The 70,740-nt window shown below is 42.0% G+C and overlaps 5 protein-coding genes across 10 annotated transcripts; 2 read left to right on the top strand and 3 right to left on the bottom strand.

Moving 5' to 3' along the window:
- Window positions 1-4,900: 4,900 nt before the first annotated feature.
- Window positions 4,901-9,165, bottom strand: copz1 (COPI coat complex subunit zeta 1). The gene is made up of 9 exons (XM_046397075.1): window positions 9,014-9,165; window positions 8,626-8,694; window positions 7,783-7,864; window positions 7,600-7,691; window positions 6,738-6,793; window positions 6,547-6,624; window positions 6,364-6,415; window positions 6,231-6,269; window positions 4,901-5,555 (listed from the first exon to the last, which is right to left on the bottom strand). Exons 1-9 carry the CDS (start codon window positions 9,029-9,031, stop codon window positions 5,508-5,510), a joined length of 534 nt encoding a protein of 177 aa, XP_046253031.1. The 5' UTR covers window positions 9,032-9,165; the 3' UTR covers window positions 4,901-5,507.
- A 3,573-nt stretch (window positions 9,166-12,738) lies between these two features.
- nfe2 (nuclear factor, erythroid 2) lies at window positions 12,739-19,241 on the top strand. Of its 4 annotated transcripts, XM_046396347.1 has the most exons (5): window positions 12,739-13,522; window positions 14,151-14,170; window positions 16,159-16,237; window positions 16,327-16,464; window positions 17,516-19,241. In XM_046396347.1, exons 3-5 carry the CDS (start codon window positions 16,190-16,192, stop codon window positions 18,788-18,790), a joined length of 1,461 nt encoding a protein of 486 aa, XP_046252303.1. In that variant the 5' UTR covers window positions 12,739-13,522; window positions 14,151-14,170; window positions 16,159-16,189; the 3' UTR covers window positions 18,791-19,241. The 4 variants fall into 4 exon arrangements, with proteins under 4 accessions (XP_046252303.1, XP_046252301.1, XP_046252304.1 ...); XM_046396345.1 differs by lacking the exon at window positions 12,739-13,522 and having other exon boundaries at window positions 13,578-14,170; XM_046396348.1 differs by lacking the exons at window positions 12,739-13,522; window positions 14,151-14,170 and adding an exon at window positions 15,087-16,074.
- On the bottom strand, window positions 18,970-23,202 carry hnrnpa1b (heterogeneous nuclear ribonucleoprotein A1b). Of its 2 annotated transcripts, XM_046396349.1 has the most exons (13): window positions 23,048-23,202; window positions 22,059-22,175; window positions 21,742-21,888; window positions 21,433-21,643; window positions 21,261-21,353; window positions 21,100-21,150; window positions 20,958-21,011; window positions 20,746-20,880; window positions 20,546-20,665; window positions 20,379-20,442; window positions 19,485-20,220; window positions 19,157-19,213; window positions 18,970-19,076 (listed from the first exon to the last, which is right to left on the bottom strand). In XM_046396349.1, the coding sequence occupies exons 1-10, from the start codon at window positions 23,057-23,059 to the stop codon at window positions 20,390-20,392; spliced, it is 993 nt and encodes a 330-aa protein (XP_046252305.1). In that variant the 5' UTR covers window positions 23,060-23,202; the 3' UTR covers window positions 18,970-19,076; window positions 19,157-19,213; window positions 19,485-20,220; window positions 20,379-20,389. The 2 variants fall into 2 exon arrangements, with proteins under 2 accessions (XP_046252305.1, XP_046252306.1); XM_046396350.1 differs by lacking the exon at window positions 19,485-20,220.
- Window positions 23,203-23,287: 85 nt separating this feature from the next.
- cbx5 (chromobox homolog 5 (HP1 alpha homolog, Drosophila)) lies at window positions 23,288-29,812 on the top strand. Of its 2 annotated transcripts, none has more exons than XM_046396351.1 (5): window positions 23,288-23,366; window positions 24,402-24,582; window positions 25,014-25,239; window positions 27,228-27,328; window positions 28,239-29,812. In XM_046396351.1, exons 1-5 carry the CDS (start codon window positions 23,339-23,341, stop codon window positions 28,378-28,380), a joined length of 678 nt encoding a protein of 225 aa, XP_046252307.1. In that variant the 5' UTR covers window positions 23,288-23,338; the 3' UTR covers window positions 28,381-29,812. The 2 variants fall into 2 exon arrangements, with proteins under 2 accessions (XP_046252307.1, XP_046252308.1); XM_046396352.1 differs by lacking the exon at window positions 23,288-23,366 and adding an exon at window positions 23,728-23,879.
- Window positions 29,813-64,515: 34,703 nt separating this feature from the next.
- Window positions 64,516-70,726, bottom strand: hoxc1a (homeobox C1a). Its single transcript, XM_046397946.1, has 2 exons — window positions 70,073-70,726; window positions 64,516-66,597 (listed from the first exon to the last, which is right to left on the bottom strand). Exons 1-2 carry the CDS (start codon window positions 70,626-70,628, stop codon window positions 66,191-66,193), a joined length of 963 nt encoding a protein of 320 aa, XP_046253902.1. The 5' UTR covers window positions 70,629-70,726; the 3' UTR covers window positions 64,516-66,190.
- Window positions 70,727-70,740: the final 14 nt, after the last annotated feature.

Consider the following 70,740-nt stretch of genomic DNA (forward strand, 5'->3'; position numbering starts at 1 on the left):
CTTTCCTCTGTCTCTTTATTTTCTGACAATTTTCCACTTGAGCAGACAACCTCAAGTGTGAAGTGAAAGAGTAAAGAGAGGGATTTGATATCCAAGAGAAATGGCGCATGGATCCACTTGGGGTTGACAGACAGGGCAGGGGCAGCCAGGCTTTTTACCCTTAGAGATTTCCGTGGGTCAAGGCTGTTACAGGGACACATTCTCACTTTACTTGATCCTGTCAGGATGGACTGTCAGGCTGATGAAGAGATAGGCTGCAGATAGATTATGGCACTGCACGAACACTGGGGCTGCAGTGAGCAGATACAGTAGCCAGATGCCAAACTGACTTAGGCAGTTTGCTGCTGTTGATCAGCTATGCGATATACGTGTGATTTACTCAGACGTTTGGGATCTTTTCACCCCCAAGTCAAACAAAAACCTGTTGCTCATAAGAGCTGTGGAATGAGAGCAGAAAGAAGACAAATGCAAATTCCAATGCAGGTAGAGAAGCCTCAAATCAGAGAGGATGTCAGATGTGACTGGATGCTGGCAAACATGCACCATCATACACACTATCCATGCCTCTCTTTTTGCAGCATGCTTGGATATTTTTAATGTTTTGCAAACTCCTCAAAGCATTTTTGAACAAACACCTAGCATTTTCTTCTGTCACACATTTGTTGCTCTCAAAGGTCTCTTCCCTCATGACGTCAGGACCATTATACTCCTGCGCCGCCCCCCTTCAGGGATAAGATTTTACGATTGCAACCTGACACCGTTTCTGTGTCCTATAAGCGACAGAGCTGTAACTCACTTCAAAGGCAAGAGGCATCAAATCACAGTGCGCCCATAAATTAACCTGTCGAGTCTTGGCCAATGAGAAGGCAGCATTAAATCTTAGCTGTCACGCTGGCGGCCAATGGAAAGACGATGGCAGTAAATCTGTCAGGGTCACGTCTGTTAACGGTGTTGTGGTGTGGTTGGGGAATCCACAGGGAGGGAGGGGAGAAAGTGAGAAAGAGTAAATGACAGAGGGAGGAGGGAACAAACTGAGGGCTGGGAGCTATGCAACAGAAAATGCTTTTCTTTACGTTCTTTGGCCCTGCTACAGTAATACACACTCACATATTGTAGTAAAACAGTGGAAAGCGTGCAGAGGATCTTTCTGTCGAGCAAAACAAGACTAAACGTGGTCAGAAAGGGGAAAGAAATGGAGAAACAGACTATAGGTTTCTCTGATGGATGCAGTGGGAGTTGAGTAACACCAGCAGAAACACTCATAAAGCTTTATGGCCAGCAAGGCTGTGTCTGATGTTGACTGTCTACAGTGAAAATGACTGATGACCCTTCTTTGGTGCTCTTCTGCATCACTGCTAGACCAAAACTTAGAGTTGACTGTTTGATAACAGCAGTAACCCAGTAACTTCTGGCTGCCCTGACATTGCACCATCAGGAGCAGAGGCAGGCGCCCCAGCTAAACACTACCCTCTGGATTACAGGGGAGGGTTCAGTCGAGCCCATCCACTAACCAGATGTGCCCCAGTTGTGCAGCCTCAGAGCCCCTGCGGCGCGGCAGACCTGTGCAGCCACGCTTCAAGGTTTTGTTTTGCCACACAATTTGGTCCTGCTGCATCTAACCAGTCCTGGCTTTGACTGCAAAGCATTTTAAGATTCAGAGTGCTTCCACCATCGCTCTTCTGAAGCATACTTTCAGAAAAGAGTGATGCACTGCATTGGCGCTGTGGGGAAAACAGCAGAGGGAAAACACATCAGGTAGAATATTTGCTCGATTAACAATGCCCTTGGTGGTGCAATTTCATTATCCAATCAAAGTTGAACATTTTCATGTAATAAATCTTACAGGTATCATAAAATAGCTGGTCCTGCAAAGGAAATGCTATTCCAACCCAGAGGAAAAAAAAAACAGCTCTCTCTTAACAAAGCCTGCAGTTCTTTCACCAACCTGTAACGACGTCCAATAAACCAGCCACATTTGTGGTGACATTTTTATCTTACATCAACAAAAAAATTAAACATTAGCATCAGAATTTACAGTCATCTTATGTCATTACTATGAATACTTTTTTTTCCTTCAGAAACATAAACACCACGATGAGTTATGACACAGGCAGGCAAGAGTGCAATGGTGGAGGTGTTGTTTTTGGCTGACTTTTCCTGGAGTGGCCATGATTCTCCATTCTATGGGAATCCATAAACAGACCCAGAGAGGGCAACTGGAGCCATAAACCACGTCAGGCTGCCGAGATGCAGCTGAAGCAAAGGGAGCAGGCCTGGGCCCATACCTCTCCCCCTGTGCATGCACACAAGCACAAATATACACACAATAACACACACTTTTAGCAGCCTTTAATGACCTAATTTCTTTTCAAACCCGCAGCTCAAGAGCAAACAATAGCGGGGCTGATCTGCTTTTCCATTTGAGTTTTTTTTTTCCCCAAACAACGTGTTAATATCACTACGGTCAGTCTTTGCATTATCACTGAGTGGGAATATGCGGAAGCCATACAAGTAAAATAGCCTTGTTAATTTTAATGCACTGGGTCATTAAACATCATGTGGGTCTTGGCCTTTGTCCTGCTAAGACAGTATAACGGCACTTCCTTTAATATGTTTACTGTATAAGATCCAACATGCTGTCATTGTTTTCCAACATATTTGTTTCTCTTTAGCAGTGTAAGCCATTGGATGGGTGCTCGGGCCCATTGACTATGACATAAAGACTCTGTAAGCTTACAGATGATGATAATTTATTGACTGTTATTCACACAGTCCACTCACACACACAAGAGAAGGAGAGAGACTCTTTCACTGTATGCATCGATCAATTACAAGGCTCTAGCGCACACGTCTCTGACAATTTTACTGCATGTTATGTACAGCATGTCAAGCTATGGCGTTTCAAACTGTTATACCCATGCCTGTATAATTAATATAAATTACCTTGCTGGTTTTTTATGATGGTGCAACTGTAATTAGCGGATGAAAGCAAGTCACTGCGCCCCTCGTGGTGCTGCAGGGCTGGACAGGCACCTTGGGTGGGATCTGCTTTTACCCTCTCTCTTTATTCCTGCCGTGCCCTCATCTAATCACATTTACTGCTGTCTACTTCTGCGAACCTCGTCCTCTTTAACCTTCATGTTTTCCCTCCCCTCATGGAAACCACACACTGAGACAGAAGCTGTCCTCATTATACCAACAAACCGGTGTGATAACTGGTGCAATAATGGAGTCCATTTATAATGATTACCTGTTCCTTTCTGACTGCACTTTCTCCAGTAAAACACTTACCAAGTAGCATCAACACAGGCTCCATTCATGCTATCTCCGCGGATCATAAAGAGCCACAGACTCAAGGGCTGAATCAAACCGGAGCAAAGACAAGACAATAGGTCCACAGGTCAGAGCCAATAACAGTTTCATTGACTACATTCCTCTGTTGTGTGGAAAGATCAAGACACATGCACGCATTCAGGAACAATCACACACATTCCATTGCCATTTTGTATCATCTACTGTATGCCAGCGGAACTCAGACAACATGCAGAGTCTTTATGTTTTAGGCATTTCACCTAGAAATAATTACTTTTATTTTTCTCACCTCATCCACATAAATCAAATCAATTAAGTGCTCTGGCCTAAAATACCTCAAATATAGATATGCAAAAGCGACTCAACTGCACTACTACAACTGCCTTGGAATGCCATATTCTACATGTCTGATTGATAGGAGGAGCTCCCATCAAAGAAGAACCACGAGATTGAACTGATTATTTAAAAGTGGCAAAGGTATGAAATTCCCCATGAGGCAAATAAAGGGCGAAATGCTCCAATTTACCTCCTGCATTCCAACATCACTGCTTATGTGTGTGATCCTTTCCGCAAACTGCTCCAGGACATCTCCTAATTCAACAGCATTCATTTTACCTGCTTCTCACTTTGATGTCTATGCCCAAGGACTTATTTGGACATAGATAAGAGGAGGAAAAAATGGCAGTATGCCAATTTGTGAAAAGGCTACAAACAGTGGCTTAATGACTTTTGACTCAAGCCAACAGGCATGTCACAGCATGCCAGTAAGTACAGTAGGAAGAACAGTCTGATTGTGAAGGCGAGGACGGAGAACACATGATGTGTAACAAGACCTGCTCTCAAATGTGGTTGAGATTAGGCACGGTTGGATCTGTTTGCAGCGCAACCAACACATATCTCTGCTTGCAATAAATACCTTCAAATGATAAGCATGAGAACATATGGGAATATCTAGCTGGCAAGAATACAGATAGATCATTTCTTCTCCTGTAATAGGAATCAGGTACCGATGTGATGTAGTGCCTAATCTCACATCCATTTCTCTCTGGAGTGTAAGCTTCATTTGCATTAAAATGGGTATACGAGGTTAGTGTGTCAAGTGTGCACCCCCACGCACACAGTGAGGCAGGCAATTCATGATGCAGAGTAGAAATGAATCAAGTGTGACTCCATAAAACTTATCTGCATGTCACAGTCACACAGCACAGCGTGAACTCCTGATCATAACCGCATGAAGGAGTCTCCTCCCTCCTCTACCTTCTTGAGTGCAGTTCTTATGTACCTCAGCCCCGCACTCTGCTGCAGACACCAGAAGATGGAGCTCTTGCTCTAGTATCTCTGGCTCTTTCTGAGGTCTTGACAAACAAAGAGTGCACACCACGGCAGCTATGAAACAAGGAAACGCCAACTATTAAAAGTCAGCTCAGTTTTCAGCCATATAAAAATGATGGCAAATCATTTTAACTCAACAAAAGCTAGTCAAGAGTTCACAGCAATTATGGTGTGGGTGACATTCCTGAAAACAAAGGCGAAGAGGCCAATGTTCAACAAAGTGCTTTGTTAGACGAACCACAGCTGTTCAACAAGCCAGAGTCAACAAACATTTATTAAAAGTATCTGATGATGGAAGATCCCCGAACAAAATATAATTAAAACATACCTCTGAGATCAGGGGTATGACTACAGTACTAGGTGTATACTTTTCAATCACAATATTACTGTAAATGAAATGATAAGAGATAGTGCCTCATTAATTTTTACAGCAATCTGGAGGACATAACAGGGTGCCGTTAAATAGAGAAAAAAAAACTCTTGTTCATCGAGACAAGCGGAATGTTGCCACAGGCTATGTGGTTTATCGATGTTTTATAGACAAATATGTTGGTTTAACAAATACCCAGGTTCTGTAATGAAAAAAAAAAGCAAAACAAACAAATACAGGCTAGCCCTGGGACCGGAATGTACACCATATCTTATCCTTATGTCGATTATGTTATACAATCCAAACCTGTGCGAAAAAAGGGAACTGAAACTTTCTTGGGTGGTAGTCCCAGGAGTGTGACTGGATCAGCCACTAGTACTCCTCACAGCTTTGATTGACGGGAGTGGAAGTCAAAGGAAAAGGAGCATGGGGATCAGTGCCATGAAGACTGGGCTGAACAGCGGCTCACAGGCATACTGGTGCAGGCGTGAGTCTATCGTAGAAGGGACCACTTGATCTGTTCTTTGGCAGACTGAAGAACCTGTGAAGAAAACTAGGATTGACCAAGCAGATCACTTTAACAACAAAGTTTTCACTGCACTGACCAGCGCACAAAAGGCTACAGTGGGAGATAAACCCTTGAGTATCAAGTGAGACAAAATGAAAACTGGCATCTCGTTAGGGAAGTTGAGGGGAAGAATGATGAAAAAGTTGCATATAATTGAGAAAAAACAGAACAAAGATGGGTGAACAAGCAACGTAAATGAAGAAAAGTATGCAAAATTCAATCAATCATCTTAATTCACTGAATTAAAGCCAAATAATAACCATTAAGTATGGGGTTTGGAGACAGCCATTAATCACGGCCAGAGAAGGGATGGTGTTAGCCAGTCTTGGGCCTCTTAAACGACAACATTAATCAAAAGGAGCTCACATACGGCAGACTCATGTGAGAACCGAAAGACAGGAACCACTGCTGGCTACCTACCACCTTATCATCGAATAATAAGTAATCATGTGCTCTGTCATGCATAGAAGACAATACAATGTATGACAACCTAGAGGCAAGTGACAAAGTAGGAGTAGAGGAGAATGATGCTATAACAATGCCCTTGTATTCACAGATTCAGTGGTAATCAGTTTTAATGGTCAATAAACTAATGGAGCTTTTAAACTTTATAGCAGAGAGAGGGGCAAGGGGCAATTTTTCTCTCACCTGGGTGACTGTCTGCTCTGTCAAAGGCACATCATCCCCCTACAAGAGCAATTATTTCATGTTTACAGCTGAAAAAACCAACATCAAACTATGTTGAATATTTCTGAGAGGAGATGAGAGGAGATGAGCTTACTCTGAGAGCCACACGATGCACAACTTGCTGCGGGTCACTCTCCAGAATCACCCTGCAGGAGGCAGCAAAGAGACAGACCAGCAATTAGTCATCCCAGAGACAGGATGCTGCATTGACTCTGACGGCATTTTAATGAGAGATGACTTGGCATCAAAAGTTTCAAGCTGCTCAGCTCTTACTTACCCTCCATCTACAATTTCATCCACAGCCAAGAAGAGCCCCTCCATATTCTCCAACAAAGCCCTCCTCTCAACATTTTTTCTACAGAGTAAAAAATACACACACCGTAAAGCTTAACTTTCTAGGGATCAGAAAATCGTCCAAAAGATTTTCATTGAAGTTTTGTAGAATAAATAACAGCTGCCAAAACTTACCTCAACATCTGACTGAGCGAATCAAAAAGGCAATTTAGAACAGCCATAAGCATAAGCTGTGGAGAATAAAAAATATGTCAGAATCTGTTCATGTTTAATTAGCCCACATAGGTTTTTTTATCATCTAGTAAAAGTAAAAAAATCAAAAAAATATTAAGTTGTTATGGTCTTTACAATATTACTTTAGACATAAGGCACATAATTTCCTCTATTTTGCACCTATGCTAAATATCCATCTGTGCAGGTGCTAAAGTACTGGTAGGTTATAAATAAGACACATAAAAATAACACCTCATTTTATAATAGATGACGTTACTTCAAAACAAAACAATTATTCAGTGCTCGTAAAACCTAAAAAAATGTATAAATATAAGCAGATTAGTTCACATTGACATACATGTGATCAGTTTTATATTTAAGTGCAAGCTGACATTTGTTCCAAATTTGAATGCATGTGAGGTCATATTGGCCTTAATTTTTGACCTCTGGCTACCAATTATAATCAGTTCAACAGTAAGTTCTAGAGGTTCTAAGAAATAAAAACTGAAAGCGACAGCCGTCAGTTGCCAACAAGACTGTCTGTGTGAAACAGACAACCATTCCTCACCCCCTTGTTACCTGGTTGATCGCTACCTCCCTTTACCCAGGACAAACAATAAAGCTAATACGTATTTTTAATTAATCAATAATTAATTAATTAATTTAACGTGTAGTTAAAACACAAGATGGAGAAGTAAGCACGTTTGAAAGTCTCTATTTATTGTCAGAAATACTCACATTGTGTTGACTTTGTTTACACAATACTTAGACTACAACTGTGATTAAATAATATTTCATGACAAAATGCTAAAATTGGGCTTACCTCATTTTCATGGGAACTTCCAATCACATAAAAGAAGAGGTCTATGTTGCTCTTGTAGACAACAGTGAGGCCCTCCAGTAATGCTATTTCGCCTGAGGGCAGACAAAAAACAACCATACATGTTGACAGATATGTACTGAGGCAGGTAAAGAGACTGTCTTTTATATGGTAAACGTATCTTACTGTCCGTCCTGTGCGTTTTGTTGAATATGTTCTTCTCAAACGCCTTTTGCTCCTTCACTGTCGGGTATGTATCATCATAATACTGTAAATTAAATTAAAGAAAATACACTATCATATGTTGATCTGTAAATATATATCCCACAGCATACTTTAACCAGTCTGAATTTTTATTAAATGATTTGCCTGGAGATATTCAATATTTTTCTTACTGTCATTAAAAAAGAAAACAATGCATAAGTCAGTCTGTCAATAGTTTTAAATTTACCCAGCAGGTCTCTGAAACTCAACCTATTAAAATTGGTCACAAATATATAGTTTAAATTTTTAAAAAGATTAAATAATTGTCAAAAACAACAAGGCGCGTTATAGAAAACACAACTCAATCAACAGCAATAATGCATTTATTGAGAAATGATTTCCACTTTAAATTTGTTGTAGTGGCAAGTACTTACAACATCGGGACAGTGCACGTGGAAATGACCCAAAATAACCTACTGTGTCCATGTTCATGAGAATTAAAAAACATGTCACCCGGTGAAACAGTGTGGCTCTTGTGTTTCGTTTTGTTTTTATAGTATCTGGCCAAACAAGGCTGGGGTTTTTTTTGCGGAGTATTACGCTATATCAGGTTTTGGTCACAGAGATACTACTTTTCAGAAGGATATTTCGTGGTTTGTTTCAGCCTTTGTGTGAGATAAATATATAGAAGAAAAATAAAGAAAATCGCCAGGCTTATTATTTAAGTTCAGCTATGAAATGATTAAGAAAGGACCGAATCCTTTCTTAATCATTTCATTTAGTTTAGTTTCATTTAGTTTTGCTGCACAATTGTCTTAATTATACCTTGGCGTAAAGCCTGTCTCCATCGTTGTCCAGTATCAGAACTGCTTTGACAGTGTACAGCGATGGTTCCTGTTAAGGAATATGATTTATCAAACATGTAAAAGTCAGAGACCGAACATGAACGCCTATTAACGAAGTTAAACTGAAAACACTTCCACATCACCAACAAACACACACACAGGAAGCTAACTTTTCTGGAGCTAGCTGGTTAGCCAGCACAGCTGTCCCGTTTACCTTAGCTCTATGTCGACTTAACTCGTTAGCTAAAATGACGTTTCCTTTACTGTATTTCGGTATGTTACGAGAAACAAACCTCAACATATAATTAGGTGAAACAGTGATAATTTAAAACTTAAATGGGTCGAATAAATACACAGGTTAACATTACCAGTATAGGAGAATCCATCTTCTTTCTTGTTAGCAAACCAGCTAGCAAGATAGCAGTAGGCACGTAATACGTACAGTCAATGAGGCTGTTTCCTATTGGCTGACGTCAGCCTTACGCTGTGCGTACAGGGCAAAGAGCAGTTCGCTGCAGGACGCGGAGTCAGGAAAAGAAATACATTTGAGCAAATATGGCTAACCTTAAAGTACATTCAGACTCGCCAGCATCTTTGACACATTTGTCACTTCAGTGGGGAAAGTTACAACTTGATAATGTTCCTCAGGTGAAGTCAAACATTGTATGCTGTCCACAAATCTTATTCTGTGTTACTGTATCACCAAGCTATTATACATTACAAGTAGCAGAATCGTTGTGCTTTTATCATAAAAGTTGAAAAAATAATTTTAAAGTGTAATTCCCATGTGAAGGACTCTTTTACATATTCACATGTAGGCCTTCCATTGAGGTTCATTTTACAGTTGAAATCTCTTCCAACAGTACTGTAGTTAAACCAAATTACTATTATGAATCATTATACATTTTGTGATTTAAGACAGTTACTGTTTTTATATGACTGCATAGTAACAAAAAAAACCTCATTTACAAGCCATTTTATCTTTTTTCGGGATCCTCCTACATTTAACCAACTCCAATTATCTTAGTACCCACTTCTGGGAAGCATTTGGAAATCCAGGCTGATGGGGAATTCCCTCTATCTCACATGACATCACTGTGTGGCCTTACTGTAAGATATTCTTGGGCTTGAGTTTCAAATAATACTGGAATACAGACAGTACAGTTTTAAAGGCAAATGGTGTACAGCTATTATTTGACTGCATAAAGTGTATGGTAAAAAAATACAAACTATTTTGACATGCATTCATAGCACTGCGGGCAACCATGAAATGTTGCAATACTGCACTATGTTTACCCAATTCAGCCACTAAGATTTCAAAATTACCATGGCTGGAGAGGAAACAGTTTGCTGCCTTGATCAACTCATACTCAAAGGTTAAAAGATACTCAGATGTCATTGTCATGTCATCTGAAGTTAGACACCAAACGCAGTCATACCTTTATATATAAGTGTGTAACTTGAACCACATTCTTACTTACTTTTGAATGAGTTGTGTAAAAACTAATCAGATTTTGTTGTGCAACCCTGTGTTGTAAAAGGACAAATAAATGACCTTTATTCCTTGATTCTTAGTTAAATAAACCAAAAAATGAAGTATAAATCAACCTTTTCAAAAAATCTCTTCTGTTTAAGTCCAGAAAATATTTACCAGATATTATTAGCCCTGTCTGCTGTTCATAGAAATTAAAGAGTAGAAATTAATAACACAGCAAAAGATGTAAAAAATAAAGTCGTAGCTCCCCTCTCCTCAGGGTATGCCTGCAACCACAGCAGTTAGCAGTTCCCTTCTTAAGAACCAAGTGTTTCTTTTATCAGCATTAAGCAGAGCTTCCGCCGACCAACATCCTCCTTTCCTTACCTTCCCTCTCTGTGTTTGTATGACCAACCGGCCTTGACAGGCAATATTAACACATGGGCGTAATTGCATGTACTCAGTTACTTATGTATACTCATACACATGCACACAGAGACGTGCACAGCGTCAAAAGTTACTTATCTTCGTTTAATTTTTTTGTTTGTGATTCTATTTTCGAACAGTAGCTCTATAATATGCGAATGTGTAAACACACACAAAAAATGAAGGAGCAAATAAACAGATTTTAATTTTAATAATTAAGAAATTCAATACTGCTATTACAAAATATTATCTTTCATCTAAATACTTAAAGATAAGCATAGGCTGGTTGAGACATTCAGAAGAATGATGCTGCATTTTTTAGGTTCCTCATTTGCACTTTTTTAAGTAGCGATAATGTGTGACCATCATGACAGACATTTAAAGGAGCAACAATGGAAAGATTGCCTGGGGTGGCTGTGGCTCAGGAGATAGTAATCAGAAGGTCAGTGGTTTGATCCTCAGCTCAGGCTGCTTTTCTAACTGTCCTCGTACAACGTGCTGAACCCCAAGTCATCATGTGTATGTGTGAATGGCTGAACATAGAAAAATATCATGGGGCACTTTGGGTGGAGAGCAGGCAGTCAGGGTAACACATTCGTCAGTATATGTATGTACGTGTGTGTGAATGGGTGACTGTGAAATGAGATGTGAAGCATTTTGAATAGCGAGTAGATGAAAAAGTGCTATATACATACATTTCTATTTTTCCAAAAGATGATACATATCCAAATGTAAATGTGCATTTTTAATATTATTTACAATAGGATTAGGCCAATATGTAAAAATGAATTTCATGTAAACAGTGCTCCTGTGCTGTAGGTGGATCAAATTCATAAACTCTTTCCAGTTGAATACTAGAATTCATTTCACCACAATGTACTATTGTATATATATTAGTATTTTTATTTCATCTGTAATTCATCATCTTTGTCATCTCGTTTTTTAAAATCATATAGTAACAATGAAAAAATAAGAAACGTTAAACTATTTTTTGCATACAATAGTAAAATTACAACTGGTTAGTTTATCAATATAAGACAAAAAACGTAGTACTCCATCTGCCCTCTCTATTTTTTTCCTTTCCCAGAAGCTGACTCTAAAAATATTCCCTTTTTGATACCACAACCCAAGACAGACACTCATTTTGTTTAGAAGTTAGGTGGTTTTTCGACTCATGTCTGATACAGCGTTTTAGATGTTACAACAAAACCAAGGATGCCACATTTCTCCACCTTTAATGAACAAGTGAAATATTATGGAAACACCAGGACAATTTAAGAAGGCATGGACCAACAAAAGGACAAACAGGTTTAACCATTAATTCAAATATATTAGATTTAACACACCCTAGCACAAAATCCGTTGGTCATCAAGAGAACTTGAACCCGACTGAGTCAACTGTGGGCAGTTCCCAGCCAACATGTCCGGTCTATATTTGAAGTTGAGTTTGTAGCACCGAGATGCACAGTAAGAAATGGCAGACAGGCCCTGAGAGGTTCAGGCAAGCTGGAAAAAAAAGCAGAGATGTCAAAGACTAATTGAAGCAAACAAACACAAACAGGGATCGTGGGCGTTGACCTGGGAACTGTGTCCAGATTCAAAACCACTGTGGTCACAGTAATAACAGGGTGCTCTTTGGCACGCTGTGGCAGTGGTTGAGTCAGGGGCTGGGTGCTAGGAACTTGGGTTGGGAAGTCCCTTCTTTGATTCCTGGTAGAAATTCACCTTTCTTGACTCTGTCAGCCACCTACTTTTTCCATCTTAGAACAATGACAGAGAAAACATTGAGATTTATGTCTCAGTGGGATGTGATATTGTAATGGGCCAGACAAAACCCTCCATGTTCTCATGGTTTTTGAACACACAGTGCCTTACTGAAAGTCTTAAGTCCATTTTGGTTTTTTACTGGCTCTAAAATGTATGATTATCTGAAACTTCAGGTCAGTATTCTGAATAAATGTTTACATTAATTTCTTAAGGACTTGCTGTTTAACCTCACATCCTTTGTCTGTTCATGGATAATTGAAAAGCCAAATCTTGATTTGAATTACTACTGTAAATATCTAAAACAACATTAAATTTAGCTTTATCTTTAATGTTAAGTGCAGCGCTGCTCTAGATCAGGGAGTTTTATCCAGTATAACCGTATTTGTGCTTTATACTTTGATTTATTTTTCCATTTTGTTGTTGTTTTATGACTTTCCTCACTGGACAAGTCACGTTTCTGAACTTGTGTGCAGTTTATCAGACTTGTTTACACTCTAATTAATTTGATTTTCTGTGAAAGTGAATTCACTAATTGAAATTCAAGGAAGAAAGTGATTGGAGCATTTTTCTTAGAAAAAGGTTCTGTGTACCTCCATGTTTATTTTTAAATAAAGTGCTTGTATTTGTCACACACTGTAGCTGTTTCATGCTCAAATGATAACATGATTTTTTTTTTTTGGAAAATAGCCTGGTAATCCCAATTATACAGGTAGTTCTATAATCATGCCTATCTGCTTATTTTACTTTTTAAGTATTTAGAGGGATGGATTGTTTTAAACTTGTACACAGTAGGTCTTTGACAGAGATTGTGAAAGGTCTTGAATATTTAATACCATGCAGATTAGTTTCACAATCAGCGACGGAGTGATCGATAAATATGTAGCTTCTCTACTGTCAGTAATTGTGTGAAAGCCGCCGCATAGTGAGGCAGCTTTGTGAATTCACCGCTCACAGTGCTTCAGATGAGGGCAATGAGGGGATTTTTTTGAGGGATTTTAATGGTCACTTGCTATGTAAGACACGCTCCCCTCCATTCTCCCCTGCTCCTCTCTCTCCCTTGGTGGTTGCTCTGCCAGACAGAAGAACAATGTAGTCTTTCTTACCTGTTGGAGGGTGTACATTCCATCTCTACCAGGCTAAGTCTCAATCCTGCCTCCAACCCACCCCTGACTGAACAAGGCCCTCACTGCAGAGCCGGCTCTGACTCCAGGTGCTCCACATCACACTCCTCATACCTTTGTTTTGGGAGGATTTGAAAGGACCCAGTTCTTGTACGGTTTGGGCAAGGACAGAGACAACAATCCCGCTAGTTTTCGCTCACTTTTACTTGTTTAATTTGGTCTTTTTTTTTGTTTATTGAAATTACATAATTAGAATCGACACTGCTTACAGGATTTTCTGTTTGTTTGTGTTTAATTTGTACACATCCACCTACTTCAGTGTGGACTGACAGAGTGATTGTCGTGGTCTATGCCAGACTGTTGGTTTGTGGTTTGTCGTGTGGGCAAGAGGGAAATTTGGAGGTTGGGGAGCAAGTGTGCTTTTAAGGATGCAAGAGTGCAAAAAAAATGTGGTGTGGGTGCTTTACAGGAAGGTTGCGTTTGCATAGAGCCATCCCATTTATGCCGGTGGCTGTATGTGAAGCTGAACAGAGAGACACAGACAGTTGAATAAGACATAGGGCAAGAGACCTCATGTGTTTTACTTTTTGTGATCTGTTAAAAGTAAGCAGAGGGCGCAACACGTGAAAAGAATCTCCTGTTACTCGTTTTTGTCTTCTTCTTACCACCAGGATTGTGCTTAACATCTGTGTTTTTTTCACTCATAACCTGTTGAAGAAGCAGAGAATGTCGCTCAGGTACGTTCATTCACATCTTTCCTTTTTTCTATTACTTAACTATGCAGACAGGTTACAACATTCCACTGGAAAGATGTATTCATGGCCAGATATTTAAGTAGATAATATTATGCATCATCATGTAAGAAAGTAAAGCTATTCAAGAAGCAATTATACTGAAACATCCATTCATTTAAGTTGTAAAGAATTCAGTTAAAGTAAGGACATTGATTTACATGATATTTTAACATATATTTCCACATATTAGATTTTAATACTTTTCTCCTGTTGACTTACCATTCGACTCACTGTTTTGTCAGCTTCTCTATTTTACTGAGTGAAGCAGTGGATGGAGTTGTTGACAGTGAATTATGATTCCTTAGGAAACAGGCTTAAGAAACTTACCACAAACACAACAACGGTTACAAAAGGATATAAAAGATGTAACCTCATGTTTCAGAATGTGTAAATATTTCAAAATAATCCACACATAGCAGACAGTAGCAAAAAAACCATACACGGACGGGTCCTACTAACATAATCATCAATATTACATTAGAAATACACACCCTTTAATTTAATTGAAGTTAACTAAAGGAAATTAGATGCACTATTAAAAAACATTTTTGCTAAAGGTGGTCCTGATCATGGATTAATTCATTACCAAATAGAATTTAAAAAAAAAATAAATAAATGCCTTATACTGAAATATACAACATGTTGCAAATATAAACGGATACATATCTTATCATAAAGGAGATAGTATGATTGATGCAGATGAGTAAAGTCTCTTCCAAGGCTGAACTCACTGAACAAACCTGTAATTTGTGACACAACCTCCTGTCCAATTAACCTGATTTAATAACTGATTCAGTTTTTTAAGTTTAAACAAGAAAGATTTATTGAGTCATGTATTAGGAATAACTTCCAAAAAAATTGTTAAAGTGACCTTTCCACTGTAAAGGTTGAGTATAAAATCTTAATTGCTGTTCAGACAAAGTTTATGTCACAAACAGCAAGTCGTACATGGAAGACTCTTGCCAATTAATTTAATTTCCAAATGATAATTTCTTAGTTTATTTAACAGAGGCAACATTGATAAATACTGTTGCATAATGAAAAGCAATTCAACAGATGTATAGGGTAAGGATGCATAGATTAATAATTTGCGTTGCTGTCAAGTTTGGGTTTTTAAATTCAGGTCAAAACTTCTAAACAGATTCAAGATATAAACAACAGAACAGATAATACAGATTGTGTTTTGTGTAAAAGCATGTCTCTACTATGCGTGTATGTATTGTACATGACTACATATGCACCCGCAAATGGGTGTGGGAGCATAAACGTACAGTATGAAGTGTACACGTTCTTTTCAAAAGCGGTTCATTGAGAAGATATTGTTGTTGTTTAAGCTGCAGTCTTATTTGTGTATTGGAACATTCAATTCTGATTCTGTGTTTTTAATCCACCTGGTAAGGCTTTTCTTAGTGGCAAGCCTTTAAGTGAAATATTCAGAAATCCAAGTTGGAGACATTGAAATACTTTAAAATAACGCCTACTGTCAGAGCTTAGCCAAAAAAATAGTTACCGGTAGTTACTTAGTAATAGCTGGTTAAGATTAATGCCAACATGTTAACCAGGCACCAAATTTTCCAAAGCAGTCATCAGGCCCCAGTGTGTCTTGCAGAGCATGCTGTTTTCCCGCAGATTGTCTTATCAGCGGTTGGCATAGCTGCATGCTAGGACAACTGATGGGAGGAGTCAACTGAACCCTTCATGTGTTCCAAAAGACCCTCTGCAACACCCAAACAGTCATTAACATAGCAGCAACAAGTCTACAGATACAGATGTAATGTATGTATTAGAAATGTGTTCTGAAGGCACGCTGTGACTTACTGTGTCGCAGATACTCAGCCTGAGTGAATGTGGGTTTTTTTATTTCTGCTTTCTGGTCTGTCAAAATTTAGAGTCAAGGTAGGTGATAACTCGCCACTTTATGTCCCAACCAGGTTAACTTTTTGCAACAAGAGCCTGTCCTGAATGTGTTCAACAGCCAACTATGTTCTCCCACTGAGGAGAACCTGTGAGGTGAGTCCATCACAGACACCACAATGCATAATCAAGCCTAAAATACATGTATGAATCGTGTTTTTATCAGCAGTCTTTTCTTTCGCAAGGTATTTGCCACTCCAGGCAAGCTGTGTGGGGGAGTGTCCATGTCAGCTAATTTCCCTGGAGTCAGGCCTCATGGAGCCCCACAGGACACAGAGATGGATGTGGCTTGGCAGGAGCTGATGGCCATCACAGAACTGCAGGTAACTCTTTAGCACTAACAGCGCCGGGGAAATCAAGTTATTTATTGAAAAGATTATACGTTGCATATCTTATCTCAGATATGCCAGTTATATTCTTGATATTATCACAATACCTCATGCTGCATCATCATAAAGGTGCAGGTTATACCTTCTTAACAAATGCATTATGAGGACACTATAAAATGCCTAAAATTTCCTAAAATATATTTCTGAACTCCAGACTCACCTCACCTCCATCTATAGCAACCACAGCAGAATGTATTTTGTCATTTGGTTTTAATCAAAGGTATGCTATTCTCAGTGTCACGTTGAAAATAAAGTATGAAACACATCAGGTAAATGCTGGCTTTGAATTCCTGAATGCTAAACAGAATATATACTTCTTTTCTCTTCTTTTTTTTTTTTTTTTGCATATTTTCACCTGACGCTAGCTGTTGAAAAGCTAATACTCAGCTGAAGAAGGAAACAATGGCCCATTTGAGTGATAGCAGGATGAAGAGATTTTGAGAGGGGGCAAGTGCTGTATGTTGCTAGCAGCCCCCTGTGTTGCACAATAGCCATCTGTTTCCAGGTGAAACCAGATCACATCTACAAGAGCCCTTCATAGGCTATGGGTGGCATTCTGAAGTGGGGACAAACTGTGTTCTATAGAGAACCAGGTGGCTTGTGAAAATAATACTGTTGCACTATTTATCTCAGAGCTCTAATAAATTTGGCAACTGCGCTCAATCAAGATAAGATACAAGATAGGTTTATTTGTCACACACACAATCATACACGGTACAATGTGCAGTGAAATTCTTTATGTCCCAAAAAGTAGGTAAATAAAAAATTTAAATTTAAATATTGCAAAAGAGAATGCTTGTAAAGAAAAATAAGAAAATTAAAATTAACTTTTAAAAAGTGAAAATGTGCAGTATTTACAAATCAATTTATTGCCATTGATTTGATGCATACCAATGTGTTTCTCACACTTGAATTTCCCTCAGGATCAATAAAGCATCTATCTATCTATCAATCATAACTAACCCTTTTGTTTTTATCAATGTAGTTTGAAGTTCCTGGTGAAGGCCCATATGAAACAACGCAGTACCAAAGCATGGAACCCATGGTCCCTATGGGAGGATACGGGACAGCTCAGTCCCATTCTGAGGCTCCTCCTGCTGCTGCTTGTGAGCTAAGCACTGCTGAGACTTATGATGGATGTTACCCCGAAGAAGTGCCCATCTGTCACCGTCTAGGCAGCAACGCAGAGACAATGTACGGACACTCTGAATCTCAGCTCAACCAAAGAATGCTCCCTGTTTCTTCACACACACAGCCCACACTTATGGCTCCAAGGCAACACATGAATATGTCAGGTGCCATCCAAGGGCACAGAGGTGCCAATGCTTGTCTCTCTCAGGGTTTAAATCGGCACATGCTGTGGACTCCACATGGACAAAATTCGCATGCTCGCTCAGCTGATGATCTGGAATCAGACTCAGGTCTGTCTCTGGGTTCTAGTCCACCTTTGGCCTCCCCAGATAATCCTGCTAGCAGCGCACCAGGTTACCAGAGCGTAGGCATGACATATAGCGACGGTGAAGCAGACAGCATGACCGAGCATATCCGAAGAGCACACATCCATTACTCAATGGACTACCAGAGTCAGTCTCACCCATATTTGCACTCAAGTGCACATCCGTCTAATTTTTCACCTCAACCCACTTTATCCCATGCACAACCTGACAGCCCAAGTCCTTGGGCAGTCAGACAACAGGGCCAGACCACAGCTCTGAACAACCTGTACACGGATTCTGGGTTGTCCAGCAGAGGGAGCTCACAGACCAACATGTATACAAAACCACAAGGCAGCCTCTCCAATCCAGTGCCGCTAAGTAGAGATGAGCGGCGGGCCTTGGCTTTGAAGATCCCTTTCCCCATGGATAAGATCATCAATCTACCAGTGGATGACTTCAATGAGCTCCTGACGCAGTATACCCTGACTGACACTCAACTAGCACTGGTCAGGGACATTAGAAGGAGGGGGAAGAACAAGGTGGCTGCTCAGAACTGCAGGAAAAGGAAGCTTGAGAGCATAATTCATCTTGAAAGAGAACTGAACCAACTTCAGGCCCAAAGAGAGCACCTGGCAAAAGAAAGGCTCGAGTTCAAGCGCAGCTTGGCTTTCATTAAATGTCGCCTCACTGACCTCTATTCAGAGGTATTTTCTCACTTAAGAGATGAAGATGGACAACCATACTCAATAGATGAATACTCTCTACAACAGACACCAGATGGCAAAATGTATTTGGTACCTCACACAAAAAGAGATCAGTTCTAGAGACTCAGGAAAGTCACAAGGAAATACTGCTGCATAAAGTATGCTACCTGATTGTGCCAACTGAAAGTACAGACTGGCTGGAAGTTTATTTCATGTGGTTGTGACCTCAGAAATACAAAGCTTGCCTCACATGTATCAGTGAACACCTGGACTTACAATTGACTGAAACCACACCAGACTGCTTTGTAAAAAAATACTTTATTAAAAAAAGGAGACGCTGCACAGCAGTTTTTCCAAGTTAAAAACAAATAAAGATCTTCAGCATCAACATGATTGTTCAGCAAACCTGTAAAAGAATTTAAAGTTAATTAAAAAAAAAAAAAAAACTCAGAAAAATGTGATTTGAGAAGTTTTGATGATTTGTACCTGATTGAGCCATTGTCACAGAAATGAAGTCAGGTTTTGGAGGCCATGTGGAGTTGCCTAGAAAGCAGAAATCCAAATAAATAAACTGTAATCTTTCTTCAAAAAAAAAAAAAAAAAAAAAAAAAAAAAATCGTTTCGGTTCACAGCATGCAATATGTTGTAGGGCCCCTAGGCACAATTGGGAGGCCAATTTTACAATCCAGCATTTGTGTTAAGTCATAATAAAACTTCTTTGCAAATGTTACATCATTACTGGGCTACATAACTCACTACCAGCTACATGACAAAAGCAAGACATACCATCAGTAGGTGAAAAGTCTGGTCTTACCTACAGACAGCACTTAAGCCTTTTGGTAGCTGCTGTCTGCTAGCCTCAGGCTTCTGTTCTCACTCTCCCCTGCTTCAATGATCCTGGCGATGGTTTTGCTACTTCTCTCCCTCAGCTGGCTTCCATGGCTAGCCTCAAAGACTTTGCATGTAAGCTAGCATCTTCCAGGTGATCTTTGCAGAACTCAGGGTAGAGTCTGTACCAAGTGATGGACTCTGATGACCATATCTGTACACCACTCCTCAATCAGTATTATAAGTTCTTTGACTTACGGAGTGTGTTGTGACTAGTGCAGCACTTCTTTCATCTCAGGGATATTGGGTTTTCCCCCAGTTCCTCACACATGTAGTGTTGGCTTTAACCCCATTTCGTGCAGCATCTAACAGTCAACCCTCCCTTTCCCAAACCACTAAAGAGGCTAACGAGACTTTTTTTTAAAAAAAAAAACTGAAAGATGGTTTATTTCAGCTTGATTTGACGCAGTTACAAATAAAAACCAGACTTAAAGAAAAATCTACATAAAACCTCATTGGAATGCTTCCAGAAACACATTGATGAAAAAACACAAAACGATTAAATGAAGACCCTCCATGATTTATCTACTGTTCATCTCTTCTTGCAGCAGCTGTAACCTGCCACAACTGTTTGGCTGAGCAGATTTAGGAGGTAAACCTGCAGCTGCCCTGTCACTTCGCTTGCTCTCCTCTCCTTGCTCTCCTCTCCTAAGTACTCAGTCCTGTTGAACAATACGGAACAACATTGTTAACTGTGCACTGACTGAATGACCTGAGATCCAGAGAATGTTTGTAATCATTATCTACACTTAACGAGTCCCTGCAACTATAAACTCTGGCTTTATGATACAGCTCGGGCATGCCTTTTGAAAGGACTTACCACTTCACACTTCAAAAACGTCCTGGACGGCCATATCCGCTGTTTGAGCCACCTCCATAACCACCTATGAAGCAGAGGGGAGGGGGGAAAAAAAACAAAACAAAGCTCAGTCTTGCATAATTACGCAAGATGAACATGAATCCTGGCAACTGTTGATTCCATCTTACCAAAGTTCCTGCCACCACCACCAAAGTTGTTCTTCATTGGGCCAAAGTTGGAGGCCTGGGGGTCATAGTGGCCCATGTTGTTGTAGTTGTTTCCTCCTCCTCCTCCACCACCACAGTTGCCTGAGATTCAATCATTTGAAGATGTAATCACAGGCATCCTGGGCATCATAGTTTTTGTTAAGCAGAGCCAAAACACTTACCATAGCCGTTGCTATCATAACCATTTCCTCCATAGCCGCCACCGCCGCCGCCTCCACCCTGGTTGTAGCCTTGGTTATACCCTCGGTTGCCACCATTATTATAGCCGCCAGGACCGCTAGGACCACTCCCATAGCCTACAATATACATTAACTGAGTATGGTGCCAACATCAATAGTGAAAACATTTAAATTTGATAAATCTGTCAACTTACCACCATCACCTCCATTGCAATTGTAGGGTCCATCTCCATATCTGCCCCTGCCACCTGGAAGAAGCAAACATGCAGTCCAGTTTTAGACATTATACTGGCATTAAGATATTACACAACCCCCCCGTTATCAAAGAAGTCTTACCCTGGTTGAAGCCTCGGTCATATTCATAGGGCCTTCCACCATTGCTGCGACCTAAATATTACACAACCATCAGCACTGAAAGCATGTTGTTTGGACCTATATGAAGAGTACTTACTGCAAAATTAATCTGGTTTATATTCGATATATTGAGTGAAATTTACCTCTTGCTCCCATTCCTGCAGTCTGCATTTCCTGCCTGGTGAGGGCCTTCCTTACTTCACAGTTATGAGAGTTGATTGTGTGGTATTTCTGGACTGTGGGGTAGAAAAGGTGTTGAGTAGCCATTCAAGACAATTAGTTAAAGCTGGTACAGTCTGCAGCATTTGTACTTACTAACAATCCTGTCGACTGAATCGTGGTCATCGAAGGTCACAAAGGCAAAGCCCCTCTTCTTTCCAGTATTGCGATCCGTCATAATATCAATGACCTCGATTTTGCCAAATTGTTGGAAATAATCTTGCAGATGTGACTCCTCTGTATCTTCCTTGATTCCTCCAACAAAGATCTTTTTCACCGTTATATGGGCACCAGGTCGGTTTGAGTCCTGTGATCAGAGGCATTTGCTGTAGTTTCTACAAACATTTCCTTGTGTATGCCATTTACTCAAGCAAGGTTTTGTCAAATGCATGGAATTTAACATACCTCCCTAGAAACTGCTCGTTTGGGTTCAACAACTCTTCCATCGACCTTATGGGGACGGGCAGACATGGCAGCATCAACCTCCTGTACTGATGAGTATGTAACAAAACCAAAGCCCCTGGATCTCTTGCTGTTGGGATCCCTCATGACCTTAAAAAAATGAATAAATAAATAAATAAAAAAAAAGAAAGAAAGAAAAGAAAGTTCCAATTACTCCCGACCTTATCTATAAATCACACACATGCTTTGAAATCACACAAAGAGGAAAAATAAATACTTAAATAACGTGACTGCCCTTTGGTGCAATTAAACCCACTTACCACGCAGTCTGTGAGGCTCCCCCATTGTTCAAAATGAGCCCGCAGGCTTTCATCTGTGGTCTCAAAGCTCAAACCTCCAATGAACAGCTTGCGAAGCTGCTCAGGCTCGCGTGGGGCCTTTACAATGGACAAAACAACATAGCAACATCAGGACACATTCACAAGTAAGCACCGAGTGGCAATTCTGCAGTAACTATATGCACAATAAACCGTCCCTGCACGAACATCGTGCTACCAACCCCGCATCACATATCAAAAATCAGGACAGGGTGGAGGAGGGCGATGTCACCGCCATTAACGTTAGCGAGGCATCGACTGGTGTTAAGGGCTTTCAGCAGCATTTAGCAAACCTTAAACGCGCCCGTGTGTTGTAGCGTTTTTTTACTTTTGCTATTCTATACGACTACCGACAAGACCACGTTACGACTAAAAGCTGAATTATGTACATAATTGAAGACGTGAACAAATAAGTCACGAGGCCCACTATAAAATGGCGGCTTTACAATTGCTGGTAGCTAAGGCAGCTGTTATGAAAACGTAGTGTGCTTTGAATACTGCAATAGTTTCGTCTAACCAAAGTTTCTCGACACAACATATGCAAGGACGATAAATTTAAGGCCATCCGATCTTCAGAAAAACGTTACTCAAAACTTTCGATATATTTTTGCAAAACCTATTAAGAGTCCGTATTAATAAAAACCTGTACCCCTTGATGTTGTGTTGGCGTTGTCTAAACGAGTATCGATAGCAAGAATAGTTACATTCCTGGATTTCATGTTTAATGTTAACGAACAACATGAACAAAAGGCCACGAGGCCCTGCTGCTATAAAATGGCGGCTTTACAACATTTGGTAGCTGCGGCAGTTTTGATGAAAACGCAGTCCGCGTTGAGCACAGAGGTTTCGCAATCGTTTAACACAACCGACAGCTTTATACAGCGAAATGCAGCAAATACATGTATACAATGCATTCCGATTGCATTACTCACATCTTTCGACATTTTTGTAGTAAAATCCTTGAAGGCTCCTTGTAAACTGGAGAGATGATGTACGTGCGACAGACGAGCACAGTGCAGTGTTGAACTGTAGAATAAATAGCAAAGGATACACCTCTTTCACACGGCAATTGGTCAGGAGTTCCCGCTGCAGTCTGTTGTCAGCAATCGGTCAATCTTGATTGGGCCAAATTAGATCAATCACTACTCACGGCCAATAAAATGGTGGTAGGCGTGCATTTTACGATCGTATCGATTAAAAAAAAAAAAAAAAACAGGTGATGGATGTTGTTGCGTTGCGTTCTGCAACCAGGTCAGTAGACATAAAATGGACACAACGGGGTTAATATCATAGATGTACTGCCTGAAGGCAAAGATAGATAGCACAGTAAGCCGACAGATCTTCAGTATTGAATTATTGTGATCTGTGGGTGGAGTTGTGCCTTAGTTAATGCCTCAACACTACATTATACCTTTAACTGACATGCACGCTTTTATAACCAATATGTATTCTTTATTGAGACGCACGATACAAATGTTTTGCAATTGATATGCCCAAATGTGAAAAAATGAAAAAATCTTGAAAAATAACTAATAATCAGTGCACCATGTTTGCTAAACAAATATATAGGTCATCAGCTGACCGAGGGGCGGGTACGTTCATTGTGCGCCTTTAACCCGCGCTTTTTACGCACAGCACCTTTATGTGATCCAGCCTAGATGCTAAAATAGCCTGAGCATTGGCCTCTTAGACCGCAGGTACACAAAAAACACGCTTTATTGCTGGCGTTAGGTGGTCAAAATCAACGGTCTACCCATTTAAAGGGTAAGTGATATTTAAGACACCACGACACTTAATGTCGCTGGGCCTGTCGTTCTGTATTTGCATTTTGATGTCAAATTTAGCTAGTGTGAGCTTGTTGAAGCGTTAGCTTGTAGGCTATTTGCTTTAGCAAGTTTGTCTTTGATGCTCATTGGTTAGCTAGTAGCTTAGCAAACACTGCATCACATCTTCATTGCTATATGCACATATTACGATTCCCGATGACGTTATCTAACCTTGTAAATATTTTCGTGACCGATCAGTCAGTTACTTTGTTTAGCTCCTTTTTCCAGTTCTTCGTGCATGTTGCAGATTTGAGTAGCGCTAACGACAATGAAGCGATGCCTTCCTTGATACACGATAACGTTAGTATCTAGCTAACATTGGCTTACGTTATGTGTAATGGCCAGGAATTATAGGTCCCAGCGTCCTGCTTCACAAAAATCGCCGAATATATCAGCCAGACTTGTGAAAATGATCGTCCATGTTCTCTTATAACTTTAGTTTCTCTGTCGTTTTATACAGGGAAGTGCTTTTGGCCTGCGACAGTGTCTTGTTCACAAACAAACTTTGCTATGGGCAAAAAGTCTCGCGAAGAGGAGTCCTCATCCTCTGATGAGGAAGAATATGTTGTGGAGAAGGTGCTGGACAGGAGGGTAGTGAAAGGAAGGGTTGAATTCTTCTTGAAGTGGAAAGGATATTCAGAGTAAGTTGTGTTCCAGTCAGTATCCTTACAGTTACAGTTGCACCCTTACATCATCAGCACCGTGCTGGGCTATAGTTCAAATTAAACACAAAGTGTATTTGATTTTATTTTGAAGCATGTTGTTAGAGGTTTGCCTTGAGGAAAAACAGTGGGACAGTTGTCATGAAGAGCTAGTAATGTGGACATAATGAGCCAAGAACTGAGGGGCCTTGTTGAGTATGATACATTCAGAAAATTGCATCTGCTTGCTGTAATGTCACTTTAAAGATTAGAAATTATAATAATAAAGTTACATTTACAATGCTATGACTATAGAAAATGATAACAAGCTTAATATCATAATATTGATTTTTAATAAGCTAGCCATCTCTGATCAGAGTGTTTGATCTAGAGCTACTGGTACTGACATGTTGCACTGTAATCTTCCTCAGAAAGCACAACACATGGGAGCCAGAGAAGAATCTGGACTGTCCTGAGCTTATTGCAGAATTCATGAAGACCTACAAGAAAAGCAGCGGTGGGAGCTCCACACCGAGCAGCGGGGGCAGCAAATCAAGCACAGGCTCCTTAGGACGTTCCAAAGACTCCAGTACCTCAAAGAAGAGAAGCTCAGATGATGACGAGGAGGGTGGAAGTAAGCCCAAAAAGAAAAAGGAGGTATGTAGCACGTTGGTGCAGTAGTTATATTAAAGCGTCCAGTTTAGACTTGCATAACCTTGACCTGAAAGTATGCATTGAAACTCTAAAGTGTTTGGGGTATGATTCAGTAAATAATGTGCATGTGTGAGCTTAACACCTCTTTCAAGCATTGTGTGCTGCACAGTGGGAACTCCAAAGTAGATCTCCACTCTTAGAAGAAACAATGGCTTATCCCTTGAATAAAACATCTGCATTTATCAGTATGATAATTAACAGTTGTTGTTGTGTCTCATCTTACATGAGGCAGAGAGAGAGAGAAATATTGCTCCCACAATACACCTCCCACCTTTTCACTGATTTGCTTAAACCTGCGGTAACTACCAGGTAACTTTGCCATGGTAACTTGTGCTGCAACTAAGGTTATGCTCATTTATTCATAGAAGATCGCATACAGCTCGGTATGCAGATCACTTATCTGTGACAGTTGTGAGACGACTTAGTTGTGTGTTTACTGTCCCACAAATTTGCGCTTTTGGTTGTTATTCCTTTGCAACAGTTAATTTTATGTATGTTGTGGGTTGTGTGGTGAAAATAACCTGAAAAGATTTATTTAAACCATGCTCAGCAACCACATTTAATAGTATATATGCTTTCACTGTTACTCTGTGAGATGTTAAGTTGGCTGGTGTCAAAGCCATTCATTTACACATTCATAGTTTTTCTTCTATCAGCATTTGGCAGTTGCAGCTGTCCTTGTTTTTGGCTTGGATGAGATGTTAAAAAGGTTTAAAGTAGCTGTCCTTTGCTTGTAAAATATGCCACTCTGCTGCCAGTAGTCCTTTCCATGTTTGTGGTTGGTCATATCCTGCAAATCTCCTCTGTTGTGTGAACACAGTCGTGGGTACATTGGGATATCTTGGGGACTCTTAAATTATATTAAAAATAACACCTTTTATAAAGTATTTTTCAGGGGTTGGGCAAGACCCCTTACTTCCGGTGAAGTGAAATCTTAATGCTTCAGCATACCAAGACATTTTGGACAATGCTATGCTTCCAACTTTGTGTCTACAGTTTGGGGAAGGCGCTTTCCTATTCCAGCATGACTGTGCCTCAGTGCACAAAGCAAAGTCCATAAAGACATAGTTGGATGAGTTTGGTGTGGAAGAGCTTGACTGGCCTAAACCGAACCCTGACCTTAACTCCATCGAACACCTTTGGGATGAGCTGGAACAGAGATTATGAACCAAGCTTTTTGTGTGTGTGACCTCACAAATGCTCTGCTGCATGAATGGGCAAAAATTCCCACAGAAACACAGAAGAATGTAAGCTCTTAATGCTGCAAAGCTGTCTATGTATTTAGAATGTGATGTCAATACCCAATACTTTTGTCAGTTTAGTGTATCAAGTTCATAACCACCTTCATGTGACCACATAGCATGAATGCGGTCATTAGGATTAGTAAAACCAGATAACTCAGAGATATCCTCGGTATGCTAAAGTTGCTTCATAGTACAGTATACTCACTATATTATTATTCTGTAAGAAAGTCAATGTATTGTTTCTGTCCTTTGTATTCTATGTTCTTTGTGCTTTACAGCCACAATATGTGCTTACTACTTCTAGTGTTAGTTGATATGTTTTTTGTGGAAGAATCAAATGGCTCAGTATCGACTAAAACGCTGCTGTTGAGCGGTCTGGGGTTTAAGTACAACATAAATTGAGCCAAAATCAGGCCGACCACTGTCCAGCACTGTGGAGAGTATTTCTGACTGTGAAAGGCTAAATTTGTAGCAACAATTTAGATGTAATGACAAAGGATTTGCAAAAACTAAGATCTGTAAAACCAATACCCTTCATGTCATGCTAAGCAAAACTTTGTTAGGACAACAGGTGTACTGCGTAAATCATGCATTTAGTCACTAAAATATCTAAAGATGATTAGTCTACAATCTCACAGTTGGCTGTATACTATAAATTGTATTTTTCTTCCTTTGTTGTCTTTTCAGGATGACATTCTAGTTGCACGTGGCTTTGAAAGAGGACTTGAGCCAGAAAAGATCATAGGAGCAACTGACTCATGTGGAGACCTAATGTTTCTTATGAAGTGGTAGGTTTTGTTAATATGTTCATCTCAAAATTTGTGTGAGGAACCAACACTGACTATTTCAAAAGACAGACGATATTGTCCTTTAATAATAGTTATCTTTCTTTCACAAATCTTAAGATGACTGTTGCCTTTAATATTAAAAGTGGGGGCTGTAGTTTCAGAGTTGGCACTTCAGATGGATATATGTCGTTATGTCGTCACACTTTATCTGGATGGATATGTGTAGTACCTGGTCACTTGTGCTGGTCAAGCTCTGTTAAAGGGTATTTGCTGGCTCAAAGTCATGCCACGGTTGTACCACACCTGTGGTTTGTTCATTTCATCAAAACTATAGCAATATAAAAAAGGAAGTGTACGGCTTCTAAGCAGATTCCCAAGTTGTCTGTATACGTTGCTTATAAAAGGCATGAGATCACAGTGTTCTGTAACTGTGTAATTTAAAAGAAAATCTGTGTTTTCGTGTTTAAAACATTAACTAGTTAATAATAGAATGACACAAGAATCACAAAGGACCTCATCTGTTAAAGAATATCACCCAAAGCACACCTTTATTTTTTTTAATGTAGATTAGAATGTGCACTGAAAAATAAAAAACTCAGTCATTATTTTCAATTGTGATTTGAATGACTTCTTATTTACAGTTTGACTCAGCCCCAGTAATGAAATGAAAAGATTTGTGAAAAGTTGTGAGATTTTTTATGAAGGCATTCGCAAGGTTGGCTAAATCACAAATCCAATCAATCAAATCCCATATTTTATAATTTACAGGTGATTGTATGGTTACAGACTACCATTTGTACATAATGTAAATACATTATTTTCTATCTATGAAAAAGACAAAGAGTGTCATTGTGCAGAGATGCTTCTCTGATCTAATTCTAAAGACAAACTTTGATCTTCTTCTCTGCAGGAAAGACTCTGAGGAGGCCGATCTTGTGCTTGCCAAAGAGGCCAATCATAAGTGTCCACAGATAGTTATAGCTTTCTATGAGGAACGTCTCACCTGGCATGAAGACAGTGACAAGAAGGAGAAGGATGCTGTCAGCGCGTGAGTGCAACACCTCAGGAGGAAACAGGACCTCCTCCACTGCAGGGACTACCTTGAGTCAGATATTTTTCACACCCAAAACCTCCCATCCTCCCAACTTCGCCATGTCCAACAACAACACAGAGACTGCTGACACACTCGTGTCATATCTCCATCCATGCCTCATTGGAGCACAAGAGCCCAGGCTGCTGAGAAGGATCCATCAGACAGGAGGAGAGGCTGTAGCGGACATGGGTGATATGTTACTGGGGTTAGGGTTTTTGCTGTTCTGTCTTTGTGTTCCTTACCTTCTTTATAATGTCTTAACACATCATGTTTTCATGCTTACAGGATGTGGTTATGTCAGTAAGGTACTGTTAAAACTCAGAACCTTGACCTGAGCTCCACTGCAGGTGCCCAAGCCCCCATCACCCCAGGTTTTTATGAACAGTGCACCTTTTTGTTTAAGAATCCACTAACCTCACCAAAAAAAAGTAGTCTCAATATTCAGGAAGCAACCACCACAGCACTTGCCTAACTGCATAATCACTTCCTTTTTTTAAGACTTTTATCTTTTATGGATTTTTCAGTTTTCCTTGTCTTACTGGCAGATTACTACTCAATTTACAAAGTCACAGATGACACAGGCCAATCATGTCTTTATAACAAAGTAATGATATATTTGTTCCTTTTTTATTGTCATTTATATCTCTTCTCATTTCCAAGTTTTAACGTGAACTTTGTGTGGTGTGTTTTTTTAATTTCTTTATGCTATCACCACTTTAAGGAAAGGACAATAAAACAATTTTTTCTCAGTTTTGTACCTTTTTGTTTTTTCTTTTTAACTGTAGTGTTAATTTTGGATCAGTTCGATGACGACCGGTTAGACAATCTTCACTGTATCCACGTGAAATGAAACCAGCATTCATTGCCAGTCACTGCTGGGGTCTGCCCCCTTGTGGCTAAAAAATGGAAATCTTTTGGACTGTGTGACCAATCTCTTACAACCCTGCAGTTTTAACGGTATTAACTGATCTTAGTGAAACTTTTTTTTTTTTTTTGTATTACAGTGTAAAGTGGTGAAAGCCACTCAGCAATTAGAGTGTTATCATTGTAATGTTAATTTGAAACATTAAAAGCAGTTTCTGATTGGATTACGCATATCATGTATCTTATTGTGGTTAGTCGTCTGTTAAAGTTTTCATAAGGACGATGTTGCTAAATGGCAAGTGGAGGTCAAATCGTATACTCAGGATAGATGCCGGCTTTGTTGTGTGATCTGGTGCGGTCCAACATGAACTCTTGGGACCAAATGTGTAATGAGTACAGACTGAGACTGACTGAGTTTTCTTTTTTTCCTGGCTTTTATTGGCATTGTGAATGAAGGCTGTGCAGTTCCCTTGGCATAACTTAGATTATGGTTTTAGTGTCATTTCATTAAAAATCTTGTCCTTTCATACCCTTGATTTTTGGTCTCAATTTATGCCAGAGCAGAATTTTTGAAAAGTAGACTTTCTTGTGTCAACTAAATATGTGTAACCTATAGCAGCACCCTTTAATAAATATTTGTTATGTTAAAGTTACTATCAGTTGATTTTGTTTTAGGCTGTGAATTAAATTTTCTGCAGGGAGAGAATAAATTACTTTAAACTTATACCAGCATCCCAGGAGTCAAATTACTGGAAGGTTGGACTGAAATGAGTAATAAATATAACTGCTCTAAACCTTATCCTAATATTGGGGAGGGATGGGGAAGTATCTGTCCTGGGGGAATGATTAAAAATCTAAAAGTCACAAGAGGCCAAAGCTATTTCATTTGGCTTGTGTTGAAATTAGACATTTTTTAATCAGTTTTTTTTTTCTATTTTGTCATTGAAGAAAATGTTTCAAGAGCATTGGCTACTCTCACCCAGCAGATGGCGCTGTTAAACAACACCAATGAAAAGTCAGTGTGTACTCAGTCACAGTTCTGCTCAAGTTGTCCACTGCTACAACAACTCAAATGTTTTCTGAACAACCTTAATGCATTATCATGTCTCTTGCTGGGTCATGGACTCACAACGCCTTTACTGACTGTCTTTAGTACATCAACTGGCTCCTGAGTCAGTTTGTCTATTCTTAATATCTGCTGTATCAACCTGTATGTCCACAAATTCACATTATTCAATGAAGCATGCAGTGTTCACAGACACACACACACACACACACACATTTAATGACATTTCTAGAGATTTCAAATATAGTATGTCAGGCTGAAATATTGAAATAAAGCACAGCACATGAATATTTTATTTTATGCCTTAATTAGATATTAGAAATATTCCATAAAAATATATACCCATAAAAATTAGGAGAGTAAAGAGATGGGGAATTATTCAACGGTGGTGCCTGGTCGGATGCAAAACTGAGGACATTGTGTTCATGCATGATTGGTGCCTTAAAGCCCAAGGCTACCCCACTTCCATCTGATGTAATGATCCAACCATAAAAAAATTCAGTCAGTGTAAGGACCACACAGTCTGAATGACAAGCCAGTTACAAAGAATGTGTAATGCAGTAATATGTGAGGAGAACTTTTTTTTTTTTTCTCAATTTGAAAGTGAGTCAAGAAATATGACAAGGAGGGAGCGAGTACACCAGCCAGTTTTCACTAAGACTAGACCTCAAAATGTCAGGACGAGCTGCCATTTTGTCACAGTCTGGTCGCCTTGACAGAAATGAGAAATGAGTTGTTTATTATAATAAATATTTGTTAAATTAAGACTAGTGTGATTTCAGTAATATACCGCAGTGAAGGTCTAATCCTTGTTCTTCTCTCATCACCCTCTTTTTCTTTCGTGCTGCCTTTTATAGTGACTCTCTCTAACATATACACACACACAAAGTGCTGCTCAGCTACGTCTAAAGTGATGGAATTTTCCGAGCAAAAAGGCTTTTACACTCCAAATGGAATGCAAAGGTCACTAGTAAATTTCCAGCCCCTGGGACCATTAAGCTGGGCAAAGGGAGCAGGCAGCAGGCTGTTTTATGGAGCCTGGAGCTGTCTGCTGACAAACCCGGGCCAGTAGGTTTGGTTGGAAAAGCCACAGTGGTACTCATGGGAACTCTGGCTGTGATGTGTGTGGCAAATACAGATGTAGAGGCAGTTCTGGCGCATTGTCAGTGGGTATGGAGAGTGTAGCTTCATCCAATATGAAAATCTAAATCAGGAAAATCAGATTTGAGCCTGTACCAGACATTAGTGTGTGCTGTGATGTGCATGCAGAGTCCATGTGCAGAAGTCTGTGCCTTGTGTCTGCTTGTCAGGATACATTCATGGATTTTTGACTGAGGAATTACTTTATATTTTGAAAATAAAACAACGCATTTACCCACTATTTTTAATTTTAATTTTAATTGGAAACAAGCATGTCTTGCAAAGTATGTTCTATTTCTCTGTGCTAAATTATAGTTAAAATTTTGGTGTGAATGTATTAATTTATTTATTTGTTTGCAGAAGACTCCCTGCACTTCAAAGACAGTCCCTCCTGCACCAGTAACTTCCAGTGCAAATGAGTTCCACAGGGTACTGCCCATGGCAGAGGTGAGTCGTCTTGCAGCACATTACACCAAATGGGTGTCGGGGGAGCTATGGCGAAGGAAGGGGCTGCTGCAGTGGGCCTCATCAGCATTACATAGCTTGTTCAAGCATACCACTAAAACAGCAAACAAATAAATGTGTACAGATAACACAAACACATGGCACAATGCACTGCTACCTTGTTTATCTTCAGTTAGTGTCACAGAGAAACTGAAACACGTCTCAGAGTTTTGGAGTTTATCAGAGGCAGATGTAACTCTTTCTCTTGCTGTGGTCGTGTGGGCACAGCTGCCCAACAGCTGTGTTTTTCCATTTCCTTGATGCAACCCTTGATTCCTTGATGATTAAAAGTTCTGCAGTGATGACTGGCACATCATCCCTCCACAAAGTGCCCTGATCTGTGTGAAGGTGATTGCGATGTGATGCTCCAATTTGGGTGGCTATCACACTTAATGTGCAGTAAAGCACTACAGACAAAGCGTCTTCGCTCTAAATGCCCCCTCTACTGCACCACGGCTCTCACCGCCAACCCTCTGCTGGCTGTTTCCCCTTCACTCCCCCACTCCTCCCTTCATCTCCTCTCCCCACCAGGGGAAAGAGTTATAGCTGCCATAAAAGGCAGGTAATGCATTGTTAACTAATTCTGTCTGCTCAGAGCTGATATATCCTCTGCTCTAAATCTCTGTGCTTCCAATAAAATGCAAATGCTAATGCTTGCCCTCCATGAGCTGATATCATTTTTAACAGGCCAGAGGTAAAGGCTAGAGAAGGGTGGGGTGGGCCAGAGGTAGTCTGTGACACGGTGAGGTTCTGAGTCTTCATGGTACATTTTCTGGGAAAGGAAACCTCCAGATCTGATCCATGCACCGCCGGCCAACAATGTGCATGCATTCAAGTGTGCACATATGGCTGCAGGTTTGCACAAGAGATTACAACAGTACATTTTTGATAGTCTAGGGGTGTATGGCAGTAGTTAACCTGTGGTAGTTTAAAGCTAGTTTGGTATCTGTGTTCTCAGTCAGTACTCATTCACCATCAAATAAGAGAAGTCAGTTTGCCTGTGGACGTAATGCATCATATTTCCATGTTAATAGTATTGTCATACTCTGTGTAACCTTGGGCTTCTAAATATTGATCCACTTCTAGATTTTCAATTATCCTGTGCCGTTTTTCTGCCATCTGGTGAGGACCAGTGATTTGTGTTCCTTCATATCTGGAGGCTTGTCCTGTAATTAGACTATAAATTAATTTGCAGTGAGGAGAGAGAGCAGAAAAGATTGAAGGCATTAAGTAAGTCCCCTGTGATTGGAGACAGAAAATCAGAGGAGACCACAGCACAGTGTTTTATTCACTAGAGTAAGATAACTGGATTACAGATTCCAACACCATAACTTTTCTGTTCCTGCACGTGTCACTTGTTTTTCTTTCAATTATTTAAAACCATGCTAATGGTCGCCTGTAAGTCAGTTCTTCAATAAATGGCTAGAAATCATCCACTGACATAATTATACCTAATTATGTGCAGCACAGCAGCAAAATGATTAGGAAAAATGGGGTATATTAGTGTCAAAATGTGTGTGAAACTTTGCAGTCAAATGTGCTGTGAACCCATCAGTGGATTTAAAATGACCCCCCACGCAGACAGACAACAAATGTGCACATCAGACTCAGCTCTTATTTACAGCGCGGCTCAAGCGGAGGCCCTAAAAACCAAATGCATCTTGATTGATTTTAAATTGGCAGTATATGTTCTCCTGCAAGATTAGCTCACTATCCCCTGCTGCTAAATTACACGCAGTGATTGGGGCTGTCGCTGCACAGTGTCGGAGCACTACAACCGTAGCACTTTTTGCCATGTGGAACTTCACATTAGACAAGCCTAAGTTGCTCGCTCAAAGCAATTAGGAAAAAAAAAATGTAACAGAATGGGCTTTTCTTGTAGTGCAAAATGTAAAATCAGCAGGGTCTGATTTTAAAGCACACACACACACACACACACACACATATACAGACTACAAGTGAGCTAGGAGGTGAAGTGACTAGCACAAAAGTCTGTAGGTGGAAAACTACATTGGTATACCTGCTCTACATGATACCTTGGGTGTTATTTAAGCAAGGCCACAGCTGCCAGCATACTCTGATCATATCTTGTGGGGCTTGAGAGGCAAGGTCAGCCAACACAGCGCCCACCTGCTCCCCCATTCTCCATCACACAGTCCCTCAGCCCTGGCCTCCCGCAGGAAACACGCCTGACTGCCGCGCTGCCACAGACAGCATGTGTCCCTGAATTTATGATGGCGACTTATTGGCGGCCTTTCACGTTAAAAGTCATCTTGAGTTTCCCACTCTAGCTGTATGTGTGGTGAGCGTTAATCCATTAACATTCAGAGTAGACACGTACAGAGTCTGGCTTTCAGCCAGCTCTGAGCCCTGACAGTCTTTGACCCACTGCTGACCACAACATTCTCCTGCCTCTACTCCCAGCCAGAGCCCAGCCTCAACATAATACAGCGCCATAAACTATCTGATGTTACACTCTATATGAATGTGAAGTATTATACGCTTGAGGTCCAATATGCAAGGCTTATAACCGAGTGAGAAGAATCCAGTTGCAACAACCTCATTTTGGCAGAGTATAGAAAAAAATCACATCTGTCCACAGAACTCTACACATCTTACATTTTAATCGTAGTCTGTCCAGTGAACATAAAGTTTCTGTTCTTTCTATTTCCATCAAGGATTAGAGTTCAGAGAGGCCATGAAATCCCTAGGATTTTCTGGGGTGGTATTTATTTCAACAGGAGATGTTGAAGTTCATATTAACTGATCCGCAAGGAATATTTCTGGCAGAACCTAAAATGCTCCGAGGCTTGCCCAGGCCTCAGAATAGAGAGCTTTCCACAACATGGACTGGTTTTCTGCTGGAGGGGGCTACTGGACTGATTATAATTTTAGTGGCTTATAAAGCTTTGATAAATACTTTATAAAGCCTGGTTGCCTAACAAATCTAACACATAAAAGAAGACGTAGATGTTGCTCCACACAGGATAAAGGGACTCTTGACAGGTTCTTGAATAGGTTTTATAATTCAAGATTACAACCACCATCCTTGTAAGGGCGCTGTCATCTCCAGTGGGCCCACAGGATATATATATGTTAAACACACATTCAAGTGCTCACAGTCTAGTCCATTACACTGATTAGCAGTAAACACATTTGTAATAAAACTTAGTGAAATAGAGGAGGATGGTCTGTGTGCTGATTCATGGTAAAATCTCGGTGAAATATAATGCATCTTAGGTGTCAAACTTCTGAGGGTGCGAGAGTGATGCAGGGCTTTACTTACAGGATCTGTGACACATACGAGCCAATTTATCCAAACAGCTCATGTCTAAACACTGAGTCCTTCATCTCAACTGCTGGCCAGAAATAAACCCAGGCAAAGCAGTGTGGCAGCGGCCCAGTAAACGTGAGAGAATCCAGGATGCAGAGCAGACCAAACAGATGTCTTTCCACAACATAGACACCTCCTACTTCTAACCCCCCCCCCCCTCCCGCTCTCTGCTCCCTGTCCCCTGACTTTACCTGACTGTCCATTTGCTTCAATCCCTCTTTCCGCCCTTTCTAATTTAACTATGCTACGTGTTGCTAGGTTTGAAATCTTTTCGCCATGAACCAAACCACACATTACATAAGCACCGTTGGAATGTTTAATGGTCCATTTTAGCACAGAGGGGTTTTTTTTTTTCAATACTTTTAATGCAACGGTGATTAGAGGAAGAAGAGCAGGAGAATGAGGACAGAAGAAGAAGAAAAAGAAAGGGTGGCTCATGTGTTTCCACTTTTGACCTCTCCACTGTGGCATGTACACACCTGGTTCAGTTTAGAATGCTGTTGCTGTGGAATAGCTGACGGCAAACCGGCTGGTGGTTTCATCTGGAGAGAGGAGATCTAAACGTTCACACCGCAGACTCTCTCTCTAAAAGGTTATGATGTGTGTGTTCTAAAATTTTTGTCATGGCAGCACGGAAGTGCATTGAGATGCAGGCGCATTATCAAAGACTAATCAGCGGTAAGCCAGTCAGACAGTTTTTGAGCATCCAAGTTGAAACCTGAAGAGAAATGTTTCACCTTTAGGCAACATCGACATTCAGAAAGTTTTACCCTGTTGTTAGCAGGCCAAGAAAAATTATTAAAGTTTATCAAAGCTGCATAAGTTCAAAATGATTTTTAAAAGGCATATTTTAGCCCCAAGTATGTGAAAATGCATGTCAGATGTGTTGCCTTGATGATGGGAAGGGCAAAGCACGGCCACCTCAGACTCAGAGCTACTCATCTGTTTCCTATTGGAGGAAGTGATTCTGGCAGGAAGGCAGGAGCACTAGATGAAGGCAGGCTGGGATAGAGGACGGTAAAAAGAGAGTAAAAGGGTAGAGAAACAGGAAATGACCGTGTGACCCACTGGGTCCACTTACTACCTTGCCAGAACCCCCTGGCCACAGCCAACCTACTGGGCCAGCAGTTTCCATCACCTGCTGCTTCTGGTTCCTCCTCATAAATCCAGGTGCTCCTGAATAAAGCTCCCTTTCTCCAGGCACCACGGGGAGCCGGAGGGGAGGCTTGCAGGCAGGAGGGGTTGTAAGGCTGCAACAGCGAAGCTTTGCCTCCTTGTGAGAACATGTCATGGAAAATACTGCTCCAAATAAGGCTAAGTTAAAAGAGGCAGAGAGCTGGGGATTTCCATCAACTACCCCTGCTAGTTCCAAGCTCGATTCCTTCATTTTATTAATTCTCTCTTCTAATTAAAAGAAGCTGGACCATTCAATATAAAGTTGCTGCATCTTTTTATTACTGTTTCCAGCCTTCCTACCTGTCTGATATTAATATGAGCCGTGTCCACTGGGAGGGCCTCCTCAGCTCCTCACTGCCCCCTGGCATGTTTGAATGGGCGCTGCAGCTGCTGGGCTGATAAAACCCTAGAAATCATTCCAGACTCTAAGCCTGAGCTCTTTACAGTACCTTCAGCGCTCCCTGGTGATGGATTAATGCACTGTTGTTGTCATTTTATTGCCATTTTATTGCCCTGGTGCAATTTACCAGGCTTTATGTGCCTCCGCTGTCCGGCGAAGCAACGCGCAGGCGCGATGAAGCCAGCACCCCTAGACAAAGGTTCCAACTCATCTGGTCACTGCGCATGCGGACCACACAATCTCTCTCTCTCTCTCTCTCTCTCTATCTATCTCTCTCTCTCTCACACACACACACACATATTATTTAAATCAAAAACACGATTCATTCAAACGCGAATGCGGTGCTATAGAAGCGAGCAGATGAAAGCATCAGAAGTGAATCTTTTAGTTGGCTGATGCACTCCACGTTCACTGCTGCTGTTCTACACTCTCACCGCCTGAGGGCAACATCATTCAGCCGGCCTGCAGCTGCAGCCTGCAGACATAAACAGTCGGACCTCAAGTGATATTGTATATTTAAATATTTATATGCTACTGCTGTTTAAATCTGTTCCGTGTTCAAGAGTTTACTCTCTTTGCATTTGTCTGCACATATAAGGACTAATGCGTTTTGCTTAGTTTGCCACGAATCCTACGCAGGCATTTTGCAGAAGTCCCAAATGGGCGAGGCCTGCATTGTTTTGACGACAGAACAAACCAGTTCATTTGAGGGATTCTGACATTTTAAATATGCCTGCGTGATAATAAAGCTATTAATCTTTTCAGCAATTTTCATTTTAACACTTACAAACAGCAAAACACATTTCACATGTTACTGCTACACAGTTTTAAAGTAAACACACACACATCACACAGCTGCTGATAGGAGGTCGTTGTTGTAACATGTGGAGAAGTTTTGTAACATCTTTTGCCAAACTATTATCTCTCTCATGCCGTGGGAAAAACAGCCTTATACCTACAGCCAAGTCCCTTGATTAAAAAAAACAAACTCTTGGTTTGTACTGTTTACCTGTGTTTATGGCGCTAAAATGCATGTTATGTTCCCAGGAGTGTATAATTTTAAATCTATGCTGATTACAATAAACACAAATCTCTGCCTTCTTTGGCTATTGTAATTTTTGTTGTGATTTACACATATGATTGACACTGAAAGCTATCTCGTAATGCATTTTAAAATTATTGTTGTTTAAGACCAAATGAGCACAGAAATATAGTAGGTCTAACTCCATGTAACTCTTTTAATATATCAAGTCATCATGACAGACAGCAACCACCAGAGGGAGCACAGATGCTGTTAAATCCAAGGGATGTGCCTGACAATTAAAAACCATTAGTCTGCAACTCACAACATTAAAAAGATACATCATTGTTCTTATCCCTTCTCAAAAGAATTACCATCCCAGATACATATCAGCTGCTATGAAATTATTTCAACATCAAACAACTTTTTCTTCTTCATTCCTCCCTGCCTTGAAATTTATTTCGTGTCTCACGTTTGTATATATTTCTTTCACATTGTGCAGTGTAAAGTGCAATCTTCGCAAGGACCTGTAACCTCAGAGTCTCTTACGCCCTGAGAGGTGCTGATCCATCACTCTTAATGGAACAGGATAAGTTTCAGCCAGTGAAAGAGAGAACAGACAAAAGCAAGACGATTTATGGCAGACGTAGAAGTGGAACTCCTGACTGTGGGCCTTGATCTGAGCTGGGCTGTGGGCCTTGATCTGAGCTGGGCTGGGCTAGGCTAGGCTAGGCTACGCCCCGGGCCAGGGTCATTCACATGCATGCCCCCTACCCCCGTCTACACACACACACACACCCATGAACACACATTACTCCAGACCCAGGGATCTTCAATCCCCACATCACATCTCCAAAATCCAGACCTTTCTTTTAAGCTTTTGAAGTTCCCCTGCCCCCTTTTGGAGGGACTAACGCTTGCATGTCTATCTTTTTGCAGTGAGTGGTGAGCTCTGGGTGGTGAAATATGGAGTAGGGACCTGTTACATGTTAGCTTAGGAGATAGCCAAGGTGTAAATTATGTGGGAGTTGCTGGCCAGCCTTATTTATGAGAGGCCTGTCAGGTGTTTAGGTGTCGGAGTGAGATGGGCTTAAAGCGTTTACTTCACTGTAAATCAGGTCATACAGGCCACATCTGTTTGGACGGTGTGTGTTTACGTGTGCATGCCTGTGTTTGGGAACTTGTTTTTGCTGGGAGACTTTGCAAGACTTGGTCATGATAATGTCAAGGCAGAGGTGTTAATGTTTTGCTGTGAGTGTGAGGGCATGTGCATGGGTTTGTAGGTCTGTCTTGTCTGGAGGCCATCACGGCCCATACAGATGGGCTGAAACATTAGCTACAGTTATAGTTATTATGCTGTCTGACTAACAAAGGTGCCCTTTATAGATCCCCTCAATACCTACACCTGCCGTCACCATTCTACATTATGAGCAAACATGAAACCTACTCAAGAAGACTTTCTCTGTTTCTTTTGTTATGTCCCTGTCTGTCTTTATCCCAGACATATCATGTAGAAGTGGATAGCTGTGAATGTAGTCCATCTGAAGACATCAGGTATCACTCAGCGGGTAGTTAGACCTGTCACTAGATGATGGATACTGGCTCTCAGACAGAGGAACTGCAGCAAACAGGTTGCATAGACCTTGTATTTGTTAACATTATCCCCCCACAAGGTGCCGCCTATAGTGTGAGGCATTTCTCCCCTTCTGTTTGCCCTATTGTCCCGTCCTCTGGTTCAGCCTTGTCTCGGCACAACAATGGCATGGGACTCGACTGGAGCGTTTTGTTCTCCCCCGAGTGGGAGAACACCAGTCCTTAAAGTGAGACCAAAGGGAAAAGGGAGTGGAGAGTGGAGGAGAGATGAGCCAGGTTAAGGTTGAAAGGGGTTAAGAACATGAGACGGAAAACTCTGGAGAGAGATCGAGAGGATAAAATGAGGGGGCTGAGAGGAGGAGAATGAGCGAGAGAGAGAGAGAGAGAGAGAGAGAGAGAGAGAGAGAAAGAGGGACATAGGATGATGTGCTGGAGGCAGGTACATCTGCATTCTCTCCAGACACAGCAAAGGCCTTTCTTGGGTGTCTCTATCCCAGCAGCACTCACTGGCAGATTTATGGCCTCTCTTTGTGCATGTGTATCTATGCATGTGTGTGTGTGTGTGTGTGTGTGTGTGTGTGTGTGTGTGTGTGTAGGAGCAGGAGGGATAAATTGAGAGGAGTACAAGAGAAGGAGTGTATGTGAGTCGAGGCGAAGGGCAGCAAGCAAATAGCAGCCATGTTGCATTCCATCGATATCACAGCCCCCTCCTCTCCCCAATCTCTGCCATATTTCATCCTTCGTCTCTCTCCCTTTATCCTGCCCTTCTTTCCTCTCTTCTCCCTCTCTGTCTCATCACCCTGCTCTTCACTTGGCGCTCTTGGCCCTTCCATTGCTCTGCTGGGTCCCAGGCTGTAAAGTCCTCTCAGGGGAAGAGTGTAAATCTGTCTCCCCGTCTCAGGAGATTTCCTGGAGCTCAGCAGACTCAACAAAGCCAGGCCAGTGTGGAGGACCAAATGTTTCACACACACACACACACACACACACACAAACACACACATGCACACACGCACATATATACACAGCAATGTATAATTTTCACAAAAAACTTTCACATACACATTATACATACAGAAAAAGCCAGTGTGTGTTCATACATTACTCACACACGCTTGGACTTGTTTAGAAGCTCCTGTGAAAACAAACAGGTATGTCTCTTCCTTGTCTAGCCGAGTGCCTGGGAAACCAGTGTTTGTGTTTGTGTGTGTGTGTCCAGAAGAGACCCTACCCCCAAACCTTTTGTCCAGAGGGGATGTCCAGACTAGCTTGTTGTCTCTCTTTATTTTCTTTCTGCCCCCCCTCTTTTTTCTCCACTTCCCTCTCGGCTTTATTGCACTTGATTCTAAGCGCGTCCATTCCTGAGATGGCTCAGATAGCAGCTGAAGCTAAATTGCCCGTCATAAAGCATCTGCAATAGCAATGGAGCTCTCAGGGTGGGACTGCTGCAAGAGGGTACAAGGCGGATAGGGCTCCCTATGAAAATACAAGGTCCTCTTTTTAATCTTTAAATGTGGAATATGAACTCTGTTTCAGCATCCACAAATCATAAGGCCCTTCCTTAAACATTAAACGATTCTGTTGCATGATCGATTTCCTGAGTGCCTCCTAAATCAGTTTTATGCATATAATTTTCAGGAACATTTGGCTATTTGAGTGTGTGGGTTTTTGGAGGAAAGTGACTGAAAATCAAAAGTAAAATGATCTAATGGTATTTCGGGACGCCGAAATGTTTCTGCATGATACTACTAATTACTCACACAAGACAGGCTAGTTAGAGTGAGATGCCGTGATTTATGGGGAAGTCATATATTTGGCTGTGCTATGTTCCTGTCAAATGGTTGACAGATAGATGACTGCTGGGCTGTAATTGGCCTTCCTGTTTGTATCTTTTCTCATGTAACAACAAAGGCACTTCCCAGCTTTGACAGTAGAGGGTGTATATGTGAAAGTGCAGCCTTGTGTCAGTATAACAACAACAGATTTTTTTGCAGGAAGAAGAAACAAAGGAGAAAGGAAGGATGAGGAAGTCATGGGTTAGGTGGGGAAGACACAAGAAAGGTTACTGCAGTGCAAAATGGGTGAGGCACTTTTGCATGGAGAGAGCAAGAAAGCAGGTCAGATCAGTTATGTTCCTGCAGGGCTTTGTATTGACTAATCTCAGAAACAGAGCATCTGTGTGTGGCATTTGTGTTGAGAATTGTCTTCAAATCCAGCCAAAATAACCCCCCAAGCTGCCAAATTAATCTCAACAAAGATTCAGTGGAGCCAACACAGCACTGTTGCCAAAAGATCGATAGATAAAACATAGAGCTGTTGTGTATGCAAGTGGGAAAATCCCTCTGTTTCATACTGCTTTCTGCTGCAATATCAAAGCTGTAATATTATTGCCCTGAAACTGACTGTGAAGGAGAAGAATTCCAAAGGACCACAGGAGCAAGACAGGGCCAGCAGCCTGCTTGGCAGGAGCCCCGGTGTGATCATCATCTATGGATAGAGTGACGCCCCTCACTCCTGCCTCCTCCTGCCTCCCAGCTAGCCTTGCCCCGTGACAGATGAGCCCAATGACAGCAGGACGCAACAACCTGCAATTGAACATTCCCCTGCGATCTGTCACTGTCCATGGTGGCGTTTACTGTCAGGAAAACACACAGGGGCACACACACCTTTATACACACCCTCACATTAAGTCATCCCCCAAGTATTGGAAGAATCATGGCCTGAAACATCTTCTCATACTTGTGAAATACCTGAGATACCTGTTGCAGGTGTCCTTTGGGGTTTGTAGTGTGGTGTGTGTGCTTTACTCTTGTTCTGCACGGGGCTCATTCTGTTGGTTCAAACTAGCTGATGATTGCAGTCTGCCTCTCTAATGGGAATAAGCTGCATCGTGCAGAAGATCAGCTGGTTCTCCTTTTGTGTTTGCTGGATTTCAGGTGGAGTTGCAGTTCTCTGCTTTGACCACAAGGTGTCACCTTGCCCACAAAGTGCACATGGCTTCAAGCCTGATGGGCATTTTATTTTCCGGTTTGGTGGCAGTGCTGTGGTGTATCACGGCAAAATGAAATAGGAAAAATCAAAATAGGACATAAATGTGTTTGCCGCATACAGGGCTTAATGAAGTCCGTCTTGCCAGTACATTAGGAACAAAGACAGCAGAGACAAAGGCACTGAAGGACAACTCACAAACAGTTCCAAAATAAAAAGGGAGATAAAGTATGAATGGCGAGTTCCCTCAATGAAAAGCAGTTCACCGGTTGTCAGAGTGGAGATTTATTTTCCAAGCAACTGGCTTTTTATGGTCAAGCTCCTCCACACTGTCGAACAGCAGTGCGTTGTAATATGGCATGTAAAGAATGAGATTCAATAGAAGCAGTCCTCCATTTGTCATATTTAAGGGGATAGAATAATGACCATTGGCTACCTCGTGCCTGAATCGCTCAAGCTGGCTTATTTTTGTGTGCAAAATGGAGGATGAAGACAAATGGACTTCATACATGACTTTGCACAGTCCAAGCTCTCATCTCATGTCATATAAGTTAAACCAGTAGCTGGTAGCTTATCATTACCCTAAGCCTGGAGCAGTAGCTAGTCCTTTGCTATGTTTCAGTGGAAATTATAAAACAATCCAGCTGTCTTCACGTGGTTGTTGCAAACTGATGATCACTTGGCTTCTCGGTCATAAAAAAGCATTGCGCAAAATTAATTGTTTCAATCAATCAATTGGTCCATTTCATAGCCATCAAGCTTTGCCCAAGATCATGTGTATTCTCTACCCCTCTCCTTCAGGATGGGCCTGGAGAATGCCGCATGATTTATGGCCTCTGTGTGTGCTGCATACATATACAAATACTATACACACACGCGGGCCAGCGTACACACACACACACACACACACACACACATATGCACATAGCACATATTGTATGCACACATTCCAAGTGGATGACAAACAGCAGGGGGGTGGATCACGTGAGGAAGCAGGATGAGCACAGAGGGAACTCTTCGGTGTACACTAAGCATGTCGGTGACACATGCGGCTAAACATAGCACACGAAAGACAACCAGCAGTGTGCGGCTCACATGTGAGAATTAACATGCTAACAAACATAATAGGACACACCATCCCTCGTTTCAAGTTGGCCAATCATGCATGTTATCTGCAGATGCATACTGGGGGGGGGGGGGGCAAACGTTCCCGTGCACATCCGTGCGCATGCCCGTGTGTGCACGTGTTTATATACATGCACTAGGAGCCAAGTGCAGAGGCTTGTTGTTAGCGTGTTGTTCCTGTGCTGTGGCTTGTGGGCCTGTCTGCAGGGCTGATCGATGATCTTTTACTGCTTCCCCAGGATTATCGGTCGAGTTCACCGGGAGGGGAAGGCAATTCATCAGAGCACAGCAGAGAGAAACAGAGAGGAGAGGGGACAGAGAGAAAGGGAGAGAGGGATGGAGGGAGAGAAAGGCGTGGGGGCGTCGGGGAGGGGGGCAGTCAGTATGAAAATGGAAGGAATGATAGGAAAGGGCAGGTGGGAGGAAAACGGGGAGAGGAGAGAGGGAAGGGGATTGAGAGAATAAGGAGAGCAAGATGGACACAGAGGGAGGAGATGTACAGATGTGCTCGTGATACCTGGAAATGTATGGAAAAGATAGAGAGGCAGACACAGATAGATATCACAAGATAAAACGATGGAGTGTTAGGGCAACCTCAGATTGAACCCCCCCTCATACTGTATATTCAACATCAAACACATGTATGACAGTACACTGTCTGTAGCTATAAGAAGTAATACCGCAAGTAGAAATGTCTGGGGCAGCACAGTTTTTTATTGCAGTGGGATGTTCTCTTTGGCATTTAGATTTAATTATCTGACAGCTGAAGAAAACAATGGCTGTCATTTCAAACCGCACTCTTAAAGATGACATGGTAGCATCTCCAGAATTACTGTTGCCATGACTGCTGGGATTAACTCTGGAAAACCTTAATAGTCTATAATCACACATAATATCACACTTTATTCAAATAAATTAACAACATATAACATGTCATACATGGTTACGTGAGACAAATATAACACGTTTCCGGAAATAATCTTGCCAGACTGAAACACGTGCAGATATAAATGCGCATTGAAAGCAGTGGTTTCGACTGCGTGTGCTCCATGTTGTAACACATTTTTCAGGGCCCATAACACACGCGTTCCAGGTCATTCAGCTCACACAATGGAAAGGCTGGGAAATGGTGAGGTGATTCAGCATCCCCAGATAGACCTTCAGCACGAGACAGACGAGGACGGAGACACACACTGGTGAGGTCCTGAGCTGTCCTTCAGGGAGAAGTGTGCCAGAAGTGCGTTATCACTGATCTCATAACTGACCAAAACAACGCTGATGAGAAACATTGATCCAATGAACACTTGGGAAGCGAACATGCATTTTTGCATGTGTGTTGTACGAATACGATTTTAAATATTTGCTTGTTTCTGAACACGTCTGACTTTAAATAGGTCCGTGTTCTTCCCTGCGCCTTGTTTATGCTTGCAAATGACTTTCCATCCCAATTTTTCTCTTTCTCATCGCGTCTCTATCTCAGTCTTCACAGATAGCTAGGCAGCCATTCCCTCTCTCTCTCTCTCTCTCTCTCTCTCTCTCCACCTCTCTCTCCCTCTCTCCACTGATGGATGGACAGATCATGTATATCCAATCTAGCAGTTCTCCTGATGCGGTTAGGGGCTGTGACAAGTCTCCGGGCGGGGGGAACCGAGCGGAGCGGAGCGGAGGAACGGGGTGACGAAGAGGACACGACATCTGGAGAACACACAGGAAAAAAAAAAACAAGAATGCAGCAGTGAGAGGGAGTGTGTGAATAGCATAGCGCCCCGAGCATCTCACTGTATGTGTTTGTGTGTAGAAAGCAAACATACACCCTCTGCCCTGCCCTCTCGGCTACTGTGTGGCTCTCTGGTTGACAGTCCTGACTGGCTTCCTCTCTTCATGCCAGCCAGTGATAATGACAAAAATGGAAGGATATTATATAGTTATGTCTGATAGGGCTGACATATTACATGTATCAGATGGGAAAGGCAGATTGTTGGAGGCTGTCTTCCACAGCTACTGTATGGACCACAGAGTGTTACGGATGGAGATTGATCGTATGGTTGTCTGTTGACATTCACTCATACCCGTGAGTTTCAGACTGTAGTTGCAAACATTGGCCACTAGGGGGTAATGTTCTCCTCACAGTATTCAAAGGAGCCACCGTGTTCTTCAATGAAACTGCAGCAGTGGGTGATTTCCTGGTTCATATTGGCAGGAGGGTTGATTATAATGTATTATCACAGGCTGTAACGTTGCAGGTGGCCGTGGTGTGTGTGTGTGTCTGTCGGGAGAGAGGGAGGATCCCTTTATTTCTTGATTACCCCGTAAAAAAAAAAAAAAATAACAACAACTGTGTAGCTCAGTGAAACGGAATATTTGAAAATCGTTCATTCCACAACCACAGGAAAACTCGACTAGCTAAATACAACATTTCATTTTTGTGCTTAAAAATGCAGAAGGATGCTAAACCTCTGCTCTGGGAAGCTGCAACTGACAAATGCTGATGAATAACTGCATACCTTTAAAGGCCTCTAGGTATGAAAGCACACAAATCTCAAAAGGTGAGGAAGCTGTGTTCTGAAAGAACCGAAGACTGTCTGACCTCTTGGAGGCAGAGAGGTCAGGGGTCAACTCACTTGAACCCCCCCCCCAACCATATCAACCCTGTTGACTACTTACTAAACACACACATAACTCTCTTTACACATACCTTTACTCTCCTAAGACAGGTTGTACACAGTCGAGGAGAGAAACACTTTCTCTTGTGGCCCCAACACACACACACACGCACAGAATCAATAAACAAAAAAGTGGAAGTGAGGAAGAATCCATCTTCCCCACATCTCAAACAGCCTGTCTCCTTCCCCCGTCCCCTGCCCCTGCACCCACTCAGCTCAATGCACGTCCACAAATCAGAAAATACTAAAATTGTGGAACAAAAAAAGTCAACACAGCCTGCATTCCACCTCCATTTTAAAGGCACTGGACAAACAGCAGCCATTTTCTGAAATGCGGAATGGCCACCCACACCCCCCACCTCTTGATAGTAATCAAATTTGGTCTCATCGTTTCATTTTCTCATCTCTCCTCCCCATCTGTGTGGTGTAACTCCTCTCTTTCTCATTCTCTCCCTCATCATCCCTCACTGTCACTCGGCAGCTCTGAGCCATTGACCTCCGACCCCCAGGCAGGTTCACCAGCGGGTCAGGAGCCTGGCGGGGGGAGACAGGCAGAGAGGAGGGGTGGAAGGTCTGTTATTGGGGGATGCCAGCTTCCTCCTTTGGCCATGGAGACAGCCTTCACTGCTGCTGCCATAGCAACTGGACGAGACGGCAGAGAGAGCAGACTGCAGAGAGCTGCTGGGATGGAGCTCTCTCTTCTGTGATTTGGCTGTAACCTCCACGGGCACTCACACATGCACACATGCAGTCACACTCACATGCACACACAAATGACAAGCTGGCACACACACAATCCCATACGTGCTCGCAAAATCTAATCAAATTTCTTATTTGTACCGCCAGGCTGTGCTGGAAAAGACTTTTTCAAGTTACAAGATTGATGGGCATTCCGTGTTGGCTGCAATTAATTGCTGCATAATTAGACTTACAAGTTATTTATTGAAGCAATTTGGAGAATACAAGAGCCTGGGGATATATAAAAACCATTTGATCACGAGCCACATAAACTTTAAAGATGTCCTCTTACAAGCATTATTTGGACAGAAATTAGCAATACAATCCCCCCCAAAAATGTTTCCCATGTTAATAAAATGATATACGATAATAAATCTGGACTAAAGTGAATGATGTGCAGGAAGTCTCATGAGGTCAAATAAAGGTGAGAGCGAGCATGCAGATAATAAAAGTATGACGGGAGAAATAGTGTTGTGCAGGTGTGTGAAGCTCTGAACCATCATGCTTAGCTTGGAGAGCCTCAGGGGTTGTAGGGCTCAGTCCAGGTGGCGTCCCACCACAAGCAGAGGTGGTAGAACTCTGTTGCTGCTTGCTATTAATTATCTCTTGTATGACACTCTGCTTTTATTTTAATCACACCCTTTCTGTAGCTGCCTTTGCTGGTTTTGTTTCTCTGTTGCTTGTTGTTTCATGTTTTCCACGTCCATATTTAATTTCTCCATGTTCATTCCCTTAACCTTTGTTTCCTTTTTGTTTTCTGACTCTTACTCCCCCTCTATGCTCTCTTCCTCTCTTTTTCTTGTCTTGCGTCACTCTGTCTCTTGTTGCTCAAACAAATATGATAAATGAGGCTATTGGTGTCTCAAGAATGAGCTGTGATCAGAGAGCCTTTGATGTTTGACAGCTTTAATGATGTATCTTGATGAATCGATGTACAGTAATTTTCACTTCATATGACACACTGCTTTGCTATTGAACACATTCTTTTTTTGGTTCTGTGAATGGCATTGCACTTGAAGAGTGCGTCCGTATGTGTGTGTGTGTGTGTGTGTGTGTGTTTTCTTGACTTTCATTCCTATGCCTTGCATGTTGACAATGTCACTGCACTTAGACCAGTGTGCTTATCTCAAGTGCTTCAAGAGGCTCTTATCAGCTCTCTTTGTAATAACGTGATGAACTACTTTTAGTGGCATATACACGCACAACACAGAGGCTCGCTGTGGACACACACATTTGCTCACCCACACTGCTGAATTTGCATGAAAACCATTGTGTGTGCATGGTTGCATGTTCTCTTTCTCACACATGAATACACACACAGGTCTGGAGAGCCACGTGAAAGATGAAATAACCTGCAAAAATTGGTACAAAAATTAATGTTTATTGCTTGATAATGCAACAGTTGACAACAATGAAAAACAATTAAATAATTTCCAACTGTATTATGCAGCCTTGCTCCTGCAGAGATGATGTTATATCATTAATTGCTTTAGGTGCTTGGTTCAGCCGTTTTCTGGCAGCATTTTTGCCCAGCAGCGTCATTTCAGTCAGGTATCTCAGGCTTCCACTGCTCTGTGTGCTGTTCCCTGACTTCACCAATAGGTGGAGCTATGTACATGAAACAGATGATGAGACTGCTATGGTCAAATGCCCTGCAGCAGCAGGAAGAGCTAATCAAATTGCCAGTGTGTCTGTGTCAATTACAGGGGGTCAACTTCATAAGAGGAATAGGTCCAAATCATATTTGCACCTGTATTCTCCCAGCAGTTCCTGAACCAGAAGCAGAATAAATACAAAGATGCCAGAGAAATCTCTTAGTATGGACGTGAGATATTCAGGCTGATAATGATATGGAAATGATGGTTTTCATAAGCACACATTCTTATGAGATATTAGCCCTTCTTTAAATTCCATAGATAAAGGCTCAGTGCAGCTGCCTTGAGGGATGAGCTTTGCTATTTGTAGATCTTGGTGAGATGAATAACGGAGTGGGGCTGATACTCTTACAGTGCCAAGCCACTATCTTATCACTTCCTTTTATCGGACTGATAAAGTAAATGACTTTGCTATAGGTGTGCAACTCTTCAAATTCATTATGAGCCTGCTCAGCCTGGTGACTATCGACGTGGCTGGGAGTGTGTGATGAATTCAGGGCTGTCTGCCCAGATGTGCATGTAGTCCATGATTGTGACACACTCCAATGGGAGACTGATAGGAGATTAAGATGTTTTCGGAGGTGTGAATTGGAACAGATTCTGGTGGCTGCAGGATTTTTGAGCCACCTCGAATTAAACGAAAATGCAAATTTTAAAGGCTTGTTCAGGTAAATATAATGCTCAGGGAAGCTGGGATCTTAGGCCAGTCATTTACATGTTTTTAATCAAGGAACTTTGTGGGGAAATGTGCATAAATGAGCAACAGGACTTATTTGTGCAGCATCTCATGAGGGAGAGCATCACTTGTAGTTTAAAGTTATGGGAAGAAAAAGATTGGTTGCACGTTTTCTAGTTGTATAACAAAGTTACAGTCCCCACGAGGGTATTTTACCTATGCTAAGTGAATGGGTCACTGTTTGGCACAAAAACACATGCACAAAACACTGATGCCCCTGTCCACTGAGCACATACACACACACACACACACACACACACACTCACCTCAGCGTTGTGTTCAAAGGTAGTTAGATCAGCAAAACAAATGAGTCAATGAAGGAGGTTTGGAATTGTCCCAGGAGGAGCATCTATCTTTGTGGTGAGTGGCAGCTCTGTCAATGAGAGCCAGGGCAGTAATGCACTGGTATTTGGAGGACGGGCTGTGTGTGTGTGTGTGTGGATGCATACTCCTGTAGTTGTGGGGACAAAAATCTCTTTACACAGTCACATTGTGAGGACCTGCCTTACTCATGGGGGCGACATGCGAGTCCCCACAATGTAAATCATGAAATAACTTGCTTCAAGGTTAGGTTAAGGTAACAGTTAGGATTAGGCAAGAAATGAATGTTAGTCTATGTAATGTCCCCAGAAGTGATGGAAACATGACTCTGTGTGTGTGTGTGTGTGCCTTTTTCAGCACCCAGACATTTGGATGTCTGAATCATGGTATGCTGTTATGGAGGATGCTGTTAAGTGTAGCGGAATGGGACTGTGTTACACCCCGGTCAGAGCTCTGTCTCCTCTATTAACATTATATCGAGCCTGGTCGCATTCCTCTTTCCTGCCCCTCCACTTTGCCTGCTCTGCATCTGGTGGAGAAGGTATCTCTGTCTCTGTCTCCACTCTGCTCATAATGGTCCATAATCCCTACCGAGCCGACCTGGCGGTATTGCAGAATTTACAGTAATAATGAGGACTAATAGAGGCAATATCCATCCATTTGACCACTAAATCAGAAATGTTGCTGAAGTAAGTGATGAATGTAGTGTTCCCCCCCAATTTTCTGAATCATAAATGATGGAATAAGTCTCTTAGATCCAGATTAAGTTCCACCACGAGCTCAAAATTCATGTCCATATGGAAACCTTTTTGAAATACAGTCTTGACTCATTCAGTTTGCCTCACAGTTTTGGCATTTTGCTGATGCTGTTAAGTGGTGCAAGTTGTAAGTGCTAAGAGCAGAATACACCAGTGTTCTGACTTCTAATGCCATAGACAGAAAGAAAAGGAATAATGATAATAAAAATGTGATACTTTTAAAGTCATATCAGAAATTTTTCTTTTCACTGACGGGGCAGGGCACACGGTCACACTGTAGCATCCCTGGAGAGGAATTCTGTGCCCTGCTCAAGGCCAGTGCTTATTGACACAAAGCTTGAATCCCTGCACTCTGCTGTGTGCTCCAGTAGTGGAAAAATAACCCAAATACTGTCCTGAAGGGCTGCAGTGAATGATTATTTTCATTATTGATGAATCTGCTGATTATTTTCTCAATTCCTCAGCTAACCCTTTGGTCTATAAAATGTCATAAAACAACCAACACTATTTCTTAAAGCACACAGTGACATCTTCACATTGCTTCTTTTGTTAGAACAACAGTAAAAAAAAAAAAAAAAAAAAAAAAAAAAAAAGGCATTAAATTTTGCAGTTGTCAGCAGGTGTATGTGAAAAGGAAACAATTAATGAACTAAAAGGGAAACAAAAAATTTATTATCAAAATGACATTTTTTCCCTGTAAATCGACTTATTCACCGTGTCAGCGCTAAAGCTCTTGTATAATTTTATAGACCTTCATTCTTTACTAACTGTTTTATACCACTTTATATTTTATTGCACTACATGTATTTGACAGCAAGTATGCAGTCTCAGACTTTTACACATAAAAAGATGTAATCACATCATGAAACATGGTGCCATGTTACAAAATAAAGTACAAGACATGATACCACTGATGATAATAAAACTAATAAAAACTGCTCCACCTCGAGCTACACCATCTAAATTTTTCATATAGGTTGATGTGTCATGAATAATAATCCAATAATATCATATATACCTGTATAACACTTTGAATGGTGACACTCATGATGGATATTACATGTGGTGCTTAAATACCACGTATAAAATACTTGTAATTTTCAAGACAGGGCATTTTATTGTAATGAGGTATTTGTATTTACACATACAGTATATCAAGGATCTGAATCTTACAACAAGAACCGCAAGGGTCAGCAAGTCCTGAGTCAGATGAAACCTGGAAAAACATCCTTTAATGGAAGTATAGGGTACTTTAGTAAAACTCTGCAGGAAAGTCTGTGTTGCTGATTACTGTCTTGGCCAGCACTCAGAGAACAGTAACCTCATGTCTGCAGCAGAATGTGCCCTGCAGCGCAGAAGCCCCAGCCAGCCTCCTGCATTAGTGATGCCCCTCTGCCTTGCAGCTCTGCTCGAGGAGAGGAAGGAGACACACACGGCCTTGGTTTCTGCAGGACTGTCTCTAGGCCGCAGCCACACGGTCGCAGTGTAGACACTGATGCTTCCCAGTGAGTGAATAAGAAGGAGACATTAGTGTACAGGCAGACACATAAATGGCACCAAGATGAGATCAATTAGACTGAGAGGAAGGTCGTTAGGCCCCTGTATGGCCAGTGGTCAAAGTGCGGTGCTTGTAAGCTGTGTCGTGTCAGCTCTCAGCGTGAGTGCCTGTCTGACTGTACGTCTATCTCGCAGTCTTTTTGTCCACGTGCTGAAATTAATGGTACTGTAGCTGCGTGAGAATGTGAACATTTTGAACACTACTGAGGTACAGTAAAGCAACGTTTCCCGAGGTGAGTGTAAGCTCCACAGGGTCAAACCTGCTACAGTGCTACCTTGTCGTGTTTGAGTCCCCGGGGCAGCGACACAGGGTGGTGAGTAATCGTGCTGTGTCTGTGCATGCGTTGCCATTGATTTTGTCTCGGCTCCTACCTCCCCCAATTACTTCCTACTCCAGGCTGCCAGTCCCTCTGCTGTCAGGGGGGAGGCTGGAGACTGGGGCCTCAGCGAGCTGTTTGTTTACACTGCTAATTGCTCCTGTTGTTTCCTTTCATTAGCCCAGGCTGAGCAATTGGGCTGCCTCACACAACTAAGTGCTCCTAGCCTCCTGGTCCCCTAGCCTATAGTAAATATTGGCGATGTATACAGCACTTCCTAAGATATGGCTGCAGACGGAAATGATAGGCTCTGCTGGTGCAGTAGAGTGTTTTATACAGAGCCCCATGGAGCACTGTACTGCTGCGGTTGTGTCTGAGTTACAGTGTGGTCTAACTGGAGTAACACACAGAGTTGCATTCACTGATCCAAAGAGAAAGGGAAATCCTGCTCAGCTGCACCCTGACTGACCTGCACACGAATTCATCAGAGTTTATTCGAAGTTTCACTTCACTAAATCAGCGTGTATGTGTGTGTGTGTGTGCCTGTGTGAATTTGTTGTGTGCATGTCTATGTACATTCTCAGTCATCCGGTTCATGGTAGTTCAAGTGCTGGAAGCAAACGCAACTGGATTTCTTTTAGGTTGTTGAAGATGTTTCGACTCTCATCTGAAAGGCTTCCTCAGTTCAGAACTGAATAAGCCTTTCGGACACACACAAACACACGCACACACACACACACACACACACACACACACACACACACACACACACACACACACACTCACACTCACACACACACACACACACTGTTTCTAGCACATATTTTTATACCCATGCCATATGTGTTTTTGGAAATATGCGTGTGTTGGGCTTTGTATGGCTGTGCTTTTATGTTTGCTTGGCCTCTGTGAATTATGAATCAAAGGGTTGCATGCCAGAGTGAGTCTCTGTGTCTGCATTCCCCCCTTCCATTGTTACCCTCCACCCCACCAACACACCCACACACACACACACATATATATATATGCAAACTCCCATGCAGAAGCCCACAGCACCTCAGCACACACAGCCACGGCTCCTTAATGACTGCCATCCCTCTCTGTGCCACGTTATTAATTAGCTCAATGATCCTTGCCGATGGGACCTGCACCGAGGATTAGAGCCCTCAGCACCCGCACCCCTGGCTGCTGCTGCTGCTGCTGCTGCCTGGCCAGGGTAGGTGAAGCGAGGCTGCGATGGGGGTTGGGAGGTGTGTGCGCATGTGTTTTTGAAGGTACAGCATTGCTTTACAGTTAATATACATTGCCAATGTTTGCTTGTTTTTTTTGTTTGTTTGTTTTTTAATCTGCATATCTGTTTGTCCCTCTGCAATGTTTGCAGGTCTGTATGTGTGAGCAGAAGGGGTCAGCAAAGGGACTATGGATTGTACAACAGCCTGCAGATAAATCATGTGACCATGGCATAGGAAGAAAGGTGGATTCCACCTGGCCCTGTGCCGTGTGCATCATGTTCAGCTCCCCAGTGCACCACAACTTCCAGCACCAACATACTCAGCAGCCTCACAAGATTCATGGACTGGTGTAGGCTCCCAGTGCCACCAATCCTGGCTATGTTCTGAGCTACCACACACAGTGTAATCTATCTAAAAACAGTAGACTCCATCGAACTCTTCAGTCTTCTTGCCATGTATAATTGCTGAGGTGGTTTTCCTCTGTGTGTTCCCCAAAATCCAACTGTTCATCAAGGGCTTAGTCACTGTGGCATGCAAATCTGCATTAATATTTTTGTCAGGCGAGGAAAAAAAGGAAAGAGGTGAGGGAGGAGGAAAAAAAAAGGGAAACAGCCTCTCCAGATGCCTCACAATTGCACAGAGCAAATGAACATAAATGTCACTGTCAAGCTGAAATGAAGAAAAAATGTGTCATGGCAGCAAACTGTGCTGGAGTTGGAGGACAGCAGGACATGTTTTGCATATGAAGAGGTGAATGCCCAAGGAGAGAGAGCGAGAGGCTGCACCTGTAACAAATGACTGTAGCCACCCCTCCGCCAAACATTCCCCTTCAAAACACAACTGTGAGAGCAAAGTCTAAGTATCATATGATGTTCTGAATGACAGACTTAGTTTCCAAGTGTTGAAAGGATGCACACTTTAATGTAGTACATTTTTTTGACATTGGAGTACTACAATAATCCCACTCAGTTTAATGGACCAGAATCGATGTTCACATATTTGGCTCACCAGTGGAGCAACATCAACACTTCCTCTACTCTGCATGTCTCCTGTGGTGCTGCTCTAACTTTGCTCATAGCTACTGAGACTGTAACAAATGTGCACAGTGCTGGGTACTAAGAAGTAAAGTCAATGAGGAGCCCGGGCATCCGAGAGGATAGATATGCAGGGCATGCAGTCGCTCCAAGGTGACAGTGAGGTGTGTTGTGATTATTGACTGTGTGACCTCATGCTGACCCCAGCTGTGAGCGAGTAAAGGGCAGGGAGTTAGTGTGTGCCGCACCGCCTGTCATGCCCGTCAATACACTGATGAATGGAGCTGGCGGTTATTAAAGCAGAATTAGAGCGGGGAGGGGGGAGTGGGATAAATGATGGCGCAAATGGTTGTGCAGTAGAGACTGTGGAGCCGGATGGCACAGCATCACTGTCATCAGTCTTTATTACCCTCCAGGGAACAGAGGGGGAGAGACAGGGAGCGGTCAGCACCACGAACTCCTCTACCCTCAGCCTCCACCGACACCTATGTTGTGCCTCCACAACCCTCTGCTGGCCAGACATCCAACTAATCCTGACACATAATACCCGGATTTATACCTGCATATTGACTCAGGACATGCACAGACTGTAGTTTATCTTCATTCCTACCGGCATGAACACATTTTACATAAGCATACTCCATACCAATAGATGGAGACACATACATGTGTGCAGACACGTACATGCACAAAAACTGCCTCTGTTTCCTTTTACTCATCCCAGGCTCTCTTCCTCTCCAGGCTCCTCTGCTTTGCCCATTCCCCTCTTGCCTGTTTTCCCTCCTCCATTTTCTCTCTCACTAAGGGAGTGGAGGACCATCACCACAATCAATCATGGTGAAGTCACAGAGCACAGCGGCACAGCCAGGGCACTGTGCAGATAAGGTGGTTAGAGAAGAAAAGAGAAGAGAAGAGAAGAGAAGAGAAGAGAAGAGAAGAGAAGAGAAGAGAAGAGAAGAGAAGAGAAGAGAAGAGAAGAGAAGAAACTCAGAGCTGCACTTAAAGGGAGGCTTGCATGGAGGGGGAGAGTGCGCTGGGTTCACTGCACAGTCAAAGAGCGGGCACACTCTCCACCAGGGAGGGTCAGGAATAGATGGGTGAGCCAATAACATTGGTGGAGCTTCCAAGAGGCCCGGCCCCTCACCGGAGAGCTGTGCCTGCATACAGATGTACGCGTGCCATTGATATTCTCCCCCTGTGCTGCTGCTCCTGCTCCGCTCCGCTTCTTTTTTCCTAATTAGAGGTTTATTTATTGATACCCCAGTTAATGTCTCTCCTAATTTTGCAATAGTTCTGTCTCCATTACCCATGAGATTCATTTGCCGCAGTGTTCGGAACAGTGTCTCTACTAGTTTGTGGAGCTCACCAGCTCACCTTCCATCTAAATCTGGCCAGTGCCCCTCCTCATGCCCAGGTCCCCCTCTTATGTCTGTGCAAAACCGACAAGTGGGAAAAAAACATCAGTGGGCTTAAGTTGTAAGTGACTCTTATTGTTAGAAGCTCAAGTCGCTAGTTGACTATTTTCTCAGCTATATATTTAACCCCAAATCCCAAATTAAAGGTATACTATGCATGATTTTTTAAAAAAAATCAATGTTATAGGCTCTTATAAAAAAAAATCCTTCTTATTTATGGTCCTTTATAAGTTTGTGGCAGTCTCTGTATCTGCAGAGAACCTGCCCTCTGCTGTGTTCAGGATGTTTCTGAGCGTCAACAATCCTGCTGACAGATAGTTGATTGCTAAATATCATTCCCAGGTCATAATGAGACTCAACAGTCTGTTAAGAAAGAGCAACTGACATATCCTGTATTGAATGTCTTAAAGGTGAAATAGGAGTGTAGACATTTGTATGCGCAGTTTGAATTCTGCTTTGGCTTGAAGCATCTGAAATGGTCTGAGAGTATTTTTAGCATGTGATTGTTACACAATCCACTAACACCATGAAACTTAAGCAATACTTAGTCTTGAAATCTTGCGCAAACACGTTTAGTGTTTTTACAAAATATTCTTTTCTAAATCTTCCAGTGCTCTTCACTAAGGCAAATATTGATAAATGACGTCCAGTCCGAGCAGTAGATGACAGTTATGCTTTTGCAGACACAATGGGTATAATGCATTTAAGTATACCCCAAGATTTTATCAAATAAGTTTATTGTATTACTTACCCAGAGTCAGACAAACTCATCTGTAATAATCACATCTCTTTGCATTCTGTTGAAAAATAGCTGCTAACTCTCTAGCATATTAAGAGGGGAGCTACGCAAAGAGCATCTAGCATCTCTGTAGTGAGGAAATAGTCCTTCCAGAAACTTCAAGGTTGGCTGGTCAGTCATTAATTTCTATTACATGGCCTTAAATGCGATGGATTAATTATGAATGAATTATTTTTTCCTCGAGAGTGATCCCTAGAGCGACCTGCGCTCTCGTTGTTTTTGCTGTCTGGCTTTGTTGCATAGGTGGTTATTAAAGACATGTTTCAGCTGAGGTATTACAGCAATCTTCTGCTTGATCGCAGAGGATTCCATAATATATTAATTATTAACATAAAATGTGCCATGTGATATCTTTTCAGTTTGTTTTTGTAAGAAACTCTTGTAATTTCATATGAACCAGTTTTTTAGTGTTCATATGCTGACTGTCAACTCTGCTTGTCTCAAGTTTTTATGTAAACTCTCTGGGCTTTTGGTATTAGATGCCAATCAAAGCTGAAACTTTATACAGTCCTGCATCATCTGCCAAATCCTTGCTACAAAGTGATAGCAATCTACCAGATTTTTGTTTGTTGTGCTTTGGATTTGATCCCAGGAGCACTTTTGCCTCACGTGCTTTGTTTTGAGATAAGCTTTCTCAGAAATAATAGTTACGTTAATACCCTGATGGATTGCCAGTGTCATGTTGTGCTGAATACAACTGTCTTTCTGTTTTCTGTAAGGCATGTTGGTCATTAGTTAGAATCTCATATTATATTATCAAACATCAAAATGATGTTAAAGTATAATAATAAGAGTTTAAGTGAAATATCTCAGGAAAGTCCCTTTCAATTTACTCCATTTATGTTTTAGTCTGAACTCCTTTGTAGTTGACACACCCCTTGCATAACAGCTTGATATTTATCTGCTTCAAAGTCATAGTGGAGCTGAGAGTGATCATCAGCCAATGTGGTTTTGGCAAGCTTGGCCACAGTGAAGTAATTCAAAGTTCTGTTTCAATAGCTCCATTATGTTTATATGGTGATACTGAAAGGTCAAGTCAAAGGGAAGAAATGTCTCCCAGATGATCCCAAAAACAAATCCATATTGACTTCAGGATTTCATAACATCAGAAGTGTGGATATAAACTACCAGGAATTTCTGCCCTATTTGGTGAAGTACCAGAACCAGGCTTGACAAAATGTGCATAGAGTAAACACTCATATAACAACCAAACCGCCAACTGTACCCCATCAAATATGTCAATATTAGCTGACTGGATCATCTCTCTCATTTTGATCCCACTCTGTGCTGCCCTGCTTATGTCTCCCAGCTGCTGCTCCAAGCCCAGGTGCTGCTGCACTGACCGACTCATGGATCACAATCAGCCCCCTCGTTCAACCCAGCAACATCCCTGTCAGTCTCTTCTGTCTCCCCAGGGCTCGGTCTGATCCCATTCCAGCCATCACACCGACTACAGCTGCCCCTGGCGCCGCGCTGGAATTGGATGGTCTGATGACTAGTGCAAATGGTCGATAGCTGTCCCTGCAATGTGCACAAGACAATGAAACCTTCATCCCTGGATATAATTCTGTGGTAGCAGCTTCTGGTTGGTTTTGCAAATGTGTCAGTAGATTAAGAAAAGATGCTAACAAGATACAACTGCTATTCATTTGGGTGCGCCTTTATCATAATGCTCTAATGCCCTTCAAATGGGGAGGATGAGCTTTTGTGCACCTTGCATTGACACCAATGGGTTAACTAATGATGGCATTAGTGTGGGTGTGTGTGTGTGTGTGTGTGTGTGTGTGTGTGTGTGTGAATGAGTTTGTCGACATGTGCATGTGCCTTTGCACGTTAATGTCTGTCTGCTATCATTTGTGTGTATATATATGTGTGTGTGCCTTTCACAGGTGATCAGTCAAGGCTATCCACTCAGCCCTTCTCTTGCAGCCCCCTCATTATAGCCCACTATCTCCTCTAAACACCTGCAGCCCCACAGCCCACCTTCAGCTCCTGGGCCCACACGCTACCTCTTTTTGTCCCGGTGTAAAAAGAGCCTGCCCATCACATCAATCTACTGCACTGTTTATATTTATGTACAGGAGAGAGGCTAAAAAAGGCCCCTCTTACTGTGGGCTTTATTGACTAAGCATTAAGCGGACATTATCAGGCGATAGCCTAGTTATTTATGAGGCGGTGATAAAGGCTGCAGGACTGAGTTATGTGAGAACCAGGAGCAGGATGAAAGCTGCTCATACAGCAGCACTGATACCCGACACTTGCCTCTCTCTGTCTGGGTAGAGAGGCACAGCAAATGCGCCAAACGGAGCTGAAACACTCAAGGATTTATGGGTGGTAAATTTATGTTCTCCATAGGTCAAACGAGGGGCTGTTTATCTGGGTTTCATTGTCACTGTCCTCGTGGCATGCGCCGCAGGTACTGAAATTTTCATATTTGCCTTAGGCATGTAGCCAGAGAAGGAGGGGGGAGGGGGATCGCGAGGTGCAGTACTCCACTGACCTTCTGAACCTTGTTTTGAATTTTCAGAGCAACACAGTGCTCCTGCTTTTGAGATGTTGACATAAATTATGCATGACAGGAACACACCCCTCCTTAAATGTGCATGTTGAACACTCATGTATTCCAGTGGTATGCAGTAACCTTGCACAAGAGGTCTGTAGCTGTCTTTGACTTTATGTGGGAGGGCTGCATACCTCACGGTTTCCTGACTGATAGTTTGGGACTACAACTGCACGTATACTTTGATTTTATTTTTGTAGTGCAGAGCCTGAAGCACCTTTGTGCCTTGTGTCACACTGCAAACACAAATGAGGTACACATCACAATTTTGTACCTTACATGGATCTCAAACCCACACACTGTCAGCCAAAATCTGAACATACACACATTGTCACCTCTGTGTACTGTACATAGCACCGTCTTACCCAGCCAAAGCCATCTTTCTCCTCAATAAACCAGGTCAACAAACAAAAAGCAATTATGTTGGGCAGCTGCCGCCTGGGAGTGGGTAATTACAGTGTGGTGTGGACAGCTTCATTCTAAACAGGTACTAAAAGCATCATTAATCATCCTCCCTCTGACGCCTCGCCCTGGTCATGTGACGCAGGCTGCTGATGAGCTGGGGAGGAGGGATCCGCCTTGGGGTGGGGGGGAAGCAACAAGACCTGATTGGCTCCTTCCAGAAGTCCTTGTAGAGGTCAGCCAGTCAGCAGAGATGACCTGCCAATGACCTTGTATCACTTGACCCCTGAGGGCCCAGGGGTCACTCTCTCATATCAGTTGGAGAGCAGGCAGTGCAGAGGCAGGAGGGAAGACGAATGACATCGAGAGAGGGAAGAAGAGGAGAAGAATGGAGCAGGGATAGAGGGAAGGCACACAGAAGGTTTGTACAGAGCAGAAGCACTGGGAGGGGTGACGATGAAAAATAAAACAGTAGGCATGAGGTTTGATTGAGCACCTGGTCTTCCCCTTTTGCATAAAACGGCTGATGAAAAAATGTGTTTTTATAGCAGCAAGGCCAGTCCCGATGGCCGCTTCAACCCCCCCCACACACACCTCTCTTTCCATTCCCTCTCTCTCTCTCCCTTTCTCCCTGCCTATTGTCAAGCTGTTCTCAGGTTTGCTGAAAGGTTGATTACATCATCTGAATCTAATTACCAAGGAGCAGTAACATCTGTATGTTTGTTTTTCTAATGTTGATTGGTCATTAGTGTAAACAACAAAATGGCCAGAGATTGCAAAATGTGAGCACAGCCTACACATTTCCACTGAATTATTTGCCTATGGTGCCCCTGCACATACTGTGTTTTTTGGGCTGTGAAGCCGACACAAGAATCAGTCTTTTCCCTCATGAATTACAGCCAAGATGGCGCCTGACAGAGGCTTGATTGAGAAAAGTTCATGAACTGTTCCTTCACTGAGCTCAGCTCGACACGGATGGCTGATTGACAGATGAAACTCAAAGAGACATCTGAAAGACAGAGCGCCAATGTCCTCAAAGCGGTACCCATCCCCTTCTCCTCTGTCTCTCCCTCCACCTCACCCCTGCAGCCCCACCCCTTCAACCCAGCTCCCCTTCTCCTCTCTCTCCATATGTCTATGAATCTGTCACTATGGCAACCTCACCCCAGGGGCAGAGGAGGAGGGGGTTGCGTTCGTTCAGACAAATAAGCATCGCAGGCCTCATTTATGATGGTTTGTTTAGGGATTATAATACTGATGAGAGGTCAAAACATGTGTACTGGCACACATGTTTGGACATAAGTGTCTTTGAGCCTGTTCATAAGACCATGTGCAGCATCTGTGTGATAAAGCTGCATTGTAAACATTCTCGAAGGAAAAAAGAATAACAACGCATCCATTTAGCTAATTCTTTCCACATCATACCCTAATGTTTCATGAAATGTAAATTGAGTAACAACATTAAAAGGCAAGATGAGAATATTTTTGGTGGTTCTTTTTTTAAAAAATAATATTGCAATTTTCCTCATGACACAAGCTGAAGAGAGCACAAGCAGCAAGCCACCACAGGACCAGGGCTGTTAAAACAGTGGGTTATAACAATAGCATCATTAGCATAGCTGGTACGAGGGTATAGCTGATGTGTGATGCAGTATCAGCACACTGAGTAAAGGCTCATTTCATTGTTTTCCTGTTTTTTCCCCCCTTCGCTTTATGCTTGTGTGCAACTTTTGAAAGGGCAGCTCAAACTAGTGAGCAGACAGATCTGCACGGAGGAGGTCAGAGAGACTCCACACAATCAGATATGTAGGAGGACCACCTTGGTTGATTGTAGTGATGCGGCGTGATGCCACAGGGAGATACTGTATGTACTGTACGTGACGCCGCCCAGCATTGCTCCGACACACTGCACCAGATGTCTCAGGAAACAGGGAATTTTCCAATGCTACAGACTTGCAACCTTGACACAGTTTTCACCTTTGCGTGCACCCTTTCTCACTCTTTTTTCCCATCTCCTCCCATCCTCATGATACCTTACATTGACTCAAAGCCCCCCCCCCCCTTTCAAGAGCAAATTTTCCTTAGCAGCCAGAAGTGCTGAGTGCTGCTGTTTGCTTTGTACACAGAAATTCGCTGAGGCTGTAAGCTGTCCCCAAACATCTGCTCCCTGGAGTGGAGCAGGAGAGGAGAGGCAAGGACTGGATTGGTGGGCATGTTGTTCGGTGTAGCTCTGTCAGAAATGTGTTATGTATGGATTTGTAAATGTTTGTGTGCATGGGCATGTGAGTGAACAATTATTCAAATAGGTGCTTTGTATCCTTTTCAGTGCTTTATTAGTAGCACCTAGGAAACAAAACACATATTTGTGTAATCGCGCACAGGGTATCCAGATATGCGTAGGCGCACACACTCACACAAAAACAGGTGCGCTTCATTTCAGCTTTCTTGATGTGCAAATTGTTTGGTAGTCAAATATGTGAATGAGCCCGATCAAAAAGATGAATAGTGAATGAAAGTCTTTGTAAACAAAGGAAAACAGTAAAATCAGATGAGCAGAAAAACTAAAAGGGAAGAGAACATTCAAATTATCTGTAATTACAACAACAACTGAGCTATCTGTAAGTGCTTCACATAGAGTTAGAAAGAGCTTAACTTGATCAATTGATTTCATTCCCCTGAGCACAGGTGGGGATATTACATGCATATTATGCATTAAGTTCATTTTAGGTCAACTTAGCATTAATTACAATGAGCTCAGAAGGAGCCCACTTACATGTGTTAACTTAAAATGTATTGTAAGGTATTCTCTAAGCCTCATGGAAGGCAACGCTCCTCAGGAGGACTGCAGCAGCTGCCCACATCAGCTACCTCGCAATGGAAGACAATACAGAAGAAAATAGGCTGTCAATAGCCTCATTCATCATTAACGAATACACCACTGGTTTTAGTTTGATATTTCAATTGGAGTGTTTTATCAAAAAAATGGAGCAGGTAACTTCACTTTTACAAATTACGTTTGAGCTATTGTACTTCATTATAAGTATCTTTCTTATTGATCTAAATGAATGAGTTAAATAAAGTAGATTTTGGAATGAGTTTCATTCTGGAAAATTATTGCTGTAAAAGAGGCGAGAAGAAAAATAAAGGCGAAGGAAATTCTAACTTGTTCAGTGTCAGGACTGTTACAACCTCAGGCAGCAATACGTTCTGAGTTGAGTTATTTTGGTTTTATTTTCCTTCCATTCACCATGCGTGTGCCTGTGTGTAAGCACAGCACAGCTGTCAGTCTAGTGAACCAACCGTACATCTTCAGGAAGGAATTACAGAAGAGCGCAAATTCATCAGAGTAGAGTCACACTCAAACGCTTTCGAACTAAATGTCAGGTCTGAACAAACAATGCAGTTCGCCTTTCATCAATTGAGAGGCAAACGCTGAAGCTGCCACGGGATGAAATTAAAGCGATAGTTCACCCAAAATAAATCAACTCTTCTTTTCACCTTCACCTCATCCCTATAATTCACATTAACTTATTTTCCACTGCACATTTTCTTGCTACTATTTTAAATGGTTGTGCATTTCTAAGCGAATCTGTTATACAGGTTAAACTTTGATGAAGCAAGTTTGGATTTCAAAAGAGGTTTAAGCGTTTGCCTGCTGTAAGCATCGCCTGCACATTACAACGTGTAACCTGAAGCCTTGTGGCATAGAAACAAATTTGCACATGATGATGAAAGAGTTTCTCATAAGGTCAGCCTAACACACTTCTCATGAGGAACAGTGGACATAAGAGATCGATTTTATATTCACAGGGTTGATCCTGGCATTTTATCATCAGTCGTCTCATAATCTTCACAACATGTGGAGGTTGTGAGGACGATGATTATTTGCATTAAAAAAGACAGACACATTTGATCGTTTTGTTAAACATTTCACTTTGTACTATTTTGTTTAGAGAAAGGCGACCTTAATGGTGTGTATTTTGCGTAAATGCAAATTCAGAATAAATTGGGCTCATCACATTTTTAGTCAAGCTTGCATGTAAAATCATTTATATCAATCTCAAATAAAACTTTTAAATGTTTGCATGGTCAGAATCCCTCTGCAGATCTTAAAGTTTGAAGTTTTACTCCTTCTTCAGCTCTCAGTTAATATTAATGAGACAAACATCATAAAAGATATTATTTGGATTAATGTCCTAATTTCTATTTTTTTTAGATTATTCAAACAGATATGCATGAAATATATAAGCAGTGGGTGTACAATGAATAGTTGTTCTAAATTTTGTTTATACTGGCCCTGACATGGAGTCATATTAATTGTTAAGTATACACCAGTAACTTTAATTTTTCAGCTTTGCTATTAAAAATACGTTGTAGATTATATATTAAAAAAAAAACACTTTTGGGTGAAAAGACTTTCATCCAGTTTATAAAGCGGACCAGCAGCATATTTTTTTGACTCATTAAAATAAGAGATAGGGTAAAAATTAGGTTAGCTCTAGGTGTAGAACAAAAGTATTATGTAGCTTGGTATGGAATTATAATATGAACAATTATCATATGGTCTAGTCGCTCCTCTATTCAGCTCGATGAAATATTATTGTGTGGACATACAGACCCACCACCAGAACAAAAGCTTACTGGGTTGTTGGGAAAGGAAGGGAAGACAGACAGGAAAAAAGAAAGAAAGAAAGAAAGAAAGAAAGCTCAGACTTCGAGGTCACCCATATTAATGGTGCATCTTTCTCTCTCCGAGCCGCTGACCGGGTCATCGTTGTCCCGAGGCAAGACAAAAGGTCAGGAGGTGAGAGGTGAACTCTGGTGTGACTGCATACATTAGCTTGGCCTTGTTGCCTTCACGTCCACTCCTCTGTCTAATCATATTATTAGTTTGGGCCTAGTTTTCTTTACGGCACAAATTCCAATGAGGACACCTGTTTAAATGTTTCAAACGGACCTAATTAATTCGTTTTAATTGCAGCTTTTTTAATTTCATTTCCAGGGGACAACACCCGGCTGCTTTAACTTGAAATCCTTCTGTTAACATTAACATCCGCTCTCTGATCTGCCTCCATTCGTATGCAATGCAAACATCGCTAATTGAAAGCTAAAAAAAAATATTCCCTGACTGAGAATCAATGGAGCTGATGGCTCATATCCTGATATTAGAATAGACATTAATATGACAGAAACGCATTGCGATACCGGGAACATAACAGTGTTTAAGGGCCGACTTTACAGTCATTTACTTTATTTGCGATGAGATGTGAATCTGGAAGGAATATTTAGCTGCTCGAACTGCTGGGGCCAACGCAATTTATTGGCTGATGTGCAACACAGCACAGACAGCGTGTTATTGTCTGCTCTCCCGCATGAGTGTTCAAGCTAAATGATCACACTGTGATGCATGTATAGGTGCAATAAAAGACGCAACAGCTCCCGATCGTGGCGTTTCTACATGCCATTAACATGCAGTTACAGATGCACGCAAACGCTCCCAGATTTGTGCCTCGAATGGATGGATCACCACGGATCAATACTCTTAATACGAGTGGTCAATAAATCTATCAGTCAATTATGGCATTTTAATCTCTCGGTGGTCTTCGGCTAATAAAAACTTTTCCGGACAAAATATACAACATTAAAGCAGCATTAGAGCTCTGCTAAATTGGCCTGATAATTAGGCTATCAGCTAACACATCACGTTGATGTTTACAACAGGTGCAGCGGATTTTCTTCATCAAATGTGGGCTTTTTTTTCTTTTCTTTTTTTTTTACAGATATATAAAAAATTAAATGTCCACGTTGTTGGATTATCAATCGATTAGGATTAAGAGCAGCGGTGCGATTTGGTGGAATAATTGGTCAAACTCATTAAAAATATAGGTTACTTTTTTTCCTTTTGCAAATAAAATAAACATAAACAAATGCGGAGCTTAAATAAATGAAAGTAACCCATTTGGGTTATTTTAAACAAAACTAGGAAACGTGTGTCATGTAGAATAAATATATTCAAGTAAAGTCATTTCCTGAATAAATCGTACAACATAAACAAATAAATAGTCTGCCAGAACTTCTATGGACAATTAATATCATTTTGTTTCTTCGTTTACATTGCCTAGATAGGAGCGCAATGGAATGACTTGAATTTTAATATTCAAATCAGAGCGCCAGTCTGAAGCCGGGGAGGATGACAAATTGTTTTGACCCGTTCTTGCATGAAACTTGCTACTGCGCTTCTTGCGAGCAAGCATCCATCGTGGTAAGCAAATACTGGGTGAAGCCTGATTGAAACCGATGCAAACCGGAATCAAAACATCTGCAGGCAGGCATTCAGCCTCTCGCTGTTCAACTCGCGGTGCAGCTCCTGCGGCTCAGGAGTTCAGGGGCAGATGTTTTGGCGAGGACGGTCCAGGAGAGGAGCAGGTGTCCAGAGCGTCGGCGTGTGAGTGCGGCGCTGCGTGCCCCGGGTCGGCCAGCAGCCCGTCTCTTTGCAATTTCTTCTGCTTCATGCGTCTGTTCTGAAACCAAACTTTCACCTGCGTCTCGCTGAGCTGCAGGGCGCTGGCGACCTCCACCCGCCTGGCCCTCGTCAGGTACTTGTTGAAGTGGAACTCCTTCTCCAGCTCGGTCAGCTGCTTGGTGCTGAAGCTGGTCCTCGGGGTCCCATTCGCCGTGGGACAGCCATCCGTGCAGATGCTGCTGCTGCTGCTGCTTCCAGCCTCAACAGCACCGAGGCCCGAGCCAACGACACTGAACCCACAGGTCATGTGCATCCTGGCTGGGAACAGAGGACCAGAAAACAGTCGTCAGCGAGATCATCGAGGTTATCCACAAAAGAAGCACAAACCCCTTCTGAATAAAATTATCCACGCCCATGTCCAGGAAATGAGATGAAAAAATATGAAAAGGGAATAAACTTTGGTCTGTGTTATTTATATGTAGTTATAACCTTTGTATAAATCCTCAGAAAGTAAATCTATATATCTATTCGAGATCTGGAATGGACTGGTAATTTGTGTGATAACGTGAAATATAAATGAATAAACAAAGCCAGGTTTATTTGATACTAACAAAGTGAGTTAAACAAATACTCAAACATCCAATAAAATAATTTTCATGAAAATGATTTGCAGGAATTGGCCCCGAGCCAGTTTGTTGATTTAAAGTCTTCACCCGGGAGCCATTTTTCTGTCTGCATATCAAGGATATGTTTCACTGTGGTATCAACTTCAGCAATACCCTGTGGGCACACTGCAAATTCTTGTGGCAAACTAAAACAGGTGGATGGGGAATTGTGTGTTATCTACAGCCGTGGATGTAACAACAGAAACACCTTGTGCAGAACAATGTGAGCTCATGCAACAAGATCACAAGCTACAGCCTAAAAACAAAATGAGATTCAAATCGACACATCTGACCCCGAAAGATTTGCACTTTTCACAAATACATTGTAAATCTAGACTTGAGATCACCAAATAGTAAAAGAATGGGCAGAAACGTAGACAGAGAAATGTTTGGCGATTCGAAACAAGTTTACAATCCATTAACTGTATTCATCAGAATCACTAATAATTTGCCTTCAGGCCTTTCTGTGTCAATGACAGTTTAACAGTTTACAAATCCTTTCACAGCAATAATGACAAATGTCTCCTTTTTTTGCTCTGTGGTTTCTGGGTCACACATTAAAGTATCTGTGTCTGTGCTACTTATGTACAATGAGTGACAGGAGCTGCAGCTATATCTTGATTTTTTCATTGCTGACATTGTGGGCAAGTCGTCAGTGAGTCTTTGCCTGTGAGAAAATGTGCTGCTGCTGCTGCTGCTGCATAATGGAGTCAGTGTGCCAGGTGTAGTGCAATGTCTCCCACCACCACAATTCACAGGGAGGAAGGTTAACAGGCCTCTAGCCACTTGGAAAAGCGTAGCAGATGGAAAGGTCAGTTATAGGATAAATGTCGACGTCTGTATTTTAAGAGAATGAATGTCAAGGTAGGCAAGCCTGAAAATTAGAGGGCAGCGAATATGAAGAACCAACACAGAGGAACTGTACATAATTATGAACTTCGGCTTTCAGCGGTGCAAATCACATGCACATTCTGATTAATAGCTCCAAAGATAATAGAATTGATGCCGGCCAGAAGGCATAAAAGAATCAAACTAAATATTTGAGGAATGACTTGCACGCTTAAAAATAGCCAGCCAGCAAAGGGAATAGAAGGGCCTTCCAAGCCAAGGAGAGGGAAGAAGAAAAGGAATAGATCGATACACATTGCCTCAGTCATCTGGGCATCCAGCCCACAGTAATTCAGGTGCTGTCAAAGCATAATTGAAGAATGACGCACTGGGAGTATATACACTGAGCCAGGAGATCAGGTTACTGCAGGTCTGTGGAGGCCTTTCAACATGGAAGAATACGCAAGACTTTGTTTTCTGCCAAAACCAATACAACCTCCAGAGGAAAGCATACTTTTGCTAATGACTCTTTTACAAGTTACACAGTAGCACTAATGAGTTACTCCTACAGATGATCCCCTTCAGAGGGATACAGAAAGAGGTTACAAAGATGCTAATGCTACTGAGAGGAGATGTCTTTGTGTGCGTGGGTGGGTGTGAGCAAATGGCTTTCTCCAGTGCACAGATTTGTGGCTAATGTGTTTTATGAATAAAACGACTCCTAAACCAGTAAAATGTGTTACGACCTTTTGTTTCCTTCAGAGAAACATCATCAGGGAAATGTTTACCCACTAATCTAAATTCCAAAGCAGGTGCAAGTAGGTAAGCAAAAGCAATGAAGATTTAGTTACATGTTCGTTGTGTCTTACACCGTTGCAGTATTTATGACAAATCAAATGTCACCTATTGCTTCTCTTACAGCAGTATGATGGGGAAAATGTTTATTGAGGTGGGTTAATGCACATCACTGCCTACTAATCTTTAGGTGTTGTCAAATCCAAAGTGTTGTCACCTTTTCTACTCCTCATTAAATTTGAATTTTGAGCATGCAAAAGAAGGAAATCAAAAACTGAAGACTGTATTTTTGTTGCATCACACTGCAGTCAGCTGAAGGGTGTGGAATTCATATTTCGTGCAGTCTGAGTCCCTGCAGCAGCACTAGAAATATGCGTTAAGTCCACGTCCTGTTGTGAATTTTAAGTCGCATTGCTTTGCAGAGGAGCTTGGGCCTTTTACTACAAACGCTCTGTGGTAATGACCATCCTGCAGCTTTGGTCACTGAACATTTGGGTCAGCAGCACGCTCCCAGCAGACAGAGATTGTGCTGTGGAACAAAAAAAGAGTGAACCACCATTGTAGTAAATCTTCATCCATGCAAAATTTATGAAACCCAACCTAAGTACAGTGGCCAGTCAGTCAACTGACATTATTGATCATAACTCACATAAAAATTGAGGATTGATAGGTATTTTTCACATTAGCAGGCTTTTTTTAAGCCTGGGATGTATTCTTCTGTGGGCTCTGTGCCCAGGATTCATCAGTCAGGGAAATGATGATCTGTGACAGCAATTATGTTAAAAAGGTGGACACATGTAAAGGTGCTGCAAACTGAAATCAATACACAAGGGCTTTCATTACAAACAGACAACTAATCAATACTCAGGGAGCTCTCCAGCTCACAAGAGTAAGTTTTACTCAACTTCCTGTGAGTCTCGACAGGCTGTGGTCTGTTGCATTATTCAAAGGCCGCTGGTTAGTAAGGGCAAGGGTAAATAATTGATCATTTTCTGGGTTGAATATACACTGCGGCTAAGCAGGCTCTTTTACTGTACCTCACCCTGCTTGTATGTGCTGTCTAAATCTTGCTTGCCACAGTAGGTGGAGCGAAAAATGTTAAATAACCTAACAGACATTAAAATGGCACCGTTAAGGAAATACTAACCGAGTCGTCATGTGCATATTCAAATGTGTCGCCGAGCAAACAGCTACTGCTTCCTTTCATACGTTTCCATCTGGGTTAAAAAGCGGGAAAATTACATATAGGTTTACATTATTTCAAATTCTATTTAAGTTAGTTGGTGACGGGGTAAATTGTGCTCGGTGACGCACAAAACACGTCAGCTTTTTTTTCTCTTTTTTTCCAAGCTTGGAGGAGAAACTTCGACCAAACTTTCTCAACAACCAATGAAAGTTATCCAAAGCTTAAAATTAAACCGAAACTCGTTTATCCTGAATAAATTCACGCCTCAAGGTTACTTTGTCCCTCCTCTCGCGCTCAGTCTCCCTTGACAAAAACTTACCCGCCCGGTGCTGACTCCTCTTCACTCTCATCCACTCAAAAGTTTTACTGTTTACATCCACATCAGCTACGTTACAGTCCGAGCCAGCTGAACTCCCCACGGCGACGTGAATCTCAGGGTCATTACGGGAGTCGATTTGAATATAGTCTGGAAGTGACCCAAACCCGGACTGCAGCGTTTCGTTGTTATTTGACGCGCGGTATTCGACTCCTGGAGAGCCCTGCTCCTGCGCCCTGCACCGCCAGGGGACACGGGAGGAGTGGGGGCAGGCCGGTGTCGAGAAGCCCTCGAGAGTCCCGCACGGTGCAGGAGGAGGAAGAGGGTTGTCCAAAGAGGTGCACAGAGTCAAACTGTTGGAGAGAGTTAAGTACCGGGGATGCGTTGTGTTAAATCCTGATGCTACTTCAACCTCCAGTTTCCCCTCGTCATCACGACTGTCGAGTTCAGGATGAGTCCAGTCTTCCAGGTCCCGGTTTATGACCTCTTTTGCTCGGCAGCAGCCCGTGAACAGAGGGCTACTCTCCCCTTCGGCCGTTAACTCTTGATAGGAAGTCATTATCACCTCTCCCCTGCATAATCATTGGACGGGGTTTCACTTCATGCCCGGCCTCTCATGCATTCAGTAACGCATGGTCAGGCGGCTGGACGGCCGTGGGGACATTCCTCAG

This window comes from Scatophagus argus, chromosome 8 (genome assembly GCF_020382885.2).
Source record: "Scatophagus argus isolate fScaArg1 chromosome 8, fScaArg1.pri, whole genome shotgun sequence".
NCBI lineage: Eukaryota > Metazoa > Chordata > Actinopteri > Scatophagidae > Scatophagus > Scatophagus argus.

Excerpts from the sequence above, each read along its gene's own strand:
- nfe2 (XM_046396347.1), top strand. The coding sequence starts at position 16,190 with ATGTGTTCAACAGCCAACTATGTTCTCCCACTGAGGAGAACCTGTGAG. Across the intron at positions 16,238-16,326 it reads CACTGAGGAGAACCTGTGAG|GTATTTGCCACTCCAGGCAA; the intron begins GTGAGTCCATCA and ends TTCTTTCGCAAG. Across the intron at positions 16,465-17,515 it reads TGGCCATCACAGAACTGCAG|TTTGAAGTTCCTGGTGAAGG; the intron begins GTAACTCTTTAG and ends TTATCAATGTAG.
- copz1 (XM_046397075.1), bottom strand. Across the intron at positions 6,794-7,599 it reads GAAGTTCCCATGAAAATGAG|CTTATGCTTATGGCTGTTCT; the intron begins GTAAGCCCAATT and ends TATTCTCCACAG. Across the intron at positions 6,625-6,737 it reads TCGCTCAGTCAGATGTTGAG|AAAAAATGTTGAGAGGAGGG; the intron begins GTAAGTTTTGGC and ends TTTACTCTGTAG.
- hoxc1a (XM_046397946.1), bottom strand. The coding sequence starts at position 70,628 with ATGACTTCCTATCAAGAGTTAACGGCCGAAGGGGAGAGTAGCCCTCTG. Across the intron at positions 66,598-70,072 it reads GAGGAGTCAGCACCGGGCGG|CCAGGATGCACATGACCTGT; the intron begins GTAAGTTTTTGT and ends CTCTGTTCCCAG.
- hnrnpa1b (XM_046396350.1), bottom strand. Across the intron at positions 21,644-21,741 it reads AACGAGCAGTTTCTAGGGAG|GACTCAAACCGACCTGGTGC; the intron begins GTATGTTAAATT and ends CTCTGATCACAG. Across the intron at positions 20,443-20,545 it reads TGGTGGTGGCAGGAACTTTG|GTGGTTATGGAGGTGGCTCA; the intron begins GTAAGATGGAAT and ends TCTGCTTCATAG.
- cbx5 (XM_046396351.1), top strand. The coding sequence starts at position 23,339 with ATGTTGTTGCGTTGCGTTCTGCAACCAG. Across the intron at positions 23,367-24,401 it reads GCGTTGCGTTCTGCAACCAG|GGAAGTGCTTTTGGCCTGCG; the intron begins GTCAGTAGACAT and ends CGTTTTATACAG. Across the intron at positions 24,583-25,013 it reads AAGTGGAAAGGATATTCAGA|AAAGCACAACACATGGGAGC; the intron begins GTAAGTTGTGTT and ends AATCTTCCTCAG.